This window comes from Dama dama, chromosome 22 (assembly GCF_033118175.1).
Source record: "Dama dama isolate Ldn47 chromosome 22, ASM3311817v1, whole genome shotgun sequence".
Lineage (NCBI taxonomy): Eukaryota > Metazoa > Chordata > Mammalia > Artiodactyla > Cervidae > Dama > Dama dama.
Window position 1 is genome coordinate 11,245,224 of NC_083702.1, and position 60,948 is coordinate 11,306,171.

General features: G+C 52.1%; 1 protein-coding gene across 8 annotated transcripts; it reads left to right on the forward strand.

Annotated features, from left to right (window-relative positions):
* The first annotated feature begins 35,864 nt into the window (after positions 1–35,864).
* Positions 35,865–60,720, forward strand: ADA2 (adenosine deaminase 2). 8 transcript variants are annotated; one of them, XM_061124620.1, is made up of 11 exons: positions 35,865–35,942; positions 38,536–38,862; positions 40,372–40,597; positions 42,047–42,257; positions 44,190–44,255; positions 52,178–52,305; positions 53,582–53,672; positions 54,401–54,509; positions 57,314–57,471; positions 57,915–58,120; positions 60,545–60,719. In XM_061124620.1, exons 2-11 carry the CDS (start codon positions 38,550–38,552, stop codon positions 60,690–60,692), a joined length of 1,656 nt encoding a protein of 551 aa, XP_060980603.1. In that variant the 5' UTR covers positions 35,865–35,942; positions 38,536–38,549; the 3' UTR covers positions 60,693–60,719. The 8 variants fall into 8 exon arrangements, with proteins under 8 accessions (XP_060980603.1, XP_060980602.1, XP_060980604.1 ...); XM_061124619.1 differs by lacking the exon at positions 35,865–35,942 and adding an exon at positions 36,028–36,183 and having other exon boundaries at positions 60,545–60,718; XM_061124621.1 differs by lacking the exon at positions 35,865–35,942 and adding an exon at positions 36,028–36,183 and having other exon boundaries at positions 57,918–58,120; positions 60,545–60,717.
* The last annotated feature ends 228 nt before the right edge of the window (positions 60,721–60,948 follow it).

The window sequence follows — 60,948 nt, forward strand, 5'->3', positions numbered from 1 at the left end:
AGGGGAAAATGAACCACTGTTCTTTTGATTTTGCTGTCAGGACAGTCAGATGGTAAAACCTTTGGGTAAGACAACTTCAGTTCAGTTCAGTTCAGTTCAGTCACTCAGTCGTGTCCGACTCTTTGCGACCCCATGAATCGCAGCACTCCAGGCCTCCCTGTCCATCACCAACTCCTGGAATTTACTCAAACACATGTCCATCGAGTCGGTGATGCCATCCAGCCATCTCATCCTCCGTCGTCCCCTTCTCCTCTTGCCCCCAATCCCTCCCAGCATCAGGGTCTTTTCCAATGAGTCAACTCCTCGCATGAGGTGGCCAAAGGATTGGAGTTTCAGCTTCAACATCAGTCCTTCCAATGAACACCCAGGACTGATCTGCTTTAGGATGGACTGGTTAGATCTCCTTGCAGTCCAAGGGACGCGAAAGAGTCTTCTCCAACACCACAGTTCAAAAGCATCAATTCTTCGCCACTCAGCTTTCTTCACAGTCCAACTCTCACATCCATACATGACCACTGGAAAAACCATAGCCTTGACCAAACGGACCTTTGTTGGCAAAGTAATGTCTCTGCTTTTTAATATGCTACCTAGGTTGGTCATAACTTTCCTTCCAAGGAGTAAGCGTCTTTTAATTTCATGGCTGCAATCACCATCTGCAGTGATTTTGGAGCCCCCAAAAATAAAGTCTGACACTGTTTCCACTGTTTCCCCATCTATTTCCCATGAAGTGATGGGACCAGATGCCATGATCTTAGTTTTCTGAATGTTGAGCTTTAAGCCAATTTTTTCACTCTCCTCTTTCACTTTCCTCAAGAGGCTTTTTAGTTCCTCTTCACTTTCTGCCATAAGGGTGGTGTCATCTGCATATCTGAGATTATTGATATTTCTCCCGGCAATCTTGATTCCAGCTTGTGCTTCATCTAGCCCAGCATTTCTCATGATGTACTCTGCATATAAGTTAAATAAGTAGGGTGACAATATATACCCTTGATGTACTCCTTTTCCTATTTGGAACTAGTCTGTTTTTCCATGTCCAGTTCTAACTGTTGCTTCCTGGCTTGCATATAGGTTTCTCAAGAGGCAGGTCAGATGGTCTGGTATGCCCATCTCTTTCAGAATGTTCCACAGTTTATTGTGATCCACACAGTCAAAGGCTTTGGCATAGTCAATAAAGCAGAAATATACACTTTTCTGGAACTCTCTTGCTTTTTTGATGATCCAGTGAATGTTGGCATTATCTATAAAATCACAATTAATATGCCCTGTGATCCAGTCATTTTTCTGTAGGAATTTCTTCTGCAGCTTTACTCACACACATGTAAAATGATCAACATTCCAAGTTATGTACTGAAGCTTTGTTTTAATAACAAAAGACAGGATGTCTCCCGGCCCATCTGTGGGACACATTAACTAAATCATGGCCCTTCATACCACGGAATGCAAGACAGCCACCACTAGAAGGAGAAACCCTCCATGTACTGATCTACAAGATGTATTATGGAACTTTAAAGAGCAAAATTCAGAGTGGACTATTTGTACTTAATTGTATCTGTATAGAGAAACTTTGTTTCCATTGTTTCCCCATCCATTTTTCATGAAGTGATGGGACCACATGCCATGATCTTAGTTTTTTGAATGTTGACTTTTAAGCCAGCTTTTTCACACTCCTGTTTCACTTTCATCAAGAGGCACTTTAGTTCCTCTTTGCTTTCCGCCATAAGGGTGGTGTCATCTGCATATCTGAGGTTATTGATATTTCTCCCAACAATCTTGATTCCAGCTTGTACTTCATTCACCAGCCCTGCATTTCCCATGATGTACTCTGCATGTAAGTTAAAAAAGCAGGGTGACAATATACAGCTTTGACATACTCCCAGTCCATTGTTTCATGTCTGGTTCAAACTGTTGCTTCTTGACCTGCGTACAGATTTCTCAGGAGGCAGGTCAGGTGGTCTGGTGTTCCCATCTCTTTAAGAATTTTCCACAGTTTGTTGTGATCCACACAGTCAGAGGCTTTGGCATAGTCAATAAAGCAGAAGTAGATGTTTTTCTAGGTTTCTCTTGCTTTTACTATGATCCAACAGATGTTGGCAATTTCATCTCTGGTTTCTCTGCCTTTTCTAAATCCAGCTTGAACATCTGGAAGTTCACAGTTCACGTACTGTTGAAGCCTGGCTTAGAGAATTTTGAGCATTACTTTGCTAGTGTGTGAGGTAAGTGCAATTATGCAGTAGTTTGAACATTCTTTGGCATTGCCTTTCTTCGGGATTGGAATGAAAACTCACCTTTTCTAGTCCTGGGGCCACTGGTGAGTTTTTCAAATTTGCTGGCATGTTGAATGCAGCATTTTAACAGCATCATCTTTTAGGATTTGAAATAGCTTAGCTGGAATTCCATCACCTCCACTAGTTGTCTTCGTAGTAATGCCTCCTAAGGCTCACTTGACTTCGAATCCTGGGATATCTGACTCTAGGTGACTGATCATACCATCATGGTTATCTGGGTCACTAAGATCTTTTTTTTTTTTTTTTTAAGATCTTTTATGAATAGTTCTTCTGTATATTCATGCCACCTCTTCTTAATATCTTCTGCTTCTGTTAGGTCCATACCATTTCTGTCCTTTATTGTGTCCATCTTTGCATGAACTGTTCCCTTGGTGTCTCTAATTTTCTTGAACAGATCTCTAGTCTTTCCCACTCTATTGTTTTCGTCCATTTCTTTGCATTGATAACTTAGGAAGGTTTTCTTATCTCTCCTTGCTATTCTCTGGAACTCTGCATTCAAATAGGTATATATCTTTCCTCTTCTTTGCCTTTAGCTTCTCTTCTTTTCTCAGCATTTGTAAGGCCTCCTCAGACAACCATTTTGCCAAAATCACTGCAGATGGTGACTGCAATCATGAAATTAAAAGACGCTTGCTCCTTGGAAGAAAAGCTATAACCAACCTAGACAGCATATTAAAAAGCAGAGACATTACTTTGCCAACAGAAGTCTGTAGAGTCATAGCTATGGTTTTTCCAGCAGTCATGTATGGATGTGAGAGTTGGACCATAAAGAAAGCTGAGCACTGAAGAATGGATGCTTTTGAACTGCGATGTTGGAGAAGACCCCTGAGAGTCCCTTGGAGCACAAGGAGATCCAACCAGTCTATCCTGAAGGAAATCACTCCTGAATATACATTGGAAGGACTGATGCTGAAGCTGAAGCTCCAGTACTTTGGCCACCTGATGCAAAGAACTGACTTATTAGAAAAGACCCTGATGCTGGGAAAGATTGAAGGCAGGAGGAGAAGGGGACAACAGAGGATGAGATGGTTGGATGGCATCACTGCCTTGATGGACATGAGTTTGAGCAAGCTCCAGGAGATGGTGAAGGACAGGGAAGCCTGGTGTGCTGCAGTCCATGGGGCCACAAGGAGTCAGACAGGACTGAGTGACTGAACTGAAAGAAACTGGGAAAACACACCAGGTGCTGGTACTAGTGGCGGAAAACACACCAGGTGCTGGTACTAGTGGCCACATATGTATTGGGGGGGGGGGGCGGTGGCAGGAGTGGGATGGGTCTGGGCAGTACAACAGCAACAAGTGGAGAAAGATTTTTCACTGAGTTCCTATTTGTGCTTTCCCATTTTTAACCTTATACATGTATTGCCTACTTGAAATAATTCTTTTTTGGCTGTGGTGCGTGGCTTTTGGGATTTTAGTTCCTTGACCAAGAATCAAACCCATGCCCCCTGCAGTGGAAGCATGGAGTCATAACCACTGGACCTGCAGGGAAGTCCTCAAATAATTATTTTTATAAGGCAGAAAATTGTAATAGAATTTACATGTAATAAAATGTGCACAATTCTAATTATTGGTTAATTGAATAAAAATCATATTACAATAGTTACTGCTGCAAAGAAGAATGCTATATTAAAATATAGAAAAACCTTTTTCACATCCCTGCCCATTCACATCCCATATAAAAATACTGGGTATTTCTAGTTTTAATAAAGTGTCCTCTAAAAAAAGATTCTGGGCAACACACGTCTCTCTAGTACAGTGTCACAGTAGTTTTCCCCCAATTATACCTGCAAGAAGTCACTGCCTAATGTTTACTGAGACACAGCCAAGGATGCTCTGAGGGGCATGAAATGAACAGGATACACCCTCCACTTCTGAGCTGTTTATATCCCAGGGCGAATCCCTTGCCTGGATCCCTCATAGTGATTGATCCTTTGTCATCTCTTACTCTGAGCCCCGACCCTTTTAAAATTTTTACTGGAATCTAGTTGATTTGCAATGTTGTGTTGGTTTCTGCTGTACACCAGAGTGAATCAGTTCCGCACATATTAATACATATGTCCAGTCTGTTTTAGATTCTTTTCTCACGTAGGTTATTACAGTACTGAGCAGGGTTCCCAGCCCTACACAGCAGGTCCTTGGTCCTTAGTCCTTATCAGAGCCCCTCTCTGAAACAGCTCCACCTCCTCCTTCCTCTCCAGTCCCTCACACGCTCCGATTTTCTCACAAGTTACATATCCATTTGATCCTTGTTCATCTTCAGGTAGCACAGCACCTGCCCCATAGCAGACTCTCAATAACTATCTGGTGAACAAAGAAATAAATGAGTTGAGAAAGACGGGCTGAGCGTCCCCTGTTCTAGAGGATGGTATAGACAGTACAGAGGCCAAATATGGTTGAGAAGAATCAGGGACCGTCCGTGTGAGTTTGGACTTTGTGGGCAGGGACCCTATTTGGTGTCCATCTGTGCATCAGACAGGTCACATAGCAGATTCTTCATACATGTGAACGAACGAGTAAAATTGTAGTGTTTTGAACCCAGTCCAGTGTGTAATTTTTACAAAAAATCTGATAGTAACAACGGCTGCCACCCAGTCATAATGTAAACCAGAAAGCACACTTTAGAGGATAATTTAATTTCCTTGGCTCATTAAATCCCATAATTTGGGAAGTGGCTTCAGTGATGTGGTCATTTTCCTTTTCAGCCCCAAACCCAGACCATTAGCTCATGAAGAGTCAACATGTGGGAATGTTTATCAGCTTCTAAATGCCAGCACAGGAGTGCTGCTGCTGCTAACAGCCAGCCAGTTAGCGGACACAGTCCTTCACGCGCCCAGACGCTTGCGCAGCAAAGAGAAACGCAACACCCATTTAAGGTGTCCTCACTGCCTGGAGGCTTTCACCTGATTACAATACAAAGTCAGCACCCTCAAAATAATTAAAAAATCAATAAGGCTAGGGAGTTCCCCGGTGGCCTCGTGAGTAGGATTCTTCTGGTGCTCTCACTGCTGAGGCCTGGGTTCCATCCCTGGGTGGGGGAACTTAGATCCCACAAGCTGTGCAGCGAAAATAAAAACAGAGAGGGCTAAAAAAAAAAAAACAGAGAGGGCTAGTGTGTATGGTAGTGGTAATGTCAGAGGAATTTAGAGAAAAGAAGGATGAGAGTAATACCATTTGAGTGCTTTGTATTTGTCAACTTACTATTGTTATTTCATAGGGTTTCCCCCATATCTTATGAGCTAGGTATTAATATTCTCATTTAAAAAAAATTCTCATTTTACAAATACAGAAACCAAGGTTACAGGTTAGGTGATTTTTTTCAAGGTCTAGAAACATAAATAAAAAGATTGTTGTCTACCAGAAAACACACTCTGCTTCCATCCTGGCTCAACTCCCTGGAGCCCCCTTTGAAGCTGAACCGCTGTTTTGCAGAAATGTCAATAGTTCTTTACTTCTTAATGTTGCTCCTGACTTCCCTGTTGCTCCAACTTCCCTATGAGGCACTGAGGGCCTCCACCAAGTGTCTCCACAACCTGCTCTCCAGCCTGAGGGCCAAGCATTTCCTACTTTTAACTCTGGGCAGAAGGGAACATTTCAGACCCCACTTCCTTTTACCAATTCCAATGTTTAGGTGACTATGTCTTAGTTAAATGTTTTTGATGGCAAGTAACTGAAAGACATAAGCAAGCAAAAAAAGAGAAAGCTTGTTATAAGGATGTGAAGAAATGTCATCAAATCCCAGGTGTCACATCTGGTCAAGCTTCCCAAGGGACTGGAGTCTGGGCCTGGGAGGTGCTGTCCCCCATTCTTCCCTAGGTGTTGGTTCGGGTCCCCTGCTGGCACAGGCAGAGGGTGCTACCCTGCATTCCCAAGTTCAAAGTCATCAGCTGCTGTGGAAGAGATTCACCAGTGCCTAGGAACCCTGACTTCAGATTTACAGGTGAGAAAGCCGGCGGCTGCCCGTGTCAAGTGTCCAGGGAGTACAGGGTCCTTTGCACACATGTGGTCCTTGCAGTCCTTCCCTGTGTGGGGGGCCCTTGGGGGGAGAGTCTTGAAAAAAATCAAATCCAACCAAATGGACCTACTGCAGTCTACCTTGCCCACCTACTTCACCCTAGAAAAATCCCCACCTTCCCTCCAATCCCAGCTCGAGAGCCATGATTTTGATATTTTTTTGCCTTAGAAAGACCAGTTTTAGGACCTCCCACCTCATAGGTCCTCGCAAAGGACAGTTGCTCCAGAAACGTAGGTTGAATTGAGTGGAGCTGCAGTGGAGAAGCAGCCTTCAGGCCCATACAGTGGGGACACGACTTCCTTCAGCGGAGGGGGCAGGAGGTCAGGGGTTGGGGGTGGCCCCCTTCCTGGGGTCATGAGGAGACCGAGGCCCAGGAGAAGCCTGGGCAGGAGTTCGGGGGCGGGTGGCGCTGCAGGGAGCTGGGCTTCAGGCAAACGGAGGCAGAGCAAGAAGGGACAGAAGAGCTTCTGCAGCAGGGATCGCTGTGGGCGGGGGGCACCCGCATGCACACACGCACAGGCACAAACGCACACGTCCAGGCACATAGGCATGCACAGGCACGCGCACGCATACAGGCACACGCGCACAGGCCCGGGCATGCGCAGCGCTGCGGCCAGAGGAGCGAGCACCAGAGGCCCGAGCGGGGCAGGCAGGTGAGGACAGGCCGGGATCCTGCGAACAGACCGGAAGGAGGGTAGGCCCGGCGCACGCCGGTCCCTGCTGCGCGTCTCCTTCCTACCTGGTGCCCTCGCAGCCCTCCTTGTAAGCAGGTGGCTGAACCCACACGTTCTGGGAAGGAGCCGGTCCCCAGGGACCGGGCGGGTTTACCCACCTGCAGACAGGAGGGCGCCTCGCTGTTCTGAGGCTTCACCAGAGGTATTCCCGAGCAGGGTTCTGGAGCACCCCTCAGATCCCATCAGAGGAGCAACTACTTTACTCTCCAGCTTGCTCTTCTGATGTATGTTTTCGGACCAAGGACAAGAGACAGTTTATCTCAAACCTCGTCCTGTGCTGGGAGAGTGTGGTGCTTTCTTTACTGTTCAAGGCAGCTCTTAAAGAGAGCGATGGGCTGGCCACCAGAAATTGTCTTTGATCAAAAATAAAATGACTTAGAATTCCCTGGTGGTCCAGTGGCTCTGCACTCCCAGTGCGGGAGGCCGGGTTTTGATCCCTGGTCCAGACACTGAGATCCTTTAGGCCACAAGGAAGACCTGGTGCAGTCAAATAAATGAGTAACTATCATAAAGAAAACAACTTAAAATACAAACGCAATACCCACCTTGTCAGATATTTCTCAGTCCTTTTATTTTTCTTTTCCTTACACATTAGCATGTTTGCAGAGAAAACTTAAGAGGGACTCCTAACCCCTTATTAATGCACAAGTCCCTGTCTTTTTCAGTTAAAACTCTGAGCTTCCTGGTAACAGGTCCTATAGGTTAAAGTGTCCAAAATTATTAATTAGAAGCAGAGGCCGGTAAATTATTAGATGTCATTCTGTTTCTCTTCCAGACATCTCGCCTTTGAAGATGATACAGGCTGTTATCTAAACAAGCAAAAAGAAAGAGAAAGAAAAAAAATAAATAAATAAAGGCAATTAACTTGGTTCCAAAGAGGTGATCAAATGCTAGGAACAGATCAGTGGGTCGGGGGAGGAAACTTAGATCAGAGTAAGGAGAGGCTTAACCTCCCCCATCCGCCTTGGGCTTCTGTTCTCTGCAGGTGGCACATGGCACCTGCAGGGTAGTTAGGGGAGAGCAGGTGAGCCGTGACCTTGAAAGCTGGGGTTCAGGTCAGGTGCTGGCGAGGGCTCCAAGTGACCAAGACATGCTGCTGTCTTAGCAAGAGCCTTCCTGTGAGCTGAATTTAGGAAACCTAAAAACAATTTAATCAGGGCAGTTATTAAGTTGGCTTAGGTGAACTTTGAGTTTCACATCGGATGTCATGCCCAGAGGGGTGATTCTGGTTAATAACATGTGTTGTACACTTGAACTTTGCTGACAGTGGATCTGGGGTGTCCTCACCATACACACGGAGGTGCTGGGGAAGCAGCGGGTGGATTCCACACATACGTATGAGTTTCTTGTCAATTATACCTCAGTAAAACTGGAGGACTTAATTATAGAATTGGAGTTTTAGATCTGAAACTGATTTCAAAGGCATCTAGTTCAGTCCCTTCATTTTATAGAAACGGGAAAATAGGGGTGATGCGATCGCTGACAGCTGCCCAGCAGGTCAGGAAAAGGACACCAGGGGCCCCATCACAGGTGCGTCCTCTGGGCTAAAATCCATCTGTTTTCTTGCTCTCCGATGGCCTCTTCAGCAAACTGGACCTTCCTTTTCTGACCTTCCTTTCTGGTCCCTAACACCCAGGAGTCTCCTCCTCCAGAGCTGGAAATGGAGGGCTTTCTCCTGCCAGGCAGACCAGAGGTTTTGAATTTGCTGGAGTGGAAGCAGACAGATGATCTGCTTCTGGCGATAACTAACGCTGTGGTGACCAGTGGATGGTCGTGGCGCTTGCAGCCAGGAGCCCAGGGCAGGACATCTGACTCTGGTGGCGCAGAATGTGGGGCTGGGACCCTGTCTCAGTCCACGTGGGCTGCTTCACCAAGACACCAGAGCCTGCAAGTAACTCTCAAGGTCTGGGGGCTGAGAGTCCAAGATGAGGGCAGAGTCTGAGTCCAGTGAGGGGCCCTTCCTGGTTCAGAGACCCCATCCTCCTGTCGTGTCCTCATTAGTGGGAAGGAGGGAGGGCACTCATCCTGTACACAACCTGGTCACCCCCACACCCTGATCACTTCTCCAAGGCTCTGCCATCACCCTGGGGATCAGGATTTAACATGTGAAATTTGGAGGGACACACACGTTCAGGCCATCACAGACCCAGTCTCTTAAAGTCATTGTATTTCAATATGTGTGTTCAGTCACTAACTCACATCCGCCTCTTTGTTACCCCATGGACTGCAGCATGACAGGCTTCCCTGTCCTTCACCATCTCCTGGAGTATGCTCAGATTCACGTCCTTTGCGTTGGTGATCCCATCCAAACATCTCATCCCCTGCTACCCCTTCTCCTTTATTTCTATAATGCTCTGTAGTTCAGTAGATGAGGTTATGTATTAATACTCACAGAAAGCTTTGCCTGGGCACTGCAGGGACAAAAAGATGAGAACCTCCACAGCCCCAGTTACAGCTGGGATGGAGCCTACTTTCACACTTGAGAAGAGTCAAAGTCTCTCCTTTTTGTGGTTGTTTTTCTGTTCTTGATCAAAATATCAAAACCAAAATATCAGACCAACGCCCCCTGCGTTGGATGGTGAAGTCTTAACCACTGGACTACCAGGGAAGTCCCTGTTTTTGCTGGTTTTCCTGGGGGAATAAAATATTAAAAATTCAGTCCTTCAGCAGAGGGAACGGGGTGACACGGGTAGCAGGCTCCAGTGAGAAGCAGCCTCTCCAGTGGGGCTGACTGCCGAGGCGGCCACTTGATTCCAGGACCCCGCCGGCCACTTGGCCGCTGAGCCCGGAGGTGGCAGGTGGTGTGATCACTGAGGCGGGAACCGACTTTGGAGTTTGCTGAGACACAGGAAGCTCCCAAGGATCCTTGTTTCAAAAAAGGAAACCAAACAAACCTAGTTGCTAACCTTAAACAGCCTATAGCTGCGTCATTTTAAAAAGGTAAATTACACGTACATGCACGTGTATGCTTATGTATGACAGAAATCGAATGAATATATATACTCCGTCTTTAATTTTTCCCTTTTTGCAAAGCTGAGGTTAAAATGTTGCATCTGATGCTTTATTTATAAACAACAGGAAAGGATTTCTGCTAACTGGAGGCAGGTGTGGGGTGCGGGGGGTGGGGGAGGGTGGGGGAGGGGAGTGGGGAGAACAGCTCAGACCCCACAGGTAAAAGTGAAGTGTAAGTTGCTCAGTCCTGTCTGACTCTTTGCGACCCCAGGGACTGCACAGTCCCTGGAATTCTCCAGGCCAGAATACTGGAGTGGGTAGCCTTTCCCGTCTCCAGCGGATTTTCCCAAGCCAGGTTTCCCACATTGCAGGTGGATTCTTTACCAGCTGAGCCACAAGGGAAGCCCCAGGGAACCAAAGCAAGGATCCAGCCACCCACTCTGAAAGGATTCTCAGCAGTTAGGTGGCTCTCAGGTGCTGGTTCCCACTTACCTCCAGCCCCTGGTTTCTGCTCGGTATTTACTAAGAGGGAGCTACCAATGGGCTTGGGGGGTGGTGAGTGTCAAGTGCCTTTGTGGTCTGGCTAGGGACTCATGGGGTTGGTGCCCCATCTAGATTAGATGAGACAGGGGCATTGGTACAGACAGTTCCCCCAGAGGAAGGACACTGGGCAAATATTAACACAAGAAAAGCGCAGGTGCCCCACAGGAAGTGAGTCTGGGAGTGGCAGCTGGTGAAGCCGAGGAAGCCTGAAGACAGTGTCTCCAGCCAAGTGGTTAGTAACTCGACCTCCAGGGCCTGGCCTCCCAGCCTTGCCACATGGTCACTCCCAGGGTCCAGAGAAGGAAGACAATAGCCACCTTTGCTCCGGACCCCTGGGGAGGGGTTTGGCTTTGTGTTCAGATGCATGGCTCTGTCTCTGGCTGCCTGCGGTAGGGATGGGGTGACCGTGGGAGGGAAGAGCAGCTCAGAAGAGACCACCCCCCCACATCCTACATCATCCAACCACTGACAGGCACTGAGGGGGGGCATGCCATGATTGTGAACATGGAGGGTGAAACACGCCAGCCTTGGCCCCCAGCACACACAGGTGCACACACACGTGTGAACACAAACACACGCGGTGGTCTGGGAAGGAAGCTGTGGTGCATGGAGGCTAGGTTCAGGGTTCAGGTGTGATTGGGAGAGCTTCCCGGGCTGCTCTGAATGCTGAAGGGACAGTGCCGATGGTCATGGGCCTTCAGACTGACTCAGTGCAGTGGGCCACTCATCCTGTCCCTCCAGTGTCCACAAGAAACTCGGATGATCTGCGAAGGTAATTAAGTGAGTTTATTTGTCTGAGAAATTCCATGGTCTGTGAGCTGTCGAGGACTCGGGTCTCACCGTGGAGCCAGGAGCCTGGGGTACTGACCGGTGGGGCTCGTGAGCAGCTCTGGCCTGGATCTGGACATACGGGTGACCAGAGGCCTCTTCCTGCCTCCCCCATCCCCCACCTGCATCCAGGTCTCCCTCCTGCTGGCGCACTCAGCATGGTGCTCCCCGCTCTGGGAATGAGGCTGTTTTCATAGGACTGAGGGGAAGGAGGTGGGTGTTCGCCCATACCTGACACATGCAGAGCTTTGCTGCCTTTGTCCTCGAGCCTTCACCAGTATCACACTGTTCTTTACCTAGGACTGTTGCTCTGCAGAGGCTGGAATGTCCTTGCTCTCTGCCCTGGACCTACAGCCCACACCATGTCCTATGCAATAAACACCACTTGAATTAGGAATAAAATTTATTGCCCATTTTGTAAAGTAAGGACCACAGTTACCTACTAAGCCGTTTTAGATCATTAGGGGGGAAAAGCGTCAAATAAAAACAAATTATTAACTTACAAAACAATTACCTTTAAAAAAACTAAATAAAAACTGTGAATACTTTCCCTTTGTGGTTTTCTGTATCATGTGAATAAAGGTTACTCTAATTTATGTATCCCTATGAAAACAACACCCACAGCACCTGAACCTGATGTTGTGATTTTGTTTCCAAAATGAAAATGTCTTCTTTTCTTTTTCTGGGTAAAGTAACTAGTGTTGGATTTTATCAAAGTTAAGTAACAATTTTCCCAGAAAGGAAACATGTTTCTCGGTATTCACAATCAGTTTTGACCTACTTTAGGCCTTGTACACAGTGTGCACATGGGAGAGTTTTTTATTTTCTCTCTACCCTATGTTTCCAGCACGGAGTCAGGACACGTGAGCACGGGGTGCAGAGTCTGCTCTTAGCGATGCTGACTGTTTGGTCTTGTGCATAAGTGGTGGGCTGTGCTGGTCCTTTACTGCCTCGTTGGTCCCTCTGAGTAACCTGGGAGGAGAGCATCTCTGCAGGATGCTGTGTCCGCAGGAATTCTCATCACAAGGCCTCCAGTTCACAGGAGTCTTGAAATCAGGCGGTCAGGACCTCGAGGACCACCTCCCATCACCCCAGGTGTGCACGCTGGGCCAGGAGTGGAAGCCCTGGTGCAGAAATGGACATGACGGATGGTCCCAACAGATGGCCTCCCTCTGGCCATGGTTGGCCTGACACCACAGACACTGCGAGCCCCCCTGGCAGCTCCCTGGGTCTGTACCAGGGTTCTATTCCCTGAGAGACTGGCCAGATGTGCAGAGACAGCTTCCCTTCCTCAGACCCCTTCCAGCAAGGAAATGGTTCCTCTCTGTCCTCGTTGCACACTTATCCTGGATATACGTCTGCTTTCCTTCATTCTATTAATCCCCAAACTGTGACACTAACAAATGCCCTGCACACCCCTGAGGTGTCCCACAAGCATTGTTTTACAGTGAAAGAAATAAGCTATGCGCTTCTGTCCCAAGATCCCGCGGTCTCCCCAGGAACCCCTCAGTGGACAGGTTAAGCGGGGAGGGAGAAATGGTGTTTTTTGCTTCACGGGTGTTTTCACAATACCCACCCTCAGGACTGATAATCTGGGAGAGGAGCAGGGATGGGAAGAAAGAGGACACTGGCTAGAGAACGAATGTAGGAAAAACCTCAAATGCATTTTTATTTGTTTTACTTACTCAAGAAAGGTATGTTCCATGTTTTAAAAGTATGGAGGTGAGTTTAGTTGCTAAGTCATGCCTGATTCTTGTGACCCCATGGACTGCAGCCCTCCAGGCTCCTCTGTCCACGGGATTTCCCAGATGAGAATACTGGAGGGGGTTGCTATTTCCTTCCCCACCCAGGGATTGAACCCATGTCTCCTGAAATGCAGGCAGATTCTTTACCACTGAGCCACCAGGGAAGCCCTTTTAAATGCATCCTTTCCCACAAAGATATTTTAAATCCAGTTCAATAATAATGGTCAAATCTTTTAAAATCAATAAAAGCACTTGATTATTGTTTTATTTCCAAAAATGATACATCTAGTTGTTGGTTCAGGAAAACAACAGAAATCATTTAAGTGTTTTCTAAAACTGTCATGAATATTGAGTATTTTCTGACTGGTATCGGCAAATAAAATATGAATGTGTTGAGGTCTCCTCCACCAGCCCCAGGCCCCATCCCATAGACTTCCTCTAGTTTGCACTTTTGTAACAAGGCAGAAGGGAGGAATGTCAAGGTCTTTGGAGTCACAAAAGCTGCTGCGCTCATTTCTACTCTGCATTTTGCAAAGCCTCCATCTATGAATAAAATGCTGAGATTTAGTTTCCGTGCAAACAGCCTTTTCCACAGAAATCCCCATTTTGAGGATGGATTCCATTTCACAAACCTAAGACAGTAACTTTCGGTGTGTTTTTGTTTTTGTATATTATGTGTGAGCGTATTTAAATATCCTCTATTTGGGGAGCCAGAGAGTTTGCTGAAATTTTTGCTTGTCAGTGAGATAAACATCAGTTCTTGTCGCCCAATCATGTAGATGGAATGACAGATCTTGTGAAGGGCAGACCTCAGCCTGAAACAACTGAGGGATATTTTAATTGGCTGTCCGCATTGTGTGGGCTCATTAGATAATCACTGCTTCTCCACTCTGTTTCCCAGACCTGGTAAAGGTCTGGAGGGGAGGCTGCTGGGTGAGAACACAGCAGGGCGGGGGGAGGAGACGGTGGGGGGACACCACGGTGTGGGGGGACAGGGCTGCAAACTAAAGACCCTGGGGGCCCTGGCGGGGCTCTGGAAAGCCCCCCAGAAGTCAAGGTTCAGAGGATGCTGAGCACTGGGGTAGGACAGAGAAGCAGATAGTCCAGAGCGGCCTGGCGGGGCGGTGGGCAAGGGGAGGAGGAGGCGTCCTGGCTGCTTTGTCCAAAAGGTACCCAAGAGAACTGGGTGGGCGGAAACAGGAGTCCGGCCAGGCCCGACCCGGCCCAGATGGAAACAGGGAAGTGACACCTTCCCCCTTCAGGATGGGGCTGGGGGGCAGGGGCAGAGGTCAACATGGCACGAGGTTGTCCAGGCTGAGCCAGTGAGGCAGCACTAGCGGTGTTGGAGTCTTCCTGCTGCCCCGGTTTTTTTCTTTTTTGTTAATGCTATTTTTTTTTTAAGATTTATGTATTTATTATTATTATTTTGGCTATGGTAGGTCTTGGTTACTGCAAACAGGCTTTCTCTAGTTGTGGTGAGCAGGGGCTACTCTTCATTGGGGTGTGTGGGCTTCTCTTGTTGTGGAGCACAGGCTCCAGGCACACGGGCTTCAGTGGTTGGGGCACACGGCCCCTACAGTGCTGGCTCAGTGGTTGGGGCACATGGCCCCTAGAGCGCTGGCTCAGTAGTTACGGCGCACGGGCTTAGTTGCTCTGAGTCATGTGGGATCTTTTCAGACCAGGGATCGAACCAGTGTTTGATCCAGACCAGTGTTCCTTGAATTGCAAGGTGGATTCGTAACCACTGGACCACCAGGGAAGCCCTGTGCTGCCCTGTTGAAGGTTTTCTAAGGAGTAAACTTACCCGCCTTGTGAAGAGGTTGCCCAAGGAATCAGAGCAGAAAAAAAAAAGGAGGGGACCTCAATATCCATTGATAAGGGAAAAATTAAACAAATCATGACCCCAAGACTAAGTCATACTATGAAGCAGCTAAAAACAACAGTTGAGCATATACCCTGGACAAGAAATCCAGAGTGGAAGTCTGGGTCCGGCAGGCAAGTGGGTGTGTTTGAGGGAGGTGACCCCTGGATGGCACACCCCAAATGTGGGCAGTGGCCACAGGCTGGGGGCGGGGGGATAGGAGCCACTGTGCAGAGGAGGAGGAGGAGGAGACTCGATTTGTTCTGAATGTGTTATATTTGTTTACTTGCAAAGGAGGAAAATGTCACCCATGGCCACGATGAAGGTGACAGGGAAGTAGAGACGGCAGGCAGATGCCTGGCTCAAAATCTGCAAGGTCAGCACAGGAGGGAAGGAGGGACCTGAAGGTCATGGGAGGAAGAGGGGGACGGGGGGGACGGGATGTTTCCAGCTGGTCTGGCAGAGGACCGGGCATGAGCGGGTATAAATGAGAAATGATGTGTTGTAAGTGATGTAACCGCGTGCTGGGCTTGGGCTTGTTAACACCTGGGAATCTCAAAACACCTGCTCTTATCCTCGAGAGCCAGGCTGACAGCATCATCCATGGGGAACTCACGGGCTGGCAGTCAGGCCACAGGTCGAATCACGGGAAGGAGCAGGAAGAGAGGGGCATGGAGCGGGCTCCTGCTCTCCACCCCTGGGGCCCATGCTGACTTCGGACTCCAGCTGGGAACCCCACCCGCCTCACTTCTGCTTCTCAGTTGGGAGCCCCGTCCTCAGAGCTCCCCTCCACCCTGTTATTCTGCTCCTGCTGCTGCCTGTTCTCAGGAGCCCACTGTCCCTTCCTGTCTGCAATGGGCTTATCAGCTGCAGGGTCCATGCCTGCCCCACCCCCACCCCCGACAACCTGGATGGGGAGCCCAGTCTTCCCCACAGCCCCCTCTGTCCCCAGGCGGCATCAGCATCTGGGTTCTAGGTAGGTGGGTGGCCAGGAATGTCCCGGGACCAGCCCCATGTGTCCTGGCAGGTCGGCAGGTGCAGGTGCCCACCCACATCTTGCCTGGGTGCACCCAGCTGTTTGGTGGGACTGCCGCCTGGTGCTTAGACGTGGTGGCCCAGGCAGACCTGAGGGCCGGGAGAGCCACGGGGGCCCCGGCTTGGCCAGGCTCAGGGGAAGACGGTGACTGCCCCGCCCTTGGGAAGGACCCCTGAAAACCCCTCTTGGAGCCTCTCCTGGGCACCGTGGAGGAGGCACCCCGAGCACCCAAAGGGGGCCTGTGACTGAGACTGGGCTAGGCTCTCCCCAGGGCATCCCACCCCCTCAGGTCGGGGAACAATGGCAGCTGCAGGTGTTCGTCCCCAGCTGCTCCTGCCTCTGTGTGGGAGTCAGAGCGCGCAGGGACCGTGTCTCCTGGCGGTGGAGAGAAGGGGGTCGGGGGCAGGAGAAATGCCTTCATAGCATCCTCCCACCAGCATGCTCGCTGAGGGTCTGACCTTTCCTGCCCCGCAGGATGGGCAGCGCCTGGGTTCCACGTTCTCATGCTGACCGCGCCAAGGCCGGGCCCCCGAGTATGGGGCGCAGGCCGCCTCCCTGTGCCTCGACCCAGCCTGCATTCTCCAAGTGACTGGATGCTTCTGCTGGCTTCCCTCAGCTCACAGCCCGGAGTGACCAAGCCAAAGGGCTCTAGGTTTAGGTTCGCAGGGCTCACGGCTCTGGTGGCTCAGCTGGGAACTTTCTCTGATGGTATGGATTTTCAACCATGGAAGTCCCCGAGCACCATAACCAGCAGGGCTGGAGATATGGGGGGCCAGGTACATTCCTGGGGTGTGTCCAAGGAAGCGCAGATTTCTTTGAGGTCCTGGGGAGGCTAGGCTCCAGGTCCTGGGTACTCCTTGGGGATGAAGGGATCCCTGCCCTCCTCGAGTGGGGTTGGGAAGACCCTGTGCCCTGGCTGTCCAGGGGTGGGTGAGATAAAAGCAGAGTTCTTTCCAGAATTACTCTGGAAACCTGTAATCGCAGCACTGACAGACAGGAGAACCAACCTTCATTTCTGTCTTCCTATGGGAGAGGGAAAAGAGGCCACTTCTCAAGATGCACGTTTTCAAATGCACATTTTCTCAGAAAATATTGATATGATGGAGGTGGCCAGCATGAACCATGGATGGAGCATGGGCCAGGACCATCTGGCCAACAGCTCCAGAGCTCTAGGCCAGCGGACATGGGCTCCAGGCCAGGAAGGTGGCTGCTGTGGACCACCATCCTGGGACAACTTCCCCTGAAGGACGTGACACTGCTGAGTGCTGAGATTGAGGCTTCCCTCCTGCCGTGGTTCTGACGTTTCCAGTTTCCAGGCATTTCCAGGCCATGAAGCAGACCAGGCATCCACCCATGATCGGGGTCCAGTCTGCTGTGCGTTCCTGGCTATTCTCCCCCCACCCCTGCCCAGGCCTCAGTTTACTCCTTCCTATTCGAAGCCTCAACAGATACTTTTATGGTTGAAGTGAGATAAGTTTAGCATGGATGCCCCCCATAGGCAGGGGTCGCTCAGGAACTTTTGTCTCCACTTCCTCAAGTTTCCCCCAGAGCAAAGCTGGGGGATGGGGGGTGGAAGGGCAAGGATGCCGCCCCCACCTCACCCCCAGCCCACCCTGGTTGCCGTCTGACACTGGACACCAGCTGCTGCTTCCTGAGGGTCTGCCCGCTTCTGCTCTGGGGACACCCCTCGAAAGTACAGACGCTGTCCCTGTTTTTTTTTCAGAGAAAGAAACCAAGGCTCAGAGGAGTGGAGCAGCTTGTTGGAGGTCACGGAGCCGTCAGTCCCTCCGTGCGGTGAACCTCCCAGCAGTGCTGGCGTCTGAAGCACTCCTGCGACATTGCTGGGGGGGCATGCGGGTTAGTGGGGTTGGGGGCTAGCCGGCCTCACCGGGACCAAAGCGGCTCAGGCTCAGGGTGAAGGTCGGGCTGGCTGGGAATGGAAGGTGTTCTCGTCTTTGTCTGCGATTCTCTCTGAACCCCCGTAGATGCCAGCTCTTCCGGAGGGGAGCTTGGGGGTGGGGTGGGGGTGGGGTGAGAGGCTGCTCTGCAGAGCGGGGAGGAGGGTAGCGGTTGGGGGCAGGCAGGCCCTCCAAATGCTCAGACCAGCTCTGAGGGCCTGGGAGCAAATATGCATCTTCCCACCGCGTCCAACAGCCCTCACTGGAACTTCAGGAAGTGGAGCTGCTAGGGACCTCCCCCTGCGCCCACCCCCCTCACCTCCTGCTGAGAGTGTCCTCTGCAGAGCACTTCCTGGCCTAATTAAGCAGGGTAATGAGCAGCTGGGGTGGGGGGATGAAAGCCCTGGGTGGCTGGAAGCTGGGACCGTTTACGATGGGCATCTGCAGCTGGTGACACTCGGGGAAGTCAGTTCTCACAACCGTGGGGGGGCTGCCTGCCGCTCCCACAGCAAGCCCAGGGAACTCTGGGTCTTAGAGGGGGGCCTGGCGGGATTCCTGAGGGGTTTGGGTCTGGGTGAGCAACTGGTCCAAGCTCTGGCTCAGGCCCTGGCTTCCCCCCAGGCCGGGGCGTCCTTGGTGACCACCACGTGTCACCCCATTTCGTTTGATGCTATGGCAGAGCCAGGGGCGGCTTCCTAAGACCATGGGCTCAGAGTAGGAAATCTGAGCGGGAGACCAGGCTCCCAGGTGGTGGGCTGCAGGAGCCCCCAGGCAGGAGTCCTGCGGGGACTGGAGGCTGACCACAGGCCTGACTTTCAGAGACACTCAAGCCAAAGGTCAGCTGTTACCACCCCAACCTGTGCCCACAGCTCAGAACCCCCGCTCCCCAGCTACAGCCTCTGCGTTGCACCGGTGTCTGTCTGTCTGTCTGTCTGTCCATCTCACTGCATTTACTGGTCAGTGCCCAGGGGAGGAGCACGGACCTGGCCATCCAGTCACTCAGCTGTCACCTTCCCATCTGTAAGGAGAGGGTTTGTGGGTGCCCCCTGCCCAGTGTATTGTGAGCCCACGGCCTGCACTGTCCCCGGGGCCCATGCCCGGTCCCCTCCTGAGGCCTTTCAGATTGGAAGCCTGGTGAGCATTTGCCCTGACCACCCGGGGCAGAGCTGTGTCCACTGGGTCATCATTGAAGGCAGGAGACACAGGACCCTCCCCACCCCCCACAGTTGATGCTTTTGCCTTCCCTGGTTTCCTAAATCCATCCTGTTTGGGGCCTAGTCTTCGGAGCCCTGGCTCCTCACTGCACCTTCCGGGACCAGGGCCCAGGCCACTGGCCACAGGGAGTCTTTGGGGTTCCTGCTTCTCCACCCCTTCGCCTGCTCTCTGGACTCAAATTCCCGTCGATTCTCCTGGCCTCTTCTTACTCTTTCTTTTCTCCTAGTTTTACTGAGAAACAACTGACACGTGACACTGTGTGAATTCAAAGTGCACAACACAACAACTGGATGTGTGTACTGCGGAATGTTCCTATTTCTGGACAAGGGCGGTCGGGTCACTAGTAACCACAGTTCCAGTTTCTGCCCCCAGGTTGGTGTTTGTGAAGCATGGTCTGCGATCTTCAGAGATGCAGCGGCCGGAGCCTGAGCCGTCCCCCTGGCCCAGCCCTGGGCCCATCCCTGTGGGCAGCTGCTGGCCTCTCTGCTTCCCATGAGCAGGTGACACTGCTGAGAAACCGCAGGCAGAGGCCTTGGCGGGATGGATAAAGAGTGGTTCTCTCGTTTGCAGCAAATCTTCCCAACGGCCTGAGCTGGAGCCTCGAGGCTGGTCAGGCTTGTCCGGAGATGGAGAATCGTGGGCATTTAGGCTGAAGACCAGGAACTGGAGAGGCTGCTCTGTGCGTGTGGGTTCCAGGGAGCTCAGGGCCTGTGCAAGAGCCTCTGCCTGGAGTCAGGGTATGTCAGGGGCAAGCAAACAGAGGCACCGTCCCAGGAGGCCCAGCGCAGCTCCCAGAGTGTCCATGGGGGCCGGGGACTCGGGAAGATGCTGCCCTGAAGGAAGGATGCCACCCTGCAGGGCCTGACTTCCTTCTCATCCACACACTTGTACTTCATAGCTCACTTACCTCTGTGTTTACACGCCATCTGTGTTCAGAAGGGACTCCAGGCCGTTTCTAGGTGATGGTGTGGCTCCAGGAATCCAGAGCAGGTGAAGGGTTGAGGTCCAGGCTGTTGGGGAAGCAGGGCTGGTGAGAGGATGATGCCAGCAGAAAACACAGGTTCGAGGAAATGCTGTGATGTCTGAGCCTGAGGAGCCATTCCTAGCCGCCTGCCTGGTGGTGGTAACAGAGAGGGAAACTGCATGTCTGATGGAGAGGGCTCCCTCCCCACCCCCACCCAATGCAAGTCCTTGCTCAGATGCGATCAGTGTTGCCCCTCGGCAGGGCTCTGCCTCCCTCACCAGGCTGAAGGCCACTGGCCCTGCTTCCAGACCCAGCATGGACATCCCCGTCAGCATCCATGGTCTGGGCCAGATGCCTCCACAGTGTCCATCCAGCAGCCCTGCCAGGGCCCTAGGTGACCGCAGACCTCACCTCCAAGTGCCCTGAGCCAGCTCAGTGCCCGGTGCATGGAACCCAGTAAGTATTTGCTGCCCACAAGTTTTTTTTGCCCTAAATTATGTGCCAACACCTTACTAATTACCCTATGTATATTCTTTCCTGTGACTCTGATAATTACCCGGTGATATGCGTGCAATCATTATGTCCACTTTACAGATGAGGAAACTGAGGTCAGAGTTCGGGCCTGAGGGCTCCCAGTGGTGGAGCCGGCTTCCTAACTCACGCTGCTGGAGACTGTGGGGAATTTTCTGCTTACAGCCTTTTATTGGGACGATTTTCCTCTGTAACCAGATGGTGCGCCCTGGAAGGAACCGGAAAAGGCCTCTCCTCACGTCCACGGTGCTTGCTGTGTCGGGGGAGCTTGGGGAGTAGTTTTGTCAGTGACACAGGGAACTCTATGACCCTTCGTTAGCAGTCGGCTTGACCACAGGGGAGTGTCCCGGATGCGCAGACGTGGGGCTTCTCTCGAGCCACAGAGCAAAGGGCCGGAGCAGAGCCAACTCTTAGTCCTTGTCATTTTCCTGTTTATTGAAAATCCACCCCAGTTCTGCAAGCAAGACGGAGGTGAGAAGAAGGTGCAGAAGTAGGTGAGGCCCACCAGGACAGGGTCGGGGGTCCGGCCTGTGGACGGCAGGCCCATGTCTCCCTTGCAAAGCCTTCTCCGCGGCCACGTCCTCCCCCCAGGTGTGGTCCTCTGCTCTCACTGAGGGAGGCTTGGGGAGCCTCCTTCTGACCTCGCGGCCCCCCTGCCTCCCTGGAGCGGCCAAGGCTCTCAGCCAGGGCCCCCACGTCCTCCTCATGCCCAAGACCCTGGGCTGGGTCTGGAGACATTTTGATTGTTGTAACAGGGGCCACATCAAGGAACTGCTTGGCCCCAAGTGTCAGTAGTGCGTGGACAGCAGCTGAGGATTCTGCCCCACCAGCAGGGAGGGACCACCCGCCAGCACTACGTGGACCTCCCGGGCACTGGGTATGGGGCCCTTTGCTCCTCCCACTTCCACAGTCCCCTTTCCACCTTGCCTCCCACGGAATTTACAGAAAAGGACATGATCTTATTTATTGATTTGTATTCTGGCCTCTCCGTAGTTCTCCATCCAGGGATTGACCGCCCCCCCCAACATGGCCCCCTCCCCAGCAGTGGAAGCACCAGAATGCTGGTGTTTTACGTACATCACCTTCATGTCACTGGAAAATAAAGAGGAGCTGAAGCTGTGAGGCAGATTGTGTTTTCACTTTGCCACTGGGAGCACCAAGGCTCAGAGAGGTTATGTAGCCTGTCCAGGATCACACAGCCTTCAGAGTTTGAGCCCAGCTCCCAGCCTTGCAGCCCAGCACTCCTGCTGCTTCCCAGAGTGGCGTCAGGCTGTGTGGACAAAGGGCACACGGTCGGCACCTGGACAGGAGCTTGTCCTGGGTGCCGTGTTCAGCTTCTCAGAACTCAGGTGAGATGGGAGTAACCCAGACTCAGACTCGAAATTGCCGAGGAAACCTCTGGGGGCCCCACCAGCTCTCCCAGGACGGGCCTTCAGTGGTACAGCCCTGGGCGCTGGGGGCTTGTTACCCAGAGCCGCCCCGAGCTGACTGCCAGCCCAGAATCTGTTGTGACAACGTTTAGTTTGTTAATGAGAGTGTGTGTGTGTGTGTGTGTGTGTGTGTGTGTGCGCGCACAGGCACGAGCGCTACCAGCATGGTGGCCTGTACTCGGGGTTTCCTCTGGGCCCTGGCCTCCGGGCCGCCCTCCACCCCGGACACCTTCCCCTGCATCCGGATTAGGTGGACCCCTTCCTCTTCTCGTGGATTTCCTGGGCCTGGCAGCCTCCTGTTCCTCAGGGACCGGGGCTGCACAACTGTTTTGCTGGAAGTGGCTGCTGGGGGTGGGGGGGTGGATGTAGGGCTCCTCCCCAGCCCTGGTGGCGGGGGCGGGGAATGCAGGACTCCAAGGGCTCCTCCCCAGCCCTGGCGGGGGTGGGGGGGGGAGTGAGCAGCTGCCTCTGCAGGGAGCCTGGCTGCTGAGGATGGAGGCCGAAGGGGAGGAGGGGTGGGGCTTGGGGACCTCGGCGTCCCCGTTGCTGTCGGGGGAGGAGGAGGAGGAGCAGCTGCAGACTTGTTTATCTGCTCAGCTGTTTGTGTCCAGGAGCCCGAGAGAGACAGAAGCAGCTGGGAGCAGAAAAAGCCGCCCGGCAGGGCCGGCGGTCCTTCTACCCCGGCCACAGGTCCTGACACCAGAGCAGAACCGCCAGACCAGGAGAGACTGGAAGGGGCCTCCCTCCCCCCACCTCAGAAGGGCTTCTCTGGGGCCCTTGTGCTTGTCTCTGCTGTGCAGACACCCGTGTGCCATCCTCGCCGGGGGCAGCATCCTCACGGGGAGGGGGGGGCAGGGTCCTCACCAGGGGGGCAGGGTCATCGTGGGGGGCAGGGTCCTCCCTGGGGGCAGCGTCCTCACTGGGAGACAAGGTCCTTGCTGGGGGCAGCGTCCTTGCCAGGGACAGGGTCCTGGGAGGGGGAAGTGTCCTCGCTGGGGTCAGAGTCATCCAGGGCAGCATTCCCCCGCCGGGTTAGCACTGGCACAGACATTCCCAGGCCCCTGTCTGTTCTGTCTCCCTTGTGAGCTGCCAAGTCCATGGGGGCCAAAGCCGCTAGGTGCTGGACTTTGCATCAGCTGGAGCAAACGGGTGACAAATAGTCTCCAACAGGACTGCCCCAGCCCTGCTCCTTCTCCCTAGGGCCCCCACCGCTCACCTCTTTGACTGCCCCAGACCTGGCAGACTCACCCATTGGTCCCCTCCCCCGGAGGCTCATAGATTGTTTGGTTTTGACCAGGTTAGTAAACACACCAGTCCTCGCAGCAGAGTCGGCTGTAATCACAGTGCAATTTCCACAGTTTGCTTGTTTTTCCCCTTGGCTCTTTCCACCTTATTATTTCCTTCTTGCTGTTTGTTTACATAAGAACATGGCTGGAACTCCCTCCTCACCCCCCCACCGGAGACAGGTCTGGTGGCAGAGGACACTTTCTGTCTCTTTCTGGAGCTCAAAGGCAGGGCCCCTCTGTTGACAGAAGCTCTGCTGCTTGGGCCCTGGGCCTGGCAGCTGGAGCAGTGTGAGCATTGCAGAGGCTTGGACATCGTTCAGACGTCCACACGGCCCAGGTCTCTGCTATGGACACAAGGCCCCTGGGGGTTGCGTGGTGCCCATGGGCAGGAAGGAGAGAGAAGGCTGAGCGATCTGAGGAAGGAGGAACCTGAGACTGTTTGTCTGTCGGTGGAGGGTGGGGGGGCCTTTCTCTGGAGTCTGAGGGTGTGAGAGTGAGCGCATGGATCAGCAGGCCCTCCTTGGCCGCTAACGAGTTAGGTGGTCTGGGCAGACACTTCCCCTCCATGGGCATCCTGCTTAAAGGCAGGATTTGGGGCTCTGATCTCTGGGTCCTTTTCTGCTTTACGGATTTTCTCCTTTTAGAATGCTAATTTCTTTGTCTATAGCCCATTTCCTCCTCCAGAGACCAGGTAGCCCCATAAAACCACTGCTTAATGGTGCTGGTAACCCAGCTGGCGTGGATGACTGCCTGCTTCCCTGAGCCCGGATGCTCTAGCCAAGACCGGTTAAAACTTTGATCACTGGGGAGCTCTGGAAGCTTCCCTCTGATGGGTCAGGGGCTCCAAAGGGCAGGAGGGCCAGGGTACCATGATCCTCAGCATTTCCTGTGCTATTTCTATGGAACAAGGGCCCCTCCCCCAGACCCCTTACACAGCTACACCTCCCTCCAGGCACATTCCCTGAGCTCTGCTTGATAGAGCTTGACGGAAGTCAGGCTGGGGCTCTTCGCCTTTTTAATTTAAATTTTATTTGTATTTGCACACGGGATTCTCCATATTCATGGAGGCAAGCAGGATTTTTAGTTGGGGCGTGTGGGATCTGGTTCCCTTAGCAGGGATTGAACCCAGGCCCCCTGCATTGGGAGTGTAGAGTCTTAGCCACTGGAAGTCCTCTTCACCCTTTTTTAAAATTTTGGCTGCATCATGTGGCCTATGGGATCTTAGTTGTCCGGCCTGGGATTGAACCTGTGTCTCCTTCAGTGGAAGCACATAGTCTTAAACCCTAGTCCAGGCCAGAACTCTTGGGCCTCAGATGGCATTCCTGTCAATTTACCAATGTTTCTTGAGCACTTACTCAGAGACTGATGTTGCTGGATACAAAGGATTACAGCAGACATACGCGGCCCGGTCCTGGGAGGACACATCTGTTCTGGGTCCTCCATCACTCCCCACAACCTCAGGGAACATGGGAAAGGACATCATTACACTGACCAAAGAATGTATATCAAAGGTGAGGGTGGAATTTCTTTCCTATATTTAAGAAAACTGGGTCAACTATACTCCAAAAAAATAGCTAAAAAAAAAAAAAAAAGAAGAAAACTGGAAAGTAGAAATTCATTCAAGTACAAGTGCATTTGCAATCATATATATATCTATATATTTTAAGCTGAAAGTTAGATCTCAAAGGCCTGATTAGATTCTGATTAAAGCTTCTTGGCAAGAACACAGCCTATGTGCTTCCTCTGGTTCTATCACTAACAGAGGCATCACTGGGGCGCGGGGCTTATCACAGAGGGAGATGTCTCCAGGGAGGGGGACAGGCAAGAAGGAGGCAGACTTGGGCTGATTCCTACGACAGGTTCCTACAACAAATCTCAGGACGTGTGCCAGGGCAGAGGGTCTTCCTTTAAGACTGGGGGCCCAAGAGGCAAGCTCAGACTCAGGGCTCTAGAGAGCAGCCATCCAGAGAGCCCTGAGCTGCGGCCCAAGGCCCCTCCCAGGAGCTCCTGGGGATCTGAGTGCAGTGGGGCAAAGGAACAGGGCTGGCGCAGAGACAGGCAGACCTAGTGTGGCAGGTTCTGAGCTCTTTGGCCTGGGCAGGTGACTCGAACTCTTTGAGCCTTGGTTTCCCTGGCACCATAAATATCCTACTTAACAGAGGAGTTTTAGAAAAGACCCTGATGCTGGGAAAGATTGAAGGCAGGAGGAGAAGGGGACGATGGAGGAAGGGATGGTTGGATGGCATCACTGACTCGACGGACGTGAGCTGAGCAAGCTCCGTGAAATGACGAAGGACAGAAAAGCCTGGAGTGCTGCAGTCCACGGGGTGGCAAAGAGTTGGATATGCCTGAGTGACTGAACAACAACAAAAGGGGAGTTTTAGGGACTAGCACCCATGGACAGAGACACGGGCACAGAGGCTGCCCATGAGATGAGCTCGTGGTAGTGGAGAGAGCTGTGGACACAGTGATGGGCCAGGTCCAGCCGGTGGGGCTGCCCCTCCTCCCGGCAGTAGGGAGCCCCAGGTGCTGGGTGAGGTGAGGCTTGGAGCAGCTGGAGCTTTGCCACATAAGGGACTGTGGATCCTCTGATTAGGAGGAGCTGGTGGGTGGAGGCTGGCAGGGCGGAGTCATGTCACGTGTCTTTAGGGCCAAGGCCCTCTCCACCCGCTTGCTGCTGGTGGGGCCATACCTGCTGGGACAGGTTCCCTGCCTTTGCTGTTTGAGTCCTGAGTTGACCCCATAGTCCTCTGTGATCTGGGTTTTAGGGCCTATCACATATGGACGAACTCTGGATTTAAGACGAGGGAGAACTCAGCTCTTGAGATTTAAAAATAAACATTCAAACATAAAATGGTGACTGTGGCCTTAAACATGAAAAACCCACCCTGAAATGTGGGTGATGAGCTGAGTGAATGGTGGGAACCAGGATGAGAATGCAACTCTCCAGCCAGAATCATTTTGGTTTCCAATGACAGAATGTGTAGCTAGGAGAGGCCTGAATGGCAGGGCATCTAATCCCATGACAAGAAAGTCCAGAAGAGGTGTTCAGACAGGCAGGCGCTCAATACTCTCACAGCTCTATCCCAGCTTTCCTGTGGTCCCCTCAGCTCTGCCCTCGTGACCCATGGTGGCTGCTGCAGCGCCCACTGCTACATACATTGTTCAGTACAGTTCAGTTGCTCAGTTGTGTCTGACTCTTTGCAACCCCATGGACTGCAGCACGCCAGGCTTCCCTGTCCATCACCAACTCCACAACATACCATTGTGACAATACGCAAAGATGGCAAAGGTGCGGGCGGTGTCTGCTCCAAAAGCCCCTGCCAAGGTCAGGGTTGCCTCGGGCTCTGACCAGAGCAGTTCACACACCTGCTCCAAACCAATCACTGTCTAAGAAGCCAGCCCCCCTCTTGCCCAACGTGGCTCTGACCAATCACATTTCACCCCTTGGGGCTGGGCCCACCTCCCCTGAAGGTATTACCTCTGTACAAAACAAAAGGAGTCAAGCAGAAGTTGGTGGAGGGCCAGCAAGGTCAACCGTGGTAACCAAGGAGCATCGTCCCCTGAGCCACTGTCAAGAGGTCCCTGGGGAGAGAAGCAAGATTTGAGAAAGGCCCTGGTGTGCAGAGAGCAAACCCATGTGCAGGAGAGGGAGAGAAGGACAGACTGAACTGTAGGGCGGCCTGGCCTTCGGGGCAGGTCACCAAGTGAGAGGATTGCCTCCTTTAAGAGAAAACCAAGAACTGACTGTGACAGCAGGGTGGCCACAACGGCTGTGCCACCTGCCTAGACCCAGAGCCAGGTGTCAGGCCGTGGTCTGGGGGCCCTCCTGGGCCCCATGCTGAGGATCTGGGAGGGGGAGGCGGCCACACGCTTGTCTGAGAAGAGCAGCTGGTTTTGCCTTGTATGGAGGGTCCAGTTTTGCCCAATCTGCTGATCTTTCAAGAGAAGTTCAAACTTTAAAATATTGTATGAAATTGTCCTGCTTTAAAAAACTACAAATTAAAAAAAAAAATTAAAATTTGGTGGCCCAGGGACTTCCCAGTGGTCTACGCTCCCAGTGCAGGGGACCCAAGGTCAATCCTTGGTCAGGGAACTAGATCTCACATGCCACAACTAAGACCCAGCACAGACAAATAAATACATAAATACACTGTTTAAAAAATAAAATATGGTGGCTCAGATACATCTGTGGGTCAGATTTTGACCTGCAGGTAAACAGGTTTGGAAAATGGGGAAATGTTACTGGGGTAATGAAGATGTTCTCAAACATATTTATGTTAATTATTACACAACTTGACTGTAAATTTACTAAAAACCATCCAACTGTATAGTGAAATGGATGAATTATATGTTACATCAATATGCCTCCATGAAGTATGAAAACATTTGGCCTGCAGACTGGAGGCATATTCTTCCAAAGTCCTCCCCTGACTTGGTTTTGGGTTTTCTCCCACCTGCCCTGGGTGCTCTTGACAACAAATCAGGACGACCTTCCCTGGTTGCCAAGATTACTCTTGATGGTGGTCCACCAACTGCTCAGAGTGGACATCTATCGATGGGGGAGGTAGGACAGCCTGGTGGTGACTGTAGGCCATGGGGTCACCTGGTCCCTTCATTTGGCAGCCCTGAGACCCTGGGCATATCACCCTTTGGGTCAGCTCCTTGGTTTCCTCATATCTGAGATGAGAATAGCTCCTGGAGGATTAAACGAGATGATACATGTGACACATCCATACAATGAAGCCCTTGGGGACTATACAGTTATCCCTGGAAGATCCTGCTGTGCAGAGCGAGTGCCCCCTTCCTCTGCTTGCTGTCCAGAACTTCATCACTAAGCTCCATGGTGCCCAAGGAGGGGGCTCCCCCACCCCCCAGGTGTTCAGCAGATCTCCTGATTTCAGCCCAAGTTTCATTACAGAAAGTTTTAGATATGGACCTTGTAGGGCCTTGGGTATTATGAGTAGGGCTGAGGAAGGGCACGAGCTGAAGGTATTTCCTGGGAAGTCAGATTTAGGCTCCTTTTCTTTAGAAATTCAAGGAGGGTTGATATATATCCTCTGCTCCTGTTAAAGCCAGATAGATGCCTGAAGAAGTGACAGTGCCCTGAAGTCACAGTCAGAGACTCAGGGGACATTACATGTAGAGGCTGTGACCCCACCAGCATTTGGGCACCCCCTTGGGATTCCCAGGCCCCGGGAATTTCACCCTTACCACCCATCCCCCTGACCCCACTCCCCCCACCATCCTCCCACGCTCCCTTCCACCCCCCAACCCCTGCCTGATTTTGCCCTGCTGATCTGAGGTCCACCCACCAACATGGCCCCTAAAAGGGCCCTGGGACCCTCAGTCACCTTCACTGTGAAGGTGAATTCTAATCTTGGTTCAGGCAGGTCTGTATTCACTGCGCAGCTCCTGAAATGAAAGCACTTTGGCCATTGCCAGGGCCAGGTTGCTGCCCTGGATTCCCAGCCGCAAAGAGGGAGGTCCCGCCCCGATTGAGGGGCCCACAGGACACCTGGGGACCCAAGAGGGGCTACGTGACTGGGAGTGAACACAGGGTCCTCTCAGAGGGCAGTGTGGTGTGGGGCATGTGGAGTTGAGGCAGGCAGGGGGAACCAGGCCAGGTCAGGCACTTGACCCAGAAACCACAGAGGAGAAAGAAGCTTGTGTCAGCCCACCTGGCTGGTCCTCAGTTCCCTGAGTTCTTGTCCGTCTGTCCGATTCCATTTATCCTTCCCTAATCCTGTAGCCTCTTCCTTTCCCTCTGTGCTCATCCTGTGGACCAGGGCCTTCAGAGAGGGATTAAGTGTAAGTGAGGCTGTTGGGGTGAGTCCTGATCCAATCTGGCCGGCGTCCTTACAGGAGGAGAACATTTGGACACAGAGAGACCAGCGGTCCAGGTGAGGACACAGCGAGAAGGTGGCCTCCTCCAAGAGGTGGAGGGAGGAACCAAACCTCTGACAACCTGACCTTGGACTTCCAGCCTCTGAAACTGGGAGGGAATCCAGCTCCATCATGTAACACCCCTCCTCCACCTGCCGTTTGGCAGTGGCAGCAAGCTCATGCAGAGAGAGACACTGAGACCCCCAGAAGGAAGTGTCACAGATTCAGAGCCCCGCCTTCTGGAAATCCCCAACAGCCTCTGTCCTGTGCCCGAGGGTGGGGTTCCCTGAGGGCAGGGTTCTCCGAGGAGCTGTGGTCCACCTGTGTCCTGGGTTGCCCCCTGCAGACAAAATGCATGTGTGTCCATCAGAGTCCTCCCCTCTCCAGGCCTCCCACGTCTCTCCTGCTCACTCACGTTGCACCCCCACATTGCACCCAGGTACCCTGGAGTGTCACCTCATGTTGTGAGGAAGTACACAGCTCCCTCTGCACTGTGGCTGTGGGGGTCTTAGGAATGTCCTCTCAGGGCCCGGCCTCTGCCAAGTGAGTGGCATCAGGCAGCCCACACGCGCCCACCCCAGCTAGCTGAACTGTCACCACCTTCAGCTAGGCTGTTTCCTGGGCCCCTGCCAGGAAGCTGTGACTCGGAGCTGGGGGTGGCCACAGAGACATGTACCCGAACAAGTCCTGGGGAAAGACAGGGAGACAGGAGCAGGCAGAGACAGAAAGGGGACAGAAAGGGGACAGAGACAGAAAGAGACGAGGGGAGGCGGGGTGGGCCATGTGGACCATCGCCTATTTGTTTATAAGATGCAGCAGAGGCCTGGGCCCCGGGCCGTGGGTGAGCAGACGCCCCAGGATTTATTTAACCCTAGAGGCCGTCCTGTGTCTGCTGGCTGCTCTTCTGTCTCCTCCTGCCAGCACCTGGGGAGGCTGCGTGCCCACCTGAGTTCCCGTTGCCCAGGGTCAGCTGTGTGTCGGTCATGCTGGCCTAGCTTTGCCCAGCCCAGTAGGATCCGCTCTGAGCACACAACCCCTTTCCGGTGTTTAAAAACATTCTGCAGGGATCCTCACAGGCAAGCTCGGCTCACCAGGCGGCCTTGTGTGCAATCAAGAACGGTGTTTTTGGGACTTCCCTGGTGGTCCAGTGGTTAAGACTCAGCCTTCTAATGCAGGGGTTGTGGGTTCGATCCCTGGTCAGGGAACTGAAATCTCTCATGCTGCAAGGTATGGCCAAAAATTAAAAATAAATAGATCTTAAAAAAAAAAAAAAAAAAGAAGGATGTTTTGTTTTCTCGGCAGGCCTATGACTGCAGAACTACATGCTGAGCGTGCATGTCCTGCCATGACCTTAGTGACATCTGCAGAGTGCCCTCTGCTGCAGGACAGGGAACAGTCTCAGGTCCAAGGATATCTGTGTTCCCCGCCAAAGAAGTCACATGCTTGAAAGGAGTCAGAATAACATGAAAGTGTTTTCAGAAAAATCCCGCTCTCACACCCTGTCCTCCCCACCTGATCCTGAGCATCCAGCCCATGGAGCCAGGCCGCCAGCTTCCTGCGTGTGTTCCCAGAGGGGCTTTCTGCAAATGGCCGTGAAGATGTTCTACTCTTTCTTCTTCCTTTCTGAGACTGGGGTGGCCCAGTACGCCTCTCTGCACCCTTCTTTTTTCTCTTGATGTGAATGAAGTTTGCAGAGAAGGAAGGATTTCCTGTTTGGATAAGGCACAGCACCTCCTGAACAGTCTATCAGGCACCCAGTCTGTCTCCACTGGTGGCCTGCTGGTCTTTTCCAACATTCGGCTAGGTGCTCAATGGCCGTCAGTGACCAGCTTCACATGGTGTCATTTCCTGCCTGTGACCACTGATTCCTCTCCAGTTCTAACGTCTCTAAGGCCAGTGACCAGCTGGCTTGGTGACAGTCTATTCCAGGCATGGAGGCTCAAGTTGGAATTTGTGAAGCTGAGTCACGGCTGGACTGAGAGATGGTCTCAATGACTCTGAAAGTGCTCTTGGATTTTCTGTAGGAGCCGGCCCTTCTGCCCAGCCCCGGGCCCTCTAAAAGCCATGCACCCCAGGGTGGTGTGAACTGCTGCCAAATCCCCAGCCCCAGAAGGAGGCCCCAGCTCAGCCGTGGTCCTGACTCCTTCCCAACCTGGTGGCGCCCTGCTCTTGTTGCAGGGAGGAAGCCAATTCTGACTCCACGTTGGAAACTGTTTTCTTCGACTTGCTTTTACTATTATAATCATACTCAATGGCTTACCTGGAGGATCCTGCCCCTCTGCTTGACTGTAAACCAAAGTGCCTTTGTTTAGCTCCTGGAGAGATATGTTGTACCTGCCCACCTACCCCTTCTGAAGGCTGGACATACTCTTGGAGATGCTTTGCAAAACTGAAAACCCTTCCCCTTTACTTCTCACCACATCTCCTTCTTTATTCTGCTTTTTGACGTTGGTTCCTCGTTGCTTCTTTCTCTCTGATCTATAAAAAGAACCTGGCATCCAGACCCCAATAAGATGGTTATTTTGAGGTGCTAGCCTGCCATCTTCTTGGTCTGCTGGCTCTCTGATTAAAGTCTCTTCCTTGCCACTGATGAATTCACCTCATCTCTCGGATTCACTGGCCTGTCATGCGGTAAGCAGAGTGAGCGTGGACTCGATAACACTCTGACTCACGGGGTCAGCTCCTCTGACCACTTCAGCCTGCTCCCCCTCCTCTCCTGATTCTTCTGAGTTCTCAATTGCCTGGAGAAGGTTCACAGGCAGATTCCTCTTCACCTAAGATGGTCAGCTCAGCTCATAGCAGGGCGCACACATCAGCCTGCAGCCTGAGGCCCTTCCCGAACTCGGCCCTCGGCCTCCTTATGCAGAAATGACCCAAGTGCCCTGCAGGCTCCTGAAGGGGTGAGGGGGCTGTCCTTCCTACAGATCATCTGGTGACACAACTCTACTGTCACCCCTGGGGACTCCGGGGGGTGAGGGGGCACCGCGGGGGAGGCCGAGGGCTGCTCTTCAAGCTGGTGTGGGGCTGGCTAGCCACAGAGGCTGGGCTGAAATGGGATTGTTGGCCCCGGATGCCCAGCCACATCCAGCCTGGAGCCAGGCACCCTTTGTTTCCCTCCTTCCCTCCCTTCCTCACTCTTCCCCAAGGCCTCTGCACATACAACCCTGACCCCGCGAGGATGCCCCTCCTCCCTCTGTCACTTCTACCCGCCTCACCCCCGACCCGGTCTCATTTAAAGTGTCACCCCCACTGTGGACACTGCCCGGCTCCCCTGCCCTGGGTGGTTCTGCCTCCTACACTGGTCTCATTCCTCCAGACCCTAGATGCGATTCTTTCCATGCCTGTAAGTCATGAATCATTGACCCGTGCTTTCCTCTCCACACAGACTGCAGAGGGAAGGACTGCCCCTCCCGCACAGGGCCAGGCACAGAACAGGTCTCAGAACAATTTGGTGAATGAACAAAAGAGCAGGAGAAACTCAGAGGCTCGACATTGCTTCATCAGTGAGCACTTAGCCGGCCAGATGTTGGGAACATCAAAATAAACTCTGCTTGGTGTCCCTGCGGTCAGGACCCACATGGAGCCTGAGGGGCGGGGTGGGGGGGTGCTGGTGGGGCAGGGAGCTCTGGGGGAAGGGGGGATCTCGTGGGGAGGGTGCCCCCGATGCCCCCGTTTGATCTGAGTTCCTGCACTCGGTCGAGCTTGCAGTTCTGTGCCTGTTTCTATCCCTGACGGAGTCTCACCCCCTCCCCCACCCCCCTAGTTTTCTGGTGGAATAAATGTCCTCCATGTCACCTTGAGTTACTGACCCCGGGATCCTGTCTTCGGTCGACGCCCTGGCTTGTCCCGGGAACTTTCCATCACCTCTCCAAGGATCTTGCGTCCCCTTTCAGTCTCTTTCTTCTCAGTCCTGATGGATTTTTTTGTGTTTTGTTTTTTAATAAACTGCTGGCCCACCCAGTAGCTCCCGTCCCTCCAGCCTGCGTCAGCTCTTCACCCTGACAATAACTGCACTTAAAGATTCATTATTGTCGTTTGCATTTAAAAGGTAATCCCGGTGGCCCCGAGGCAGTCTGTTTCTGGTATTGCAACTTTAAAATACTTAAGACACCTGCATTAGCATTTTAATACAAGCCTCGCCGGGTTCCGTGTTTGTGGTGGAGTCACCCCAAATCTTTCTATTTGCGTTGGGGGAGAGGAAGCGTGGTGGGGTGCTGGCATGGGCACACCTAGGAGCAACTCCGGGTGTTAATGCAAGTGCTCGGCAGATTGGGGTTGACCAGGGTGGTGCATTGGATTTAGAAAAGGCAGAGGAACCAGAGATCAAATTGCCAGCATCCGCTGGATCATCAAAAAAGCAAGAGAGTTTCAGAAAAAACACCTACTTTTGCTTTGTTGACTATGCCAAAGCCTTTGACTGCATGAATCACAACAAACTGTGGAAAATTCTTAAAGAGATGGGAATACCAGACCACCTGACCTGTCTCCTGAGAAATCTGTATACAGGTCAAGAAGCAATAGAACTGGACATGGAACAACAGACTGGTTCCGAATAGGAAAAGGAGTATGTCAAGGCTGTATATTGTCACCCTGATTATTTAACTTATATGCAGAGTACATCATGCGAAATGCGGGGCTGGATGAAGCACAAGCTGGAATCAACATTGCCGGGCGAAATATTGATAACCTCAGATATGCAGATGACACCACCCTTAGGGCAGAAAGTGAAGAGGAACTGAAGAGCTTCTTGATGTGAGAGAGGAGAGTGAAAAGTTGGCTTAAAACTCAACATTCAGAAAACTAAGATTGTAGCATCCAGTCCCATCACTTCATGGCAGATAGATGGAGAAGCAATAGAAAAAGTGCGAGACTGTTTTTGGGGTCTCCAAAATCACTGCAGTGACTACAGCCATAAAATTAGAAGACGCTTGCTCCTCGAAAGAAAATCTATGACCAATCTTGACAGCATATTAAAAAGCAGAGACATCACTTTGCCAACAAAGGTCTGTCTAGTCAAAGCTTTGTTTTTTCCAGTAATCATGTATAGATGTGAGTTAGACTAGAAAGAAAACAGAACGCCGAAGAATTGATGCTTTTGAACTGTGGTGTTGGAGAAGACTCTTGAGATTTCAAGAGTTGGACTGCAAGGAGATCCAACCAGTCCATCCTAAAGGAAATCAGTCCTGAATATTCATTGGAAGGACTGATGCTGAAGCTGAAACTCCAATACTTTGGCCACCTGATGCGAAGAACTGACTCAATGGAAAAGGCTGTGACGCTGGGAAGGATTGAAGGTGGGAGAAGGGGACGACAGAGGATGAGATGGTTGTGTCACGCGAGTGTATGCTCCTCGGTTCTTTGTCTTGTCTGGTGGCATGTAAGGAGTTAACCAACTTCCAGTTGGATGGCATCATCGAGTCAATGGACATGAGTTTGAGTAGGCTCTGGGAGTTGATCATGGACAGTGAAGCCTGGTGTGCTGGTCCAGTGAAACCCTGGTCCATGGGGTCTCAAAGAGTCGGACACGACTGAGCGGTTGAACTGAACTGAGGGCGCTGCACACTGGGCACACCACCCCTTGCCCCAGTTGGGAGCCCACCTAGGCCCCGGGCTGCCTGAGAGGCTGAGCAAACACTGGGGGCTCTTTGGCGGGTCTTGGGAAGTAATCCTCATTGTGGATTGGTTCTCAGCGTTTTCTGGGTTTTGTTTTGAGTCAGAGACAGCCCTGTTCCCCATCTCTGCCCACCTGCATGAACCAGCCTTGGGCGATCTAGTCTGAGCTGGGAACTTCCCCTGGGCCACTGTCCACAGAGGGTTCTCCTGCCGCAGACCCCAGGAACTGCAGCACTCCAAGCGGCCCTGTCTCTGACAACAGTGACACTGACAGTGTCGGGAACACGCGGGACAGCCGGCCCATCACGGGCCTCCCCTCTGACCCCCACGGCACCCTGCGCAGCGCTGTTTCTCCGACCTCCACTCTCAGTCCAGGAAACTGGGTTGGGAGTGTTGAAATGACCCGCCAAGGCCACAAGGCTGTGAGTGTTCGGGCTGGTGTAGATCTAGGCCTGGCGGCAGCCTCAGCACATCAGTGCTGCATCTATTCTGCCCTCCCTCCTGGAGGGGCGCGCCTTCTCACCTCCCTTCCTCACAGCCCCTCCACCTCCCACTGCCACCCTCCACTGCCCTGCCCCACACCCGTGATTCCTCTGAAAACATGTACTTTTATTTATTTTTTGGCTGCACAGGAGGTCTGTGGGATCCTAGTTCCCCAACCAGGGACTGAACCCAGGCCCTCGGCAGTAGAAGTACTGAGTCCCAACCTCTGGGCCACAGGGGAATTCCCAAACATCTACCTTTTGTCACTTCTACTTTTTCACCTATTGTCCAGTGGGTCGGCCCACGCTTCACCCCATATTTCTGAGGAGGACCACTTCCTAACGTTCATGAGCAGGTTTGAGTGCCTCCAGCCTGGGGGTGGAGCCTACCCACAAGTGAGCGTGACCCACCTGCACATGACACACACACAGCACAGGCCTGTATGGCTCTCACATGGATGCTCACACACACACAGAAACACACATGTGCACACACAGACGCAGCAGGCCACACACCACCCCCAGGCTGCAGGGAAGTGAAACCCTGCCCCAGGGAAGTGAAAGACTGTGAGCCCCGGTTTCCAAAGGGCCTTTGTGGGAACGGAACCCGCAGTCACTGTCTCTGGAGCTGTCCCGAGGTAATTGGGGTCCCTTGGGTGGGGCCTGGGGCCGAGGCGTGTAGGTGGTTGGGGGCAGTAGGGACTCATCTGGGCGGGGGCCCGCCCTTGGGGTGATCCTGGGGGTGGGAGGGGCAGGGCAGCTGGGGTTGCGCCACTTGCCAAGGCCCCAGTTCGTGACTCAGGCTCAACAGATGCACAAGTTCCTTAGCCTGCAAACAAGCTGTTTTTGTAGCATTTTTCTGCGCCTTCTTCTAAAAGCGTAAGTGCCAGGCCCCAGAGGGAGGAGATGAGTGAGCACCTGGACAGGATGACTTCTTGTCCCGCTCCGTTGGGCTGCTCCTGACCAGCGCTGGACACACTTCCGTCTGGCCGGCTGGGAGGAGCCCTGGGTGCTGGCCACATGGATGCTCCACTCCGTGGAGAGGACGGAGTGGGAGGTTTGGGGGTGGTGGCTCCTGTTCAATGTCACTGGGGGAGAGGGGACGAGAGGTGGGGTCCTGGGTGGAGGACGTGGGTGGGATAAGACGGCTCTGTGATGGGTAGCGGTGTCTAAGGGATGGTGTCACTGTCCCCTGCCTGGAGACTTCAGGTTCGGCAAACACTGTCATCTGGGGAGAGATCTGAGGACCTGGTGAAGGGGCAGGGATTTTCCCAAAGCCCAGTTATCAGATTTGAGGTCCAGCCCTGCCATGCTGGAGTCTGATACAACCACTGAATAATTGAAAGCCAGCCCTGGAAAGGATCTTGGACAAGGTGTCCTGATGATGATCACACTTTCAATTAAAAAAAAAAAACTATTTTATTTATTTGTCTGGCTGCATCTGGTCATAGTTGCGGCACCTGGGATCTTTATTGCTGCATTTGAACTCTCGGTCCTTTAGTTGCAGCATGCTAACTCTCACTTGTAGCCTGTGGGATCTAGTTCCCTGACCAGGGATTGAACCCAGGCTGCCTGCATGGGGAGCGTGGCGTCTTATAAGTATTTTATTCCATATGAACAAAATTGACACACGATTCCCACTTTGAGAAGCACTGGTCTCACCCAGTTCACCCTTGCTGCAAGTGAGGAGACAGGCCCTTAGACATGAAGCGATGAGCCCGACGTCTCGCCAGGACATGCTCATTTGGGGTTGGGCCTGGGGTCTCCTCATTTACAGCCTTGATACTTCCTGAGAGAAAGGAGCATACCCTCAAGTGTGCATTAGGAATTCCACATTTATGTGGTTCCAGGAGTCAGCCCAGGTCAGGGGCTGCTGGTAGATCCAACCAGGGAGCTCCTTGATTCTGCCCACAAGCCCCCGCTCACTGGCCACCTAGGCCAGCTGCTCTTTGGGAGCTGCCGGAAGCATCAGTGTTCAGTTTCTGAGATATCGCCGTTGATACTTGCTGCGTGCTCAGCAAGTCTTGCACACTCAGCGGGGCAGATCTTCAGATCTGGGACAATTTCTTTTTTTTTCAATATTTTTTCAAGGTCTTTACTGAATTTGTTACAATACTCTTTCTGTTGTGTGTTTTGGTTTTTTGGCTATGCAGCATGTGGGATATTATTGGGAAATGAAGACTTAACCACTAGGCTGCCAGGGGAGCCCCTGGGACAATTTCTTATATTATTTATTCCCTTTTTCCTCCCGTCTATTGTTTCTTTTTCCTTCTGAAATGTGTTTTTTTGGGTGTTGGGTTTCCTGAACCCAATATTCTTCTTTTCTTCACTCCTGTTTTTGTCCTGCTTTCTTAAATCTTCTCTTCGTTTCCATCTTTTAATATTGCTGGTAAAGGTTTTAAATTTCAGTACTCCTGCTTTTAATTTCTGAAAGCTCTTTCCTGTTTTGTGTATTTTTCACACTGTGCTTTACCTGTTTCTTAGAAGCATGTTTTCTCGTTCCTGTAAGGAGGTTAACCATGGTTCTTCTGGACTTCTTTTTATTTTTCTGTGCTAGTTCCTTGTCTGGGCTGTTTTTTTAGTTCCTTTCTCATGTTGTGGCTTTCTTCACAAGCCTTGTGACCTTCTGCTCTCTGGTTACTAAGTGAAAGTCGCTCAGTCGTGTCCGACTCTTTGCGACCCCACGGACTGTACATTCCATGGAATTCTCCAAGCCAGAATATTGGAATGGGTTACTCTTCCCTTCTCTAGGGGATCTTCCTGACCCAGGGATCGAACCAGGGTTTCTTGCATTGCAGGTGGACTCTTTACCAGCTGAGCCACCAGGGAAGCCCAAGAATACTGGAGTGGGTAGCCTATCCCTTCTTCAGGGGATCTTCCTGACCCAGGAATGGAACCGGGGTCTCCTGCATTGCAGGTGGACTCTTTACTAGCTGAACCACCAGGGTTATATTTGAAAGTAAAACCCAGACAGTCTATGGTGTCTCCCTCTGAATGTGAGCTGGGCTCGTTAAGGACGAGCTCCCATCTGGGAGCTTCATGATGAGTGTTTGTGTGGGGAGACTGTCCTTGTCCAGCTTCAGGGATCTCTTCTCCAGGGTCTTGGAGAAGAGTTTTTTGTATGCTGCCTCCTGGTAATCTACTGAACCTCCTCCAGCTTCAACACTTAGATCTGTAGTTTTCTGCCCCCTCCCCACCTCAAGTCTACAGCTGAGTGATCTCCTCTTCCAGGCATCCCAGCATCAATGTCGGGGCGGCTGGCCCTGCCCTCCCTGCTGCTGGCCGTGGTTGTGTCTTCTTTTTGCCCGGCCACGTCCATGTCCGGAGATGACATGCGAAACCAGCTGTTGACAAGAGAGAAGATGATGCGGATTGGGGGGCAGTTGGTGCTGACTCAGGAGGAGGAGCTGGCCAACCAGAGGCTCAAGGCCCTCAAGGAGGCTGAGATGCATAAGGCCTTGAGTAAGGGGAGCATCCTGCCCAGCATGCACTTCTTCCAAGCCAAGAACCTCATTGAGAAAAGTGAGGTGTTTAACATCCTGAAGAAGATGCCTAAAGGTAGGGGCCTGGAGGGGAGGGTACTGGGGCCCTGGGGACTTGGAGGAACTAAATTGTATCTGGTGGTTTCTCTTCTAGTGGAGCGCAAACTCCATGGGGGTCCTGTGTGCTCCTTCTCCCTGGTGGACAGGGGGCGGGGGTCCACATGGCTTCTGTCCACCCTGGAAACCAAAACCCCGGCTCTGAGGGGACTCAGTGTCAGACAGACAGGGAGGAGGCCTGGGTGTCACCGGGCATCCCTGGTGGGCTTGCAAGTTGTCCCCCACAAGAACCTCATCCCTCCTTTCATATGCTCTTCTAGCCTTTCCAGGGGCCAAGTTACCAAACAGGATACATCCTGGACAAACATATTTCTTGTAGTTCATTGCGAGCATCCACTGGGAAAAAATGCATGACCTGAGTGCATGACCTGAGTGTTGTGAATTAAGTTTTATTTGGGGCAAAATGAAGACTATAGCATCTCAGATAATTCTGAGAAACTGCTCCAAAGAGGTGGTGGTGGGGGCAGGGGGGAGGTCAGCACATATGTGATTTTGGTGAAGGGGAGTTCCTACAATCAAGCACACATTTTTTGCAGGTTTTTGCTAGTTGCGTGTAGGTTACTGTTAGTCACGAAGAACGGATGTCACCATAAAGGATTTCAGTGCTTTTCTAGATATGTGGAGATGCAAGAAGTGGGTTCATAAGCTCGTCTCCTGAAAATATCCAACTATCAGAAAACTGTCCAGCCAGTTTTTCCTAGAGCACAGAGGGCCTCGTTTCTGCTCTCCACCCTGAACTCCTTTCAGGGGTGTTGAAGGCCAGCAGCTGCAGCAGCTCATAATTTAATCCTTGTAGAGGTAGATGGCAAGTGCCAATTTGTAGCTGAGACTAGTACAGAAATGTGTCGTCACTGTGAACACATAAATTGCACTTTGCAGCTTGTAAGGATTTTTCTGTCCTTGTTTTTTTTTTTAGTATTGTAGAGATTAAACAATGTAAAAACTGTGAGGTCGGTAAGGTAGCCTCACTGTTTAGGGGGGGAGCATGGCAGAGCTCATACAGTGGGACACCTGTCATGGGGTGAGCATCAAGGCCGGAGAGCAGAGGAGGTGGACACTGAGCCTCAAGTCAGGGTGAGGTCTGGAGGAAGCTGCTCGATGCTGGCAGGAAGCAGGGAGCTGGCAGGCAGCGGATGGGGTAATGGGGAACTGGCTGGGGGACTCCAGGATCCTGGGCAGACAGGCCAGGGGGCAGGTGGGGCTCCTCTTTCTTAAACCCCCTCACATGACACTGGGCCACTTGAGGACTTGTTTGGAGGTCAGGCTCCTGACAGGAGCTGGAAGCCGGTCTTCCAACTCCAAACCTGCCTGCTGCCTCTTGAATGAGACCACCCAGGGCCCCTCCTGGTGAGGGAGGGAGTCAGGGAACCAGGAGGCTGTGGCCGGCTCTGAGCCGCAGAGGGAAAGGGCCCTGGGTTCCCAAGAACTTCACCCTGTAGAAACCCCGCCCACCCACTCTCCCCCTCAGGGGCCGCCCTTCACGTCCACGACTTCAGCATCACCAGCCCGGATTGGTTGGTGAAAAATGCCACGTACAGGCCCCACTGCTATTTTTGCTTCACCCGGAGGGGGATCCCGCAGTTCAGATTTGCTCATCCGACTCCCCCCACCCCGAAGCCGGCAGAATGTCCCCAGTGGGTTTTGCTGGAGAAGTTTCGGAAGGGGCTGCATAACGTCTCGGAGTTTGACAACAGGTGGGTGTTGGTTTGCAAAGAGCTTGTCTCGCACCTTCATGGGTGGGGGTGGCATACGGTGTCCCCATGCAGCAGACCTTTCAAGAAACACCTGACCTTAAAAAAATCAGGAGGCTTTTTCTCTTAACTGTACAGGATGCTTTGCTTCACCACAGTGTTCCACGCCTTTCCCATCCGAAGCAAACTCCTGGTACGTGTAGACCTGATTTGATCAGCAACTCTGCTGCTGTGTCTAGACCCTCACCAAGGGTGCTGCTGCTACTGCTGCTAAGTCACTTCAGTCATGTCTGCCTCTGTGTGACCCCATAGATGGCAGCCTACCAGGCTCCTCCATCCATGGGATTTTCCAGGCAAGAGTATTGGAGTGGGGTGCCATCGCCTTCTCCATCAGCAAGGGTAGAGACAAGGAAATTCCTGGCTCTCAGAGCCGAAAGGGTCCCAGGTGGACGAGATAGCCTGAAAACATAATGAGCAGCTTCCTAACAGACCTATGAAGAATTACTATAACTCTTCTAATCAGAGAACCATCTACAGAGGGCTTTCTGGAACTGTTTCCTTTATGAGTAAGAAAATGCTGCTCAGCCTGGGTAAGGAGGTTGTTCAGGGCCACACAGCTGATGAATGCATGGCTGAACAGGGAAGTTACTCATGTCCTGGGCTGCCAAGCCCACAGTCATTTCCATCAGACCTCGAGTGTGAGCTTGCTGGGGCTGCCCCAGTGGGATGCCAGAGATGGTGGCTTAAAGGAGAGAAATGTATTTTCTCACAGTTCTTGGAGTTGGAACTCCGAGATCGAGGTGTGGGCAGGTTTCTCGGAGGCCCCTTTCCTGGGCTGATGGCCAGCTGTCTTCTCACTCTCTGTGCAACCCTAGGGTCTCGGATGCTGGTCCTGTTCATGCAGCTCTCTGCCCTTGGTGCTGGTGGTTTTAGTTACACAGTTGTCCGACTCTGCAGCCCCATGGACTGCAGCCCGCCAGGCTCCTCTGTCCACGTGATTCTCTGGGCAAGAATATTAGAGTGGGTTGCCATTTCCTCCTCCAGGGATCTTCCCGACCCAGGGATCAAACCCTCAACTCCTGTGTCTCCTGCATTGGCAGGCAGATTCTTTACCACTGAGCCAGCTGGGAAGCCACCACACCACCTCCTAAAAGGCCCCATCTCCACACACAGTCACACTGGGGATTAGGGTTCAACATATGAATTTGGGGGATGCAATTCAGTGCACAAAACCCTCCAAGGAGAGCTTGACCTGGGATGTTCGTTCTGTGGGGTCAGCCTGGCTAAGAGGTGGAAGGCAACAGGTGGGCCTGGCTGGGGTGGGTGGGTGTGTGTCCTGCCTGCTGTCTCCTGGGGAGCAAGTGCAGGTCTGAGGGTGGGGGGCCTCCACCGGAGCAAGGGCCAGGGTGATGGCCTGTGGCACGCCTCCCCCCACCCTCTGTGTCCTGACAGCCTGCTGAGAAATCTCACTCTGATGACCGAGAACCCCTACGTGACTTACACAGACCAGGATGCGATCTGGGCCAAGTTCAAGACCATCTTCTTCGTGATGGGGGACCTGGTGAGGTATGCACCGGTGTTCCGGGACTACCTGTCCCAGGGCCTGGAGGAGTTCTATCAGGACAACGTGCTGTACCTGGAGATCAGAGCGTCACTGTACCCGGTGAGCAATCTCTGCTCACCTCTGCTTGGGCCAGGCTCTGCTGTCACCCTGCAGAGTGACAGAGTGACCGAGTGACACTGGCTCCCCACCCTGGTGCCCCGCAGCACCAAGCCCCGGCTTCACCCCCGGGGGTCTGGCGCCTGTCCAGGGGCCGTGTGAGCACGGAGCCCTGGAATGCACTGGGCTAGCCCTCACTGCCCATCACCTCCCTTCCCCCCTGACCCCCACGTCCCAGCGCCCCCAGACACTCGGGGCCTGCTGGTGCCTGGACACCTACCTGCACTCTGGGCAGTGCCTCGAGCCTGGATGTCCTCGACCGCCTGCTTTCCTGTCAAAGCGTGCTGCAGGATGGCGACCTCAGTGCAGGGACGCTGAGCCATCTGGTACACGGGTCTGGTTGCGTGTAGAGTGGGGGCTGGGAAGTCCCTGGGGGTCGGTCTCTTCTGTGGGCAATAGAGACGTCTGATTTGACTTTGAGGAAGGAAGGTCAAAGGGAAAGGAATGGAAAAGATTAGGAGGAGTCCAAAAATATCCCAAAGTGTTAAAGTATTAAAAAGAAAATTGCTGAGTAGGACCTTGCATGTTGGCCAGTGGAAAAGGGTGACAGAGCCTCAGGTACATGAGCTGGGCCGACCTCAGCTTTGCTGGGGTGTCTCAGGTCCAGGTTGGGGGCAGAGTGGGCATCCTATGAGGAGCCCAGGGGAGCCAAGTATGGCTGAGAGAGGATGCTCCTGGTGGGTCTTTGAAGAGGACTTCTAGGGGGAGGTGGGGTTGGGGTGTCCTAGGTACTGACTGACTCTCTCTGGGGGACTCAGAGGAGTGTGAATACTTTGTAGTGCAGGGGAGCGGCTCACCCTCAAGTTGTCCCTTGGCCTGTGGGTTATTTTGAGCAGAAACAGTCAAGGCCCATAGGACTCAGGAAGAGCCTTTGACCTTCCCCCTAAGTAAAAAATAGTACTTTTATTTATTTACCTATTTTCGGTTGCACTGGGTCTTCGTTGCTGGCTGGGTTTTTCTCCAGTTGCGGTGAACAGAAGCGATCTTTCATTGTGGTGTGAGGGCTTCTCATTGCGGTGGCTTCTCTTGTTGTGGACACAGGCTGTAGGTGTGCGGGCTTCAGTGGCTGAGGCTCCTGGGCTCTAGAGCAGAGGCTCAGTAGTTGTGATGGATGGACTTAGTTGCTTCACAGTGTGTGGAATATTCCCAGACCAGGGAAGAGAGACCCGTGTCTCCTGCGTTGGCAAGTAGAATCTTACCCACTGCACCACCAGGGAAGTCCTCCTCTAAGTTCTTAAAGAACCTAGATGAAGGGCCCATTCCCAGAATAAAGCTGTCACCAGCCTCTGCAGAGAATACCGCAGGTGTGGTACAGAGACTTCAGGGCTTGAAACCAGAGTCCTCACTGTCCCTTGTCCCTGTGGGCCCAGAAAACATGTATTCACCAAACACTCGCTGTTTATCACCCAGTGAATTGCTTTCCTCCGCTTTGAAGTCCCAAACCCCCACCCCCAACTCCCTCTTTGTCTTTTGAGCTGAAGAAGGTATTTAAGGCGAGGGCTTCAGCCATATGGGTGAGTGGCTCCCTCTTCCTGCGTCTCTCCCGTGTACAGGTGTTATGAAGCTTGTGCTTCATTTTCTCCTGTTAATCTGTCTCATGTCAGCTTAATCCTTAGACCAGCCAGAAGAACCTAGAGGGAAATGCCACCCTCGCTCCCCATCTACCCCATCCCCCCCAGTCCCCATCCCACCTGCCCTCCCCCCTCCCCCCTCCTTGACAGCTGGCCAGTTGCCTAGGTGGCCCCAGGCTGCCACAGCCCAGAAACCCTGGCAGAAGGTGAGAACCCTTATCCATCAGTCAGTCCCCGGATCTCTGCCTGCAGGGTTTTTGGAAGTAGGAGCGGTAAGAGTCTTTTTTCTCATTTCTAAAATTAGGTCAGCAGGAGAAAATATTTGTGGAGCTGGTTCCTGGGGCTTAGACCTTCTGGGATGGTAAAGTTGGTAAGAGCTCTGGGCTTGTTAATCCTTTTCCTCCCAGAGATGGTGTCTGTTTTCCTGTGTCTCTGTCTGTTGTGTCATAAGAAGGAAAACCTTTGGCATGATGCCTTTTCCTTTTTTCTTGTTCTGTTTTGAGAGTTTGGCCTCAGGACCAGTGAGAAAACTCACCGTGGTCCTATCATCCAGAAGGTGCAGGCACGGGGCATTTGGTGGCCAGTCAGATCCAGTGGGATTCTCGGCTGTCACTGACGGTGGGAAGCACACAATTGTGCTGGCTCCTAGGAGGGTTTGTCACAAGGGGTCCCCGTCCACGGGGGCTTCTGTCATCTCAGCCTTCACTACAGTCTTTGCTTTCTCAGACCATCTTGGGGCGCCAACTCTCTGGATCTGGTGTGGCCGTGTTCTTTGCCCTCTCCTGTAACACCTCTTCTTCATGGTTAAGCCACGGAAAGCCTGATTGGTGTGTGTTTGTGTTAAGATCCTACTCTCCATGGCAGACACTTTGAACTGGAGAAACTTCTAAATTGGTAGATATTTTAGCGACCTCTCTTTGCAAACACCTGTCTTATTGGTACCAATGTTAAGACCAAAAGGTGGATACAAAGAAATGTAACCTTAACTCAAACACACAGAATGGTTTGAGAAGCAGAATGGAATGGGTCTTTCAGATGCTGATAAAGATCTGTTAATTAGCAAGCCAGTGGGGGCCCTGGAGAAAGGAAAGGGGAAGAGGGGAGCTGTTATGGACTCTTCCCAACAAGGTGGACAATTGTAAAGGGTCACTGGGGGACCACAGGACTGGTCACAGCAGCGTGGGAAACTTCAGATGGCTGTTAAGAAATGGGATGCTAACAGTGGACATTGATGGGATTAAAGCAGGTTTTGATACAGCACTCCCTAAGGTTGGGTGGGCTAAAGAGACCTCCTACGAGTTTACCCAACATGAAAGGGCCCCAAACAAGTCCTCTCCTTCTTTACCCCAGTTTGGAGAAATTTAAAAGCCAGAATGCAGAGATGATAACCAGTAAGCCAACCCGCGATCACCAGGGGCAACAGAGGCTGTCTAACCAAGTTAAAGATTGACAGTAAGGCTTGGGTCTATGGGCTGGATCCCTGGCCAGGGACCCAAAGCCTTTTGCAAAGACGAGTGGAGGGAAGTTCCCCCGACGCCTCAACGTTGGGGGCGGCCCAACGAGTTGCTGCACCAAAACCATTAGTGGATCTGACTAGGGGTGTGAGGGTAGACAAAGTTATAAAGGTCAGAATGTTGGAGCGAGTATTTGATGGGAATGGCTGTGGTGTCCAGCTGACAGTTTCCAGACTGTCTGCCCACATTCATCCAAATTACTGAGTCAACCAAGGCCTCGGGGACTGACTCCAAGGACAGCAGTATTTCAGTTTTGTTACCAAATGCCATAGTCTTTGTAGGCTCAGAAATTCTACTGTTTGTACACCCAGAAGTAAAAGGGCTCCAGAGACTGACACACATTGACCAAAGTCATAAGTGACAGATGTATGCGCAAGAAAGTCAGAATACAGTTTTAAGAGAAAATTGCCAACTAGACCAGACACGTAGGCTTCCTGATTGGTAAATTCTGTCTTGAAGGCAAATCTGTTTCTTTTAAATTGAAATATAGTTGATTTGCAGTGTTGTTCTGCTCTATGTTGCAGTGAAGTGACTGCGTTTTACACACATACATTCTTTTTTAAATACTCATTTCCACCATAGTTTATCCTAGGAGATTGAATATAGTTCCCTGTGCTATACAGTATGATCTTGTTGTTTATCCATCCTATAAATAATAGTTTACATCTGCTAATCCCAAAGTCCCAGCCTTTTGCTTTTCTTCTCAACCCTCCTTAGCAACCACAGGTCTGATCTCTATGTCTGTGAGTCTGTTTTAATTTTGTAGATAGGTTCATTTGTGTCACATTTTAGATTCTACATATAAGCGATATCATCTGATGTTTCTCTTTCTGACTCACTTTACTTAGTATGATACGTCTCTAGTTATATCCAGGTGCTGCAAATGGCATTATTTCATTCTTTTTAACAGCTGAGCAATATTCCATTGTATATATATATTGTATATATACACCACGTCTTCTTTATCCATTCGTCTGACGATGGGCATTTAGGTTTCTTCCAATCTGGGCAATTGTAAATAATGCTGCTATGAACATAAGGGTGTATGTATCTTTCCAAATTAGTTTTGTCTGGATATATGCCCAGGAGGGCAATTGTAGGATCATATGGTAGCTCTATTTTCAGTTTTTTGAGGAACCTCCATGCTGTTCTCCATGGTGGCTGTACCAACTTACATTCCCACCAACAGTGTAAGAAGATTCCCTTTTCTCCATATCCTCTCCAGCATTTATTATTTGTAGACTTTTTAATGATAGCCTTTCTGACTGATGTGAGGTGATACCTCATTGCGGTTTTCATTTGCATTTCTCTAATAATGAGTGATGTTGAGCGTCTTTTCATGTGCCTTCTGGCCATCTGTATGTCTTCTTTGGGAAAATGTCTATTATGGTCATCTGCTTATTTTTCTATAGTTTTTTTCTTGCTGGATTATATGAGCCGTTTGCATATTTTGGAAATTAAGCCTTGTCTATTGCATCGTTTGCAAATATTTTCTCCTATTCCATAGGTTGTCTTTTCATTTTTTTTTAAATAATATCCTTTGCTGTGAAAACCTTGTAAGTTTGATTAGGTATTATTTATTTTTTTTCTATTGCCTTGGGTTGAAGGCAAATCTTTTTTTAAACTTTTTATGTATTTATTTTTGGTTGTATTAAGTCTTTTTGCCAGAAGTGGGCTTTCTCGAGGTGTGGTGAGTAGGTGCTACCCTCTAATTTGCAATGCAAGCAGCTCTCATCATGGTGGGTTCTCTTATTGCAGAGCCCGACCTCTAGAGTTTGGGCCCAGTGGCTGAGGCACAGGGCTTAGTTGCCCCACGGAACATGAAATCTTCCTGGACCAGGGATCGAACCCATGTCCACTGCATTGACAAGGATTCTCAACTACTGGACCACCAGGGAAGTCTGAAGGCAAATCTTAACTTCTACTGAAGCCAAACTATCTGATATTTTTCTTCTTCAGAATCTGATACATTATTAAATCCTGGGTGGAATCCCTAAAGGGACTCTGTTGCCCTAGAGTGACTTGCTGGGTTGGCAGGCCCTGTGGTGGAGGCTGATCCTGCCCTGAGAACCAGTCATTCTAGAGTCAGGACCCCTTCCCCCCACCCTCCAGGTCTCTACTCTCCTGTGCGTCCTGGACTGGCCGCCTTTCCCTTGGGTGTGTTCATCCTCCTCCAGGCCATCCCAGGTGAGGGTGGGCATCTCTACCAGAATCTGGTGTTTGTTTGACGGTTTAATGCTGAGTACAGACTTTTGTTCCTATTTCTGATTCTTGGGAAGTGGGAGTGGGACTGACCTTGCCCCCAGGAGAACCTTTGCCAGCCTTGTGAGCAGAGTCAATAAGTATAAATGTTCCTTTCAACAGAAAAGAGAGGGTCCAGTCCACCTTCCACTAGGAGAAGAATTTTGGAAAGAGGTGAGCTCGCCTAGGGCTGGCCTGTGCAGGGCGGAGGACAGGACATCTCCAAGAACCATCATTCCAAGTTTGCCCTGAAATCCCATCTCTCCCCTAGCCTTGGCTCCCCACCTCCAGTCCATCCTCCTCTGGAGTCTGGCTTAAGCCCTGCCTCCCCCTCCCCCTTCTTGGAACTGGCTTCCTCCCAGCTCTGGATCCCCAGTTAGCCTATGAGTCATTCCGGACCACCTCCCCCCACCCAGGTCCTTCAGAAGCCCCAGGAGTGGTCATCACACTCAGGAGTGGTGGGTGTGCACGGGACTAATCTGGAGGTGCTCTTTGGCTTCTGACCTACCAGGATCCCAAATCTGGGGTCTTGAGTGGGGCCAGGAAGCAGCCCATTTAATTAGCCAGCCACTTCCACCGCCACCCTGAGGTTCTGATTCAGGCTCTCTGACCCAGACCACACTTTGAGACCTTTTCCAAGTGCTTCATCTGCACCGTCTCATCTGAGCCTCACAACCTGCAGTTACACCCGTGGGAATGAGGTGGGGAAGGGTCGAGGGGTCTGGCCCAGGCCACGTGGGCAGTGAGCAGGGACTGGGCTTTGAGACTTCCGGGTCCACATCACGTCTCAAGAGGTGCTCCCTGAGGGAGTCTGGCCCGGGGGTCGCTTCCTGTGGTCACATCCTGCCGGCTTTCTCAGTAGTAGGGAGTGGGAGGGAGGCCTCCACACAGGGAGGGGCCTTGGGCTCCGGTGGGGAGGGGAAGAGGGGAGAGATGGCTGGGAGAGAGGGTCTGAGCCCGTGGCGGGCATCTGGGGAAGTTGCTGAGGAATTGCAATGGAGGGTCGGCTTCCTCACCCCCTTCCCCTCTTGCCACGCCCCCTGGGGACAACTGGCTCCGGGGTCTCCCCTGGGGAGCTGCTCAGCTCCCCTCTCTCGCCAGCCCCTCCGGACCCAGCCAGGATTCCTAGAAGGTGGAGGCCCAGGGGCATGGAATCTGCCCATGGTTCTGGCCTGACCCCGGAACAAAGGCCCCTTGCCATGGAGAGTTTCGGGCTGACGCCCCCATTCTCCAGAGTAGGGGAGCCATCGGCACATTACCAATCCAGACGTCTGCCCTGGAATTCTCTTCTGAGCCCCGGCCTCCCCTCCCTGCTCGTGGGGCTAATTCAGGGTCTGGGACGAGGGTTGATGGACTAGGCTGCCGGCCCAGCCTCCTATTGTGTCACTAATGCTCCATCACAAAGGCCACTCGTCCTTAGCAACAGTTGCTAGGCGGGTCTGATCTCCCCGGACCCCATCCCCGCCCCCATGGCCGGAATCGGAGACTCTGACTGGATCGGGCCAGCCTTCCAAGTGGAGCTCCCAAGGGTTTATCCTCAGGAGCTTGCCTGGTTGGCCCTGACCCGTGGGCGGTCTAGCGGTCGGGGGGGGGGGGGGGGGGGGACATGCCTGGGAGCCCAGGATGGTCGTTCCCAGATACCTTCTTGGATGCTGTCACTGGTGTGACCAGCGGTCCTAGTGCTCCCCCTATCCACCCCCGGGGTTTTGTCATGGATTCTCAGCAGACTCCTTCTCTAGGAACTCAACCTGGCTTTTGCTGTAGTGACCATGTTTCAAGTTATTGCTGCTGCTCTAGGGAATCCTGAGGGCAGCACCTTCTACGGTGTTATTCTGTGACTGTGCTCCTCACAAGACTGTGAAACCTAGAGGCACATACAGGAGAATCACCTGGGCAAGTTTTAAAAAAAACCAGCTTCTACCCAGGGAATCTGATTTAATTAACCCGGGGTAGGACCCAGGCATTTTCTTCTCCCTGGGTGGCTGGAGACTTTGAGACCACCCCCCACCATGCCTCCAAGTAAACTCAGCCATCCGCACCCCCTACTCCAGCCTGGGAGCAGGAGCAAGTTTCTTACCCTTTCTAAACCTCAAAATCCTCATCTCTAAAATGTGTACTAGTGAAGCATGTGTATTAAGTCTCTGCAGTCGTGTCTGACTGTTTGCGACTCTATGGACTATAGCCCATCGGGCTCCTCTGTCCTTGGGATTCTCCAGCAAGAATACTGGAGTGGGTTGTCATTTCCTCCTCCAGGAGATCTTCCTGACCCTAGGGATTCAAAGTTTTGATCCCTTCCAGATCCCTAGAGCCTGTGCTCTGCAACAAGAGAAGCTACCACCATAAGAAGCCCACACATCGCAACTAGAGAGTAGCTCCCACTCTCAGCAACTAGAGAAATGCCCTCACAGCAACAGACCCAGCACCGCCAAAAATAAATAAATAAATACAATTTCTTGTAGTGACCGTGTTTCACACCATTGCTGAATTCTAGGGATCGAATTCGGATCTCCTGCATTGCAGGCAGATTCTTTACCATCTGAGCCAGCAGGGTTCTTCGTCTCTAAAATGAGACCCAGCTGACAGAGCAAAAATGCCTAGTGAACAGGAGAAGCTCCAGAGAGTCAGGCTCTCCAGGTGAAAGCTGGCTGTGTCTCCAGTCAGAACCTCTGGGTCCTAGTTTCTGGTTTGACACAAATGGATTGTGTGACCTCGAGCAACTCTGACCCCAATGTCCCTTTGTTCCTTCAACTTCACATTCTCTAATTCCATGATATCATGCTGCTGCTGCTAAGTCGCTCCAGTCGTGTCCGACTCTGTGCAATCCCATAGACGGCAGACCACCAGGATCCGCCATCGCTGGGATTCTCCAGGCAAGAACACTGGAGTGGGTTGCCATCTCCTTCTCCAATGCATGATATCATAGACAATGGAAATTTCATAATCTTACACTGGTTTATGAAAGTTGTATGTAGTTTGAATAACTTCCCCACAAATACAATTCCTTAATTAAACTATGGTTAAGGCTTGCCATAATCTGAATTGAATCCAATGTGGGTTTTTTTTTTTTTTTTTTTTTGATGGGGACCATTTTTAAAACTTTAATTGAATTTGTTTCAACATTGCTTCTGTTTTATGTTTTGGTTTGGTTTTTGGGCCACAAGGCATGTGGGATCTTAATTCCCTGACCAGGGATTGATCATCCCTTCACCCTCAGCATTGGAGGATGAAGTCTTAACCTCTAGACTGCCAGTAAAGTCCCTGAGGCCAACATTTTTTTTAAAAAACCCTTTTGCTAAATCACTTCACTTTAATAAATCGTGTTTATTTATTTAGTTTTGGCGGTGCTGGGTCTTTGTTGCTCCTCGGGCTTATTCTCTAGTTGCTAAGAGTGGAAGTTACTCTCTAGTTGCGGTTCGTGGGCTTCTCATTGCGGTGGCTTCTCTTGTTGCAGAGCACAAGCTCTAGGCATTCAGGCTTCAGTAGTTGCAGCACTTGGGCTTAGTCATACCACAGTGTTCTGTTCTTGGGGACTGCAAATTAAATTTGCAATAGCCACATTAACAGGAGAAAAGGCATAGCAATTTTATTTGATGTTAATGTTTTAGCTTTATGTGCATGGACACCTTCATGGAAGTGAAGACCCAAAGAAGTGGGTATACCAGGTTCTGATATACTATTTTAACAAATGGTGATAAATTGTGGAGAAGCAGTAAGACAAAAGAAAGGGTGTTTGGCTTCTAGGAGTAGCAACTTGTGGGATGGTCAGTGTATGGGGGAATTAACAGAAGATAGAGGCTATTTTGTCAGGTTTGTTTGTTCAGACCCACTCTGGTGCCCAGTTTCTGTCTCTGCTGGTAAGCGTGGGTGTCTCTCCTTCTGGAATAGGAGCTGGAAGGTGATACCTTCCAGACAGAAATATACATCTTGCTCTGAGGCAGACGGGCGGGCACAGAGATCTGTTTGCCTTTGAGCTTCCTATTTGCCTTTAGCTCAAAATAGTCCTGCAAAAAGTGACACGTTTGGGGGTGGCACATTATAATTACTCTTCAGGACCCCCAGAGATGAAGAAGCAAGAGGCCTGCTCTTCTCCACTGTGTTTTTTTAACTCTGTCAAACCTACTGTGCATCCCTGCGTCTTCCCACTCTGCCCCTGGCCATGTCACCTTGGTGTCCCTAGTGGCTCGGTTACCTCAGGGTCCCCCGCCTCGGGGTGGGAGAGTGGGGAGATGAAGAGGGTCCTCAGACCACTCTTTCTGGCTGGCATCCTGTCCTCAGCTGGCCTGCTGCTCATTTGCTGCACAAACACTTCCTGAGTACCAATTGCTTGCCATACACTATTCTAGGTGGAAGGATTCAGGCCTGAATGAGAAACAGACACCCCAATCTCACAGTACCAAGAGCATCAGCCCATTCAAGGCTGGGACTTCTGGTCAACCTCAGAGGCCATCAACCAGGCTTTGGAGATTGTTGGCAGTTGGGAATGAAGTCCTGCCTTGCTCACCTCTGACATCTGGCTGGAACCCTGCTTCCCTCACAGGTGTATGAACTGGACGGGACGGTCTACAGCCGAGAGTGGTTGGTGAGGACTTACGAAGAAGTGGCTCATAATTTTGCAAAAACGCATCCTGGGTTTATTGGAATCAAACTCATTTTTTCGGATCACAGGTGAGAGTGAGTGAAGCTGAGCCTGGAGGAACTGGGAGGACAGGCTGTGGGCAGAGCCACGGGGATGGGAGGGGATGGGACAGGAGGAGAAAAGGGTGAGGAAGGTCAGGGAGGTGTGGCCAGGGGCAGAGACCCCCAGGGCCCAAGCACCATGGGCTCCATGTACCATGGAAGTCCAGGATGTGACCTACCCTGGCCTCGGTGGTCAGTTATGGGGTTAGTGTTTTCCCCTGAATGTTCCGATGGTTTTGTTTCAATTGGTGGCCAGGTTCTGCCTCACGGCAACCCCATCTGTATGGCAAGCTCAAGCACTGCGAAGACAGATCCACCCTTGCTCTAAGCAAGTGCAGAAAGCCTATAACAATTCACCTGACTTTACCAAGGAAGAGTCTCCCTCTTGCTGAGGGGCAGTCAGTCTGGATAGACTGTGCCGTGTCCAGCTGGAGGGCTGGGGAGGGGCAGCTGTCCTACCTGCTAAGCCACGGAGGTGGGAGGGCAAACAGACATCCCTGGAGTCCCTCCCCTCCCGGTGAGACCTGGGGCCGCTGGAGCTGGTGGGCCAGGGTGGAGCTGGCAGTAGTGGTTGGTGAAGGCTCCCTGGGGGCTTGGTGGCAGGAGCTCCAGGGCAGGGCAGGGCACCCAGCTCCTGCGTGGGTGCAGGGAGGGACGGGCAGGTGTGGGGGGTGCAGAGCTAGGGATCGGAGTGGGTGGGCCAAACTTCCCCCATCATAGGCCTGCGCCTTTTCTCTTGGTGCTCCTGTGGCGATGCTCTTGCCTGGTCCCTGGCCTGGGCTGGAAAGGAGAGAGCTTCAGGGGAGATGAGGCAGCCTGGTCATCTGGTTCCGGAGCACTCTGGCCTTTTTGACTGAATCAGGGGACAGGCCCAGGTGCCCCACAGGGATTGGGTGGCCACGACATTTCACAGGTGCCCAGAGAGCAGAGAGCTGGACATTTCCAGGACCATCTCTCAGGGACACAGGGCAAGTTTCGATCATGGCCACTTTTCTTCATCCAAATGCAGACAAGTAAAACCTGTCCTGTGGACCCCTACCCCACTGGCTTTCCAGAGACTTGGGTCCCTCTGGTGCAGCCAGACTCCTTGATGGGAGTGGATTTGGGCAAAATGTCTGTGTTTAAGAGGGACTCAGCAGCCTGGATGGGGTAGGGTTATGTGCAGTTGTGCTGAGGGTTTGAGACACAGCAGCTGGGAGCCCTGGACGTGGTCAGCCGTCCACTTGGGAGCTGATACCCGTGCTTCTCTCTGTCTCTCCCGCAGAACCAAAAACGAGTCTCTCATCAAGAAATCCATCCAGACAGCCATGGATCTTCGTGCCAAGTTCCCTGGGATAGTGGCGGGGTTTGACCTGGTAATGGGCCCAGAGCGAAGCCCCCGGGGAAGGGCTGAGGGGCACTGTTGACACCCTCCCTTGGGGTCTTGGGGGGTGAAGGGAGAGCAGAAGAGGTCAGAAGAAGGCTGGAAAGGGTAGTTCCTGAACAGGAAGGGGCACGAGGAGAGGCTGTCCCCACTCCCTGGTCCCCACACTGGGCATGACACCTGGCTCTTCAGCCTGCAGCCCAGGGTGGGTGTCTGGAAGCTGAGATGTGGCCGGGCCTTGGGGGGCTCTGTCCGGGATTCCAGCACATCCTTGGGTGGTGTCGCACCCCTCCCACTCCCCTCTCCCCTAAATAACAGCCGGGCCATCCAGGTGACAATTTCTTAAATCTTATGAAGAAGCTAAGTTAGTATAACCAGCTAGATGCATCTGAACCCTGCTTCTGGAATCTGCATGTCTTACCCAAGAGAGCTCACGCTCTTGCTCTCAGACCCACTGGGGCCCCGGAGCAGATCTTGAGGGCTTGTTTTCTCTGGACCAGGGTGTCCTCCTGGGGTCCTTGAGGGCTGCTCACAGGATCCAGCCTCCCCAAAATAAGGTGGGTGGTTATATCAGAGCCACACAGCTCTCTTTTCTTCCCCAGTCCTGCTTCTGGTCTCTCTTTACGGCCATGACAGAGGCCGTGGCAGTGGTGGCAGGGCACTCCAGCAAGGTGAGGCAGGGGGCCGGCAGGTGCCCCACGTGCCCGCTCTGTCCTGCAGGTGGGGCGCGAGGACACGGGCCACACCCTGTACGACTACAGGGAGGCTTTGATGATTCCAGCCTCGCGGGGCGTTCACCTGCCTTACTTCTTCCACGCGGGAGAGACTGGTGAGCCTGCGACACCGCCGGGCACAGGGCTGATGGGCAGGGACCCCTCAACATCTCCGAGGCCACAGACAGAACCCCGGCCGGTGGAGGGATGGCCCTACATCAGCTCACGGCTCATGTCTGCTTCCCGCACATTGTTGAGCCTGTGCTGATAACAGTGCCCAGAGAAGGGGGCACGGTGGTGCTGGGGCAGCTGTGCTTCACATCCCCTACCCGTGGCTCTTACCTGGTCCTGCCAGGAGGGCACCCCACCCCCATCTGCAAGCGAGGAGCCTGAGGCTTCAGCCAAACAGGGTGACTGGTCCACCAGAAGAAGCTGGGAACCCTTTCTGATGATGTCAATTTCATAATGAGCGAACCCTGCTTTGGAGGTGGACTCATGTGCAAAGTCACACCCTGGGAGGTGGGGGGAGAGGGACCAACAGGCCAGTTCTGTGACTGGGAGTCACTGTCCACCCCCACCAGGCTGGGTGGGGGGGTGCTGTCAACTCCCACCAGCCTGGGGGAGCTGCCTGTCCACACCCACCAGGCTGAAGGGGGGCTGCCTGTCCACGTCCATCAGGCTAAGGTGGGGGACCCTAGTCTGCACCTACCAGGGTGAGGGGGCCCAGCTCTACTCAAGCAGCCTGGCTGCCCTTGTTTCTGAACCGACATCCGCCTGGCCAGGTCTCTGCCCCTCAAAGCTCTGTCTGTGGTCTCACTGGTCATCGCTTAGCCTCCAGACGCTCCCCAAAACGTGTAAACCCTCAGCGGAAGCAGCAGGTCATGGCTGCAACGTCAGATCCCGGGGAAGATATGGGGGGCTTAGATCTGCTGCACCCTATCCCCACACGCCTCAGAACACCAAAGGGTCCGGCCACCTGAGAGGACCAAGGAGCCAAGGGTAGAGTCAGGATTTCACAGCCAGGCTGAAACCTGGCATCTCACACCAGCTCCAAAGCAGGGGTTCCTGCACATTTATCTCCTTTTCTGGACATTTCAAGTCCATTTGGAGCCAATTTAGATCAAAGCTATTCTAGGAGATGTAAAGAATGGTTTGTGAGGGATGGGAAGCTGGGATGACTCAGGGCGGGGCAGGGGCCGTGGCATTTGTTAGGCTTGAAGCCCCTGAGATTTGGTTGGGAAACCATAATCATCTCTGAAATCAATTCAATCCCAGGACATGGTCCTAGGAAAGGATTTTGCCAGGACTTGAATATCTAATGGGCTTCCCAGGAGGCTCCAATACTTTGGCTGCCTGATGCGAAGAGTGGACTCATTGGAAAAGACCCTTATGCTGGGAAAGATTGAGGATAGGAAGAGAAGGCGACAACAGAGAATGAGATGGTTGGATGGCATCACTGACTCGATGGATGTGAGTTTAAGCAAAGTCTGGGAGATAGGGAAGGACAGGGAAGCCTGGTGTGCTGCAGTCCATGGAGGTTGCAAAAAGTTTGACACAACTGAGCGACTGAACAAAATCCAGGTATCTTAGTAGGTAAAGAATTCACCTGCAATGCAGGAGACCAGTGTTTGATTCCTGGGTAGGGAAGATCCCCTAGAGGAAGGCATGGCAGCTCCCTCCAGTAGTCTTGCCTGGAAAATCCCATGAACAGAGAGGCCTGATGGGCTACAGTCCATGAGTTCGCAAAGAGTCAAACACAACTGAAGCGACCTAGCATGCACCTTTATTAAAAAAAAAGAAAACATCTTTGAAAAGAAAGTGTTAGGGAACCAGTGAAAATTCACCTAAAGTACATGCCCTCACCAGCAATGGGAATTCTTGGGCTTCGTTCCCAAGAGAAATGTGGCATTTTCATAGTTCACATGTGGGTCAGTTAGGATGCTTTCGGCGTCCAGCAATGGGGCCTACACACCCAGTAGGACCCACATTCAGGTCTGTTGTGACCATTCACCGTAATCAACCTTGCTGTCCTCCTGGGCCTGGGATCTCTCCCCATTTGTTCACAGATATCACTATCTGTGTCACATCCGGGTGTGACTACATCCAGTGAAGCCAAAAAACAGTTGTTCCCTCCAGGGCATCTCCCTGAATGGTGGGGCGGGGGGCGGCAGGAGTCCCCCACCCCATCCCAGGCTGCTGGGGAGGCTGTCGGAGTCAGAACGGTCTTCTCACCTCTAACCAGGAGGCCCTGCCAGCGGGAAGGTCCAGTGGGGTGGCTGGCTGCGGCTACCTTGCCATGGGTTGTCCCAGGAGTTTTGTTAAAGATGGAAATTAAAGTAAGTGCACATTAATACAAGTCATTATAGTGACAGAGTCTGCAGCACATTGTAAAGATCTTACACATAAAATTCCAAGAAAACAGTTTCTAAAAACAAACATAAGATGGAAAGAAAGAATATGGGGAAAACGGGGGCAGGGAATTCCCCGGTGGTCCAGTGGTTGGGCGGGGGGGTGTCTGTGCTTCCACTGCAGGTTTGATCCTTGATCAGTTAACGGAGATTTAGATCTTGCGTGCCATCTGGTTCAGTCAAAAAAAAAAAAAAAAGAGAGTACGGACTGTGGGTCAAGCAGACCAAGACTTGAAACCCACTTTTTCTGCTCTCTACCTGAGGACCTTTCCTCAGCCTGTAAAGCCTGTGTAGGTTTCCGCTTCCTCACCTGTTACACACACACACACACACACACAGATACATACAGGTGGGCATTACCCACTTCGGCAGCGTTGTCAGAAGGAAAAGTGTGTGCACATTTGTGTTAATGTTCATTTCTCTTCCTTTTCCTGCCTGGGAACTCTGGGGTCTTCACCTGCCGAAGGTCTGGAGTCCTATCCATCCTACTGAAGACCCCTCTCTATTCCCAGATTGGGAGGGAACTTCCGTAGACAGAAATCTTCTGGATGCCGTGATACTGAACTCGACCCGGATTGGCCATGGATTTGCTTTGAGCAAGCACCCGGCAGTCTTGGCTGAAGCCTGGAAGAAGAACATCCCCATCGAAGTCTGTCCCATCTCCAACCAGGTACCGGCCTCCCCAGCCTCTCTCCCTGTGGTCACTCCAAGACGCCCTTGTGTCCCTCCACTCTCTCTCTCTCACTAGCATTCATGAAGTTATTTAGGAATGGCCTTTGCCTAAACCGTTCCCAGTAATGAGGGTCCCCAGTGGGGCAGGACCGTGGGCGAAGCTGTAGACAGAGCTAAAGGTGCCCTGGGGGGCACGCAAGGGGGAATGTGGGATCCTCCACTGCCACATGGTTCCTCGGGGTTCCGTGCTCAGGACGGCAGCTCAGGCTGGGCCAGCGGAGACGAGATGGTTGAGTAGGACTGGCTCTTCCTTCATCAGGACTTTGCCCAGAGCTGTCCTGATGCTCGGAACAGTCACAGGGAGAGAAGGGCCCTATCCTGCTCACGGTCTCACCTCCCTCGTGACGAGTCCTCAAGGATCCACGCTTGTCTCTGCCCAAGCAGGTCCTGAGGCTGGTGTCTGACCTGAGAAACCACCCCGCCGCCGTCATGATGGCCGCCGGGTACCCCATGGTGATTAGCTCAGACGACCCCGCGGCCTTTGGGGCCAAAGGCCTGTCCTACGATTTCTACGAGGCCTTCATGGGCATCGGCGGGATGTCGGCCGACCTGAGGACGCTCAAGCAGCTGGCCATCAACTCCATCAGGTGAGTCTGCCGCGTGAACCACTCCACCACCGCCTGAGTCCACCGCTCTGAGGTGTGGGCAGAGGTCCAGAAGGTTCCCGTGAGCTTCTCTGCCTCTTACGCTTTACTGTTCTCGGACTGGGGACATGGAGCCCTGCCAGCACCCGAGGTCCCCTCCCGCTCCCTCCCCAGGCTGACCTGGGCATCCCGCCCCCCGCCTCCCCCCACAGATACAGTGCCCTGTCGGAGACCAAGAAGAAGTCTGCCATGGAGACCTGGGCGGAGAGGTGGCAGAAGTTTGTAGCTGGGCTGGCCAGGGGCCCCAAGTGAGGGGACAGCTCCACCTCTGCCTCCCTCCTCCCAATGGTCCAGAATCCAGGGAAGTCACCTCCGTTTGTCCATCAGGCCGCTGTGACTCTGGCCTGACTCACATGAGCCCCTAACTCATTTCCCTCTTCCCTTTGCCCTCTCCTGCTCATTTTCCCCAGAGCAGTGACTGTTTAAAGTTAAATTAAACCAGAGTACTCCACTGTGACAATTCAGAGCACTTAGAACTCGCCCCCTACAAGCCCCTACTGGGCTCCCAGCATCCTATGAACAGGGGTCCCTCCCATGTTGTCCCACCCCAGGCGCCCGAGCACACTGGCCTCTGGCCTTGGGCCCCTCCTGGCTCTCTCTGCCGGGAATGCTCTTTCTCTCCACTTCCGTCTGCTGCCTCCTGTCACCCTCAGGCTTCGTTTCAGGTCCTTGTCTCAGAAAGACTTGTCCCTTGGGGCACCTTGCTCGCTCCCTCCTGACTTCACCCGATGTGTCATTATGGATTTATTTCTGAGCGGCCTCCCTCCCCCAGACCTTCAGCTGCACAGGCACTCGTGGCCGGTTCATGTCCACTGTGAGCCAGGAGCCTAGCCTGCCCCTTGCCTGGTTGGCCCTCAATAAACATCATGTTGCAAGAATGCCTGTGCCCTGTCATGCTGAGCTGGGTCAGATACGTCTCCCAGCCCGGCCCTTGGGAGAAAGAGGGCAAGGAGCCAGCCTGGCCTTGCTGGGCCCTGGGTGTGAAGGAGAACCAATGCCTTCCTTACAAGGCCCAGCGATGTGAGTCTTCTTCTTATCCCCCGTCCCCTGCATGGAGCCCGCAGGACCTCCCCCTGGGCCCAGGCTCCTGATGCTGGACAGCCTGCTTGACTGGAGTCTTCACCCACAGGCTGGTTCCCAGAGGGAGTCAGATATTCTCGAAGACCTTTTGACTCACAGCCTTCACCAGTCCCACGGTGGGGCATACAGGTCCCAGTTCAGCTGACTTCGATTCAATTAATGGTGACAACAGACCATAGCAGAATGGGCTTCGGTAGCATGTTGCCATGGTCACGGGGGGTCTCCCAGGAGTGTAGGGTCTCTGATTTGGGAAAACAAACCAGCTGTGGTGCCTTCTTTCCTGTTAAACAGTCAGAGTCCAAGCAAAGAACCAGAAACACCAGTAGGGCCAGACCTGAACTCACCAGGTTGCTGCTGGCAGAGAAGGGAAAGCTGGTTTCACACACACCTTCTGGGACTTCCTGAGGGGCCCTGACATGCTGATCTTCTAACCTGTGTTAATCGAATTCTTATAAACAAAATCATGGTGCACAGTTGGAAGGGAGCGTGCTGTTTCAGGAAATCTGTAGCAGAAGCTCCTGTTCACAAAACACCTTTTTCTGATTTGAACTCCAGGAGTCTATATTTCTTAGACTGAGGTCAAATTCCTTTTAAAAACTCTTTTATTATCATTTTGGCTACCCTGGGTCGAATCTCTCTAGGCTGAACACCCTCAGTTTCAAGAGGAGGGGGTAGAGACCCTGCCTTCTGATGGAAGATGGTCCAGGTCACATTAGCGGAAGGACACAAAAGATGACATAGAAAATGTCTGGAAGATAAAATCACCACATAGTGATTTTTCTGGTTCTACCATTTCTTCTATATTTATTAGCTGCCATTCTTCTGTGAGAAGAACTTCTTCTCATTGATCAATTGGTTGATTACCACTATGGCTCATGGATTTTGGCTATCAGTGGATTATAATCTGTGACAATTGTTATTTATTTTGATGCCCAACTTTTGTAGACGTGGTCACAGGAACTCTGTTAAGCTGGCTCCTGAGACTCTTGGATAAATTCCTACTATTCTTTGAGCACTTATTTGCTTTCGGACACAACAAAATGTTTTAGGTTCACTTTACACTTTCCATGTCTGTGGCTGAAGATCAACCATTTCTCCAAAGAGCTTGGTTCTTTTTCATAGAGAATAATATTTAGAAGCCTTGATCTGGGCATTAGATGTTCCTGTTGCTACTGATGTGTGTAAAAATAATCAGATATACATAAATACAATTTATATATGTATGTGTGTATTTAGTCACTTAGTCGTGTCCGACTCTTTGGGACCCCATGGACTGTATCCCACCAGGTTCCTCTGTCCACGGGATTTCCCAGGCAAGAATACTGGAGTGGATTGCCAATTCCTTCTTCAGGGGATCTTCCTGACCCAGGGATCAAACCCGTGTCTCCTGTGTCTTCAAGATTGCAGGCAGATTCTCTACTCACTGAGCCACTGAAGAAGCCCAATTTATGTATTTTAGAATGCAATATATATTTAGACACGTACATTTTATGTTTCCAAATTTATCTGTTAAAAAAAAAAAACATGGGTCTATATCCACATCTCCAATTCTATTAAAGACCATAGGGTTGATTCCAGCCTCAGCCCTCCCATATCCCTCTGTTCCCCACCGGTGAGAACCTGGCACCCACGACCTCCATGGCATCTTCAAGGCATCTTAATATTTGCTGATGCCCTTGTTTGTGGTCCAT

Bases quoted from the DNA above. Each gene is read 5' to 3' on its own strand.
- ADA2 (XM_061124620.1), top strand. From the start codon at position 38,550: ATGTCGGGGCGGCTGGCCCTGCCCTCCCTGCTGCTGGCCGTGGTTGTG. The intron at 40,598-42,046 runs GTGGGTGTTGGT...GTGTCCTGACAG, and splicing joins GTCTCGGAGTTTGACAACAG to CCTGCTGAGAAATCTCACTC. The intron at 53,673-54,400 runs GTAATGGGCCCA...TCTGTCCTGCAG, and splicing joins TAGTGGCGGGGTTTGACCTG to GTGGGGCGCGAGGACACGGG.